General features: G+C 36.9%; 1 protein-coding gene across 1 annotated transcript; it reads left to right on the top strand.

Moving 5' to 3' along the window:
- Nucleotides 1-15,891: 15,891 nt before the first annotated feature.
- On the top strand, nucleotides 15,892-43,004 carry LOC127835619 (carnosine synthase 1-like). Its single transcript, XM_052362059.1, has 13 exons — nucleotides 15,892-17,963; nucleotides 19,599-19,801; nucleotides 19,978-20,164; nucleotides 20,693-20,931; nucleotides 21,794-22,054; nucleotides 22,371-22,646; nucleotides 23,272-23,500; nucleotides 24,016-24,416; nucleotides 26,036-26,255; nucleotides 32,301-32,463; nucleotides 32,668-32,954; nucleotides 38,105-38,191; nucleotides 42,234-43,004. The coding sequence occupies exons 2-13, from the start codon at nucleotides 19,661-19,663 to the stop codon at nucleotides 42,713-42,715; spliced, it is 2,973 nt and encodes a 990-aa protein (XP_052218019.1). The 5' UTR covers nucleotides 15,892-17,963; nucleotides 19,599-19,660; the 3' UTR covers nucleotides 42,716-43,004.
- Nucleotides 43,005-72,089: the final 29,085 nt, after the last annotated feature.

A 72,089-nucleotide genomic window follows, 5' to 3' on the forward strand; every position in this document is an offset into this window, starting at 1 on the left:
TGGTGTATGGATATCTCATTCTGTGAGATGACACTCATTAATGTGTTAGATTTAGTAATAATTAGATAATCGCTTGAAAAAGGTTATTATGGTTTTCATAAGTTGCGCTATATTTCGCACAAAAAAAAACAAACAACGGCTGGTCATACTTGACTGATCGTTACAATTTAATTACATTTGGATGACTCTCTTTTTTTCAAATAAAGTCAGTCAACGACAACTAAGAGCTTTAACGGAAAATTACATGCGTGTGTCACTGATGCAAAGCATAAGATTTTTACCCTATTTACGTAATGTTTGAAGGGATGTCTCCAATTATATTGGTATTAAAAATGTCATTAAATACGTGTATTACTACACGTATTTTTCAAGTATCGAGGAAATGCGTTACACGTGCCCTTTTATTTTGTCCGATTCCAAATGATGATTGAACACTTATTATATGTTTTACTTGTTTTTTCTTAGCCAGGAGTGTTATTTAGATTGTTCGAATAAAATGTATACATTCTGTTTTGAACCTGTGTCAATTATTTTGAAAGTCGTAATAGTTAAAATCTATTCACAAGTCTCTTTAAGAACTACTTATCGAGTTTGCGAATCTATAATTAAGTAATGCCATCATGAAATGAAATTTGTGTTAACGTATATTAAACCTGTTACCGCGTCATAGTGACTTATTTCGTATTCAAAAAACTTGAAGTCAGTGTGAGCATAAAGCTGCGGTGAAGGTCTGGCGAAATTCACATTTATACGCAAACATGGTATACGGTTTATTTGAAGGTTTAACGGTTTAATTATTTGCATAATCATCAACACATGCTTATGTCAAAATGCAATCACATCATAAATACATATACACAGTGAGATGAAGGTCGGCTATACAAAGAATTTCTGTATGTAATTATAATCTTTTTATATAACAAGTGTAGGGAATTTAAATCATAGTATACAAATAAAGTCGATAGATGACTTAAAAAACAAAGAACAACAGCAACAATAACCAGGAAATAATAATAATGAAAATAATGAAGGAATTTTACACAATTAGAAAGCAACAAAACAGCAAATTACATCTTTTCGCTTTGACATTAAAAAATAGATAATATTTTGATCCTTTACATATAACTTTTACAGACTTCGATGCGATGTTTTGTTCGTAATAATTCAAAGTATTAAATGACGGACTTATGTTGTATTGCGACATCAGATCTCTATAAATTGGACAAATACATAGGACATGTAATTCAGATTAAATCATACCGGAAGTAAACACTTCACACAAACGATCGTTGACGTTAATATAATTAAATATTCTTCTTTCTATTTCTAAGTGATGCGCACAAAATCGGAAACTGCTCAATGATACCCTATCCTTTTCATTAAATACAATTGAAGTAGGATTCATAACAAAATTCTCTTTAAATGTAATATAATTTATAATCTTTCTTTAAGCCTGTAATCAAGTTTAAATGTTAACGTCATGACTTCTTTTCTTTATGTATTGAATGTTATTAATTTAGTGATACTGGTGCAACCACAATTATCTGAATTCAAGTGCACCAAGTGTAGTTTTGACAGCATTTGGCCAACACAATTTTCAATCAACATCCATAAAAGCATCAGCAATAGTCAAGGTATTAACTTCTAAATTTGTCAGTACGAAGCGATTCACTTTTTCTCGAGTTATAACTAAAATCAGAGGGGGTAATCACGTGATATTTGGATATACTGTCCCCTTAGTTTCCTAGCACTTTCTACTGTTAACTGATTCGGAGTGTGATGGGTCTCGATGGTTCGCTTTGTTATCTAACGCTTCGCCATAATATATTAATATTATGGCAATTGAACATTGGGCATTGTGCGCGTGCCGCGAAATGGTTTTTAAAACCAGAGAGCAAATTCAAACTTTAGAAATAAGCAAATAACCTTAAACAAAACGGAAAATGCCGAATTTTAAAGTATTTTTGAACGTGGTTCCATCTACGAAAAAATACGATGTGCGCATGTGTACCGGAAGGTGATAGATGAAAATGCGATAGTACGATGACGACAATGCGACAATACGATGGCGACAGTGCGTTGTCGCCATCGAACTATCGCATTGTCGCCATCATACTATCGCAGTGTCGTCCTCTGGATTTTAATTTGTAAACACGATGGCCCTAACGGTATTCCGTAATCAAGGCACTCTTTCAGTGATATGCCTTACTGACTATTCACCTAGTTCATATTGATTCTTCGATCGTTAATAATTTTCAGTTCTGTGCGTTACGGAGTATAGCACAGAACGTATGTCTAAACATAACGCACCGCACAAAACAGGTTTATGTGCGGTTCGTTCATGCGTGTTGTTGTCACGTGAGTGATGGTCACTCAGGTGGACATGGGCGGGAATGTGCACGGGGTGTCCATTGTTTGGTCAGTTCTTCGCTAGACTTCGATCAGTAAACTTGTGTTCGTGTACACATCCTACATCGTGTTGTAGACTTTAGAAGAACACAGGGTGTCCATGCTGCAAGCTTTGGAAGGCATCATAGAACAGATAAGTGCTGAATGAAACGTAAATCTGTTAAATCCGCTAAAATGATTATCGAGCATAGTATCGAGTGTTACGAAGTAGTAACAAAGTGTAAACGATGTATATTTCAAGTAACAATTATTTCAGCACTAGAAAAAGCCGATCGATTTACAAATAGAAATATTGATGGCACGTGACCGAAAGTTCACAGGTCATTAATGATATTTAAAAAAACTTTCGAACTTACTGGAGAATAAATTGCTATTCTGTGTGGTGTTGTTTACATACCATATGTATATTTGTAAATGTTTTACGAGTCTGATGACGTAAAGTTATTTGCAGCAAAAATACATGGTAGAGGTGATGGCAAATACAAAGGCGGGAACATAACGCCACGCGGCGCTCTTGACGGGCCATATCAAAAGCCGGCTGCTTCATCTAACATTGCAACACAATGGGCTGAAACTCAATTACCATTGAGACGCACAGGACCATGTTTCGCATGTGACGAACCGGGTCATCGGAAAGGAGCAGCTGGATGTTCAGCAAACAGCTCGAACAATAGATAAGTTGTTTATGTATAGAACCCCGTTATCAGAAAATGGGTAGTTTCGTGTTCGTCGGAAAACGTAACGTACAGAAAGTTCAAAAAGTCGAACTTGATCAAAAGAATCCAAGTATAGTTCGCCGGTAAGTTGAAGGAAGGCCCACGCGGTTAAGTAGCAGGAGACTACGATAGTAAGTACATTTTCGATGTAGTAAATGGCGGTTTTAAGTTTATTTTTTCCGTCGGAAAACGGTAAAGTACAAAAAGATCTGTCTCAATGTATCAAAAGGATCTTATTATAATACTGGATCAAAAGGATCATGTAGTATAGAAATTGATGACGGAAGTTCGCCGGTAAAAAGAACGAAAGCCCATGTAGCCAAGCTGTAGTAGGCTACTGATAGTTGTATATTTTAGATGTAGTAAATTGCGGTTATAAGTTTTCTTGTCCGTCGGAAAACGGTAACGTACAGAAAGAGCTAAAAGGAGCATCGATCAAAAGGATCCTAGTTTAAAAATTTATCAAATAGATAAAATTCATAGTATAAAAATTGTTACCGGAAGTTTGTCGGTAAGTAGACTGAAAACCCACGTGACATTTATAATGTTGTTAATTCGCCCGTTAATACGTTTAAAGTCGTATTTAATAAGAATGGGAAGCCTCGATATATTTAAGATTATTATTTATTTATTTGTTCTACTTTCGATATTAAAGGAGCGTATCATGATATTGATACATTCACACAAAAAATGGTTTTGGCTATCAAGAGAATGGCAGGCAGTGTTAGGTTGTTATTAGCTTATATTCGGCACTATAACGGCCGATCATATATTTACTAAAACTCGTTTAAACTAAGAAGAGGTGTACTAGCATTCTTACGTCAAATTGACTTTAAATAGTTATATGCTTGTGTGATGATGGCATACATCACAGTGAAGATTATGAAAAAGCATTATATGCTAGCGACTCGACGAGTTTGGATGTTAACTGGCCGAAGAAAAATATTTTGATTCCTCCTCAGAGAGTAGAATGGCTCGGGCATGTGAACGATATGCATAAAATGCAGGTTTTCATAATTAAAAATTGAGTAGCTAGGCTAGAAAAAAGTATTGATTCGATGATCTATCTTATTCATCAAACGAAAGAAAATGTAGTACCAACAGATAAATTAATAGCTAGTCTTGTAGGGCAGATAATTTCCTTTCCGAGTGTGATTGTAAATAAAGTTTGGCAATAGCAGTGCATATATACAATTGCATAAATACCAGAGCTAGTTGGAAAGCTCCCGTTATTGTAACGTTGTAAGCTATTTCCAAACTTACATTATGGAAAAAAAGCACTAGGCAGTTAATCAACAGTGGAAAAGATTTCAAACACAATCAGTTGTTTTTGTTTAATATATGTGCTGATGCAAGTACCACAAGTTTAATATGGAGGTTTTATAGAATTTTGTAGCTTTAATGTAGATATAGGCGAAAAGACTGTCAAGCTAACGATTTTTATAAAAATAAAAAAGCACATTTATTTTCAATTTGTTTTATTCTATTGACGAAGAGAGTAAAGGTATGTACTCGTGGTCTTTGAGACCCAAAAATGAGAAAATTGGAATGCACATGATCTTAATGAAAAGAGCAATCTGTTCCCGGAAGTTAACATATTATTGACAAAAAGATATAAGTTATTCCCGGAAGTGATTACTATATTACACTGTTAATAAACGAAACAGGTAATGCATATTGTGATTTAACATTAAGTCAAACATTAAGCCACCGGAAGTTGGTTTTCAAGAGAAACCGGATAAGTATTCCGTCGTTCAACATGACGTAAGTAAGATTTCTTATGATCAAGAAAATTCCTTGCATACGGCTAGAAAAGGTATGTTATTGCTCCCGGAAGTGAGCAGAAAGAGTTTGCTATGGTCACAGGAAGTGGACATAGAACCATGTAGATTGCCCCCGGAAGTGAGCAGAAATTGTATCCTATGGTAACCGGAAGTGGACATAGAGCCCAGTAGATTGCACCCGGAAGTATGCAAAAAGTGTATGCTATGGTACCCGGAAGTGGACATAGCGCCCAGTAGATTGCTCCCGGAAGTGAGCAGAGATGCGCCATGAAGAGAGCAGAGAGTATGCTACATGTTTAGTCCCCGGATGTTATATGCTATATGAAATGTTTTAAATGCTTCACAAAATTCGTTCATAAAAGTGTATTCAGACAATATATTGTAAAATCTATATTACTGAATGGTAGTCAAAAGAAATAGCTTTAGATTAAAATATGTTGTGATAAAAAAATAATATAGCATTATATCCGGAATAGATTCCACAACGATTGGCGGATAAAATAATGCTATGGTATAGCATTAGATACCCATATGCAAATCATTCAGTTGATAGATTCGCATCGCATGTAAACAATAAATGCAGACATTTCAATTCGTGATACTGGGTTCAATGAACAGAGGCAGTGGGTGCCTTAGTTCAATATGGGGAAACAATCTAAACTGGTTAGTTCAGAACCTAGGTTGGTATCGATCTGCATCAATAAGATGATATCGGAGAAAGCAAAATGCATCCTTGTTGTCCCAAAAAGGGACAGTTCGCCTTATTGGCTAATGTTGATTTGTCATACGGACATTTTAGAGCTACTGTGAAATATTGCAAAAAGTGTGGTAGAGACTGTATGATTCCATGTTGTTTTGGTAACACTAGATTATAATTAAATAAGATAGCGTTAAGATGCATATCACAATACAGTTATGAATGCATAGTGCATATGTTTGACAGGAAATGTTTTGAGAGGTACTCTGAAGGAGCGATTAAAGGGCGCGGGCTTGCATGGGCTTCGTAGAGATTAGACGGCGGACAGAATGGCTAAGTAAATACTTAGAACAATCAAGAGCAGACAATACGGGAAAAAAAAGAATTCTTCATGTGCACATTTCAATACTGCGAAGAAAATGTAGTCGCCATGCCAGCCTTACATATATCACTAGTAATGTACATGGCTCAATTGATGGACCGAGGAAAATCTAATAATGTTTTTACATCTGTGTTTTACAGTATTAAATGGATCCATTCTATTAATAGTGTACATGATCCAAAGGAAGATTTAGCAAACTATTATAAGAAGCTTCAAAGCGTGTGTGTTTCAAACCATCTCACTAGAAAGGTGTATCATGTACATGTACTTTCATTAGAGATGATACAAGGAGATTCCACTGTTTTCATTGATTGATCATTTTTGGGATATGCAAGTACTTGTATCATGCATATTAATAAATTAAGTGAGTTTCGTTGTTATGACCTACAGTAAAAATCTGATCACTTTGTTACTAATGTACGCCATTACACTACTGGCATGTATACCAATGGTTCGGATAGTATTATTGCAAAATGAACAGCTACAGCTTCCCATATGGCGTTTTATAACCAATATGTAATTAGCAAATTGGTCAATTAATCAAATGATTTTTTGTTCAAACCAGTTATTGGTTATATATATGTAATTATTTAGACCAGCTAACGCAGAAGATGTGTTTGAGAAATGTTTGAAGCGACATGATCGATGAAATTCTGATAGGGCTAAAGCTGGGTACATTGATGGTTCTCTAGAAAATGGCTTATTATCACTAGACAATTGAAATTATAATTGATTTGCGGTTCGAATTTAAAACCTAACTATGCTTTGTGTTTGTTCCATCGCAAGTCTTGCCCAATGCAAAACGAGTTGTGTTTTGAGCTTAGTTGTGTGAAGACTTTTCAGTTCTGTGCGTTACGGAGTATAGCACAGAACGTATATCTAAACATTACGCACCGCACAAAACAGGTATATGTGCGGTTCGTTCATGCGTGTTGTTGTAACGTGAGTGATGGTCACTCAGGTGGACATAGGGGGGAATGTGCACGGGGTGTCCATTGTTTGGTCAGTTCTACGCTAGACTTCGATCAGTAAACTTTTACATTTTTAAATATTGAACCGCATTAATGAGTTTGCTAAAATGACACGGTATGTTTGTGTTACATAATGTCCAGAGTTATTTTACATTGGGCTTCTGATGAATTTTTATCTCTGGTTTTTACCCTGGCCTTGAAAACACCAATAAAGGATATAAGAATAGAATTGATGTTTACAAATCATAGTTATACTGTATTATAAAATTTATAGATCAAAATGTGTACTGTCATGTTATATTACGATAGTACTTGACTGTTATATAGTACTAATATGTAAAATTCGTTGATGTATGTTGTCAATAAACTGATCGCAAGTCTTGCCCAATGCAAAACGAGTTGTGTTTTGAGCTTAGTTGTGTGAAGACGTAGATGCGTGTAGCTCAACACTTTCTTCGTATAGGCGAGAAACAATATCACTTTAAGGTTAATTTATGTATAGACCTTAAGCTGCATTATGACCCAGATCCCCCAGAGGAAACTTTTAAGGTTATGTTTTTTTAACCCTCTTGGTAGTTGGCATTCCCTGGCAAAAGTTTGCGAAATTATGTGGGGGCTTTACAGAGTTATGGGACTTTGAAACGCATACCCCTTATTTTGCCTTTTTACTCTTTTTTTCAATTTGAATTAATGCTGCTATTTATTCTTTTCAAGCAATATTGTTGCTAAATAAATTGTGCCCCTGCCTATTCTATCGAATAAAGACATTGTGAAATTAACAAATCTACACACATAGTGTATCTGTGATACACACACACAAAACGCATTGTAACAAGGGACAAAATTGTCACAAAACGAGGTTTTCAGTTGAAAAAAGTCTGATAAAGGGAGACAATTCAAAATGTGTATTGTTAACCCCCTTGTGTAAAATTGGCATTGATTTCAATTAGAAAACAAGGGCTGTTAGAAAAACATGCATGCCCCCCATTTGGGCTTTCAGTTGTAGTGGAATCCATTGTGTGAATACGTTTTTGTCACTGTGACCTTGACCTTTGACCTCGTTACCTGAAAATCAATAGGGGTCATCTGCCAGTCATGATTAATGTACCTATGATGTTTCATGATCCTAGGCCTAATTATTCTATAGGTATCATCCGAAAACTATTTTACTGTTTCGAGTCACTGTGACCTAGACCTATGACCTAGTGACCTGAAAATTGATACCGGTCATCTGCCAGTCCTGATCAATGCACCTATGAAGTTTCATGATCCTAGACGTAAGCATTCTTTAGTTATCATCCGGAAACCATTTTACTGTATCGAGTCACTGTGACCTTGACCTTTGACCTAGTGACCTGAAAATCGATAGGGGTTATCTGCCAGTCATGATCAAAGTTTCTATGAAGTTTCATGATCATAGATGTAAGCATTCTTGAGGTATCAACCGGAAACCATTTGACTGTTTCGAGTCACTGTGACCTTGACCTTTGACCTAGTAACCTGAAAATCAATAGGAGTCATCTGCCAGTCATGATCAATGTTCCTATGAAGTTTCATGATCCTAGGTGTAAGCATTCTTGAGTTATCATCCGGAATCCATTTAACTGTTTCGTGTCACTGTGACCTTGACCTTTGACCTAGTGACTTGAAAATCAAAAGGGTTCATATGCCAGTCATGATCAATGTACCTATGAAGTTTTATGATCCTAGGCGTAAGCATTCTTGAGTTATCATCCGGAAACCATTTTTCTATTTCAAGTCACTGTGACATTGACCTTTGATCTAGTGACCGGAAAATCAATAGGGGTCATCTGCCAGTCATGATCAAAGTTCTCATGAAGTTTCATGATCCTAGATGTAAGCATTCTTGAGTTATCATCCGGAAACCATTTTACTGTTTCGAGTCACTGTGACCTTGACCTTTTACCTTGTGACCTGAAAATCAATAGGGTTCATCTGCCAGTCATGATCAATGTTCCTATGAAGTTTCGTGATCCTAGGTGTAAGCATTCTTGAGTTATCATCCGGAATCTATTTAACTGTTTCGAGTCACTGTTACCTTGACCTTTGACCTAGTGACCTGAAAATCAATAGGGGTCATCTGCCAGTCATGATCAATGTACTATGAAGTTTTATGATCCTAGGCGTAAGCATTCTCGAGTTATCATCCGAAAACCATTTTTTTATTTCAAGTCACTGTGACATTGACCTTTGACCTAGTGACCTGAAAATCAATAGGGGTCATCTGCCAGTCATGATCAATGTACCTATGAAGTTTCATGATCCTAGACCTAAGCGTTCTTGAGTTATCTTCCGGAAACCATTTTACTATTTCAAGTCACTGTGACCTTGACCTTTGACCTAGTGACCTGAAAATCAATAGGGGTCATCTGCCAGTCATGATCAAAGTTCCTATGAAGTTTCATGATCCTATATGTAAGCATTCTTGAGTTATCATCCGGAAACCATTTTACTGTTTCGAGTCACTGTGACCTTGACCTTTTACCTTGTGACCTGAAAATCAATAGGGTTCAACTGCCAGTCATGATCAATGTTCCTATGAAGTTTCGTGATCCTAGGTGTAAGCATTATTGAGTTATCATCCGAAATCCATTTTACTGTTTCGAGTCACTGTGACCTTGACTTTTGACCTAGTGACCTGAAAATCAATAGGGTTCATCTGCCAGTCAGGATCAATGTACAATGAAGTTTTATGATCCTAGGCGTAAGCATTCTTTAGTTATCATCAGGAAACCATTTTTCTATTTCAAGTCACTGTGACATTGACCTTCGACCTAGTGACCTGAAAATCAATAGGGGTCATCTGCCAGTCATGATCAATGTACCTATGAAGTTTCATGATCCCAGACCTAAGCGTTCTTGAGTTATCATCCTTTCATAGTTACATAGTTGTTTCAAAATAAATCTATTTATAGTTGTGGCGACCTTAACATTGGAGATATTGACATAATTCTTTTGTGCGACACACCGTCCAATAATGGTGAACAACTGTGCCAAATGATTTTTAAATGTCACAATGAATGACATAGTAATGGCCCAGACAAGTTAATTTATGGCCATTTTTGACCTTCAAACTCAAATTGTGACCTTGACCTTGGAGATATCGACGTAATTCTTTCGCGCGACACATCGTCTAATGATGGTGAACAAATGTGCCAAATGATTTTAAAATCTGACAATAAACAACAAAGTTATGTCCCAGACAACCTCATTTATGGCCATTTTTGACCTTCAAAGTCAAATTGTGACCTTGACCTTAGAGATATCGTCGTAATTCTTTCGCGCGACACACCGTCTAATGATGGTGAACAAATGTGCCAAATGATTTTAAAATCTGACAATAAACGACAGAGTAATGGCCCGGACAAGCTTGTTCCGACCGCCCGCCAGCCCGCCCGCCGACATTCGCCAATTTAATAACCAGTTTTTTCTTCGAAAAACCTGGTAAAATATCAACTCTTTTTACAAAAAAGTACGTCCCTTTGTTTGGATCCGTTCATTTTATTTATTTTCTACAGACGAAACCAAAGTTTTGACTTTCAAAATGTCATGAAAAGGTAATTGGAATTGATTTCGTTATTATTTGATCCATTTTGGTAGATCAGAAATACATCTTTATGTATTTTTCAAAAATGAGTCATAATTAAGCCAACATATGATATTATATCAACTGTAAGGTTTTCATACTGCAGGGTTTGTACTGCTGGAAATGCCAGTAAAATTATCACACCTTAGTCTGTGTTGATAAATGTGCTCAATTGGCTCTATAAATATATGTTTTCTAGTGTTATTATTATGTTCACATTTATATAGCTCTCTCTGTTTATCCAAGAAAATGGCATTGATGTTTCTCCTTGTAATAAAGCAGACAACATATTCCATAGCAGTTTTCATTTGAACATAGACTGTGAATAAGAGAGGAACAAAATATTATGAGCAAAAGTTTACACCGTTTTATTTTGACAATACTGTGAATCGTTTGCGAAATTATTAAAATATACAATTATATTATTAAAAGTTGTTTTCTATGTGTTATTAATCTTGCGAGTACATTATATACAGTCTAAAGAGGAATTCTACTAGAACAAATGAAATCCTAGCTATGTGTACTATTTTATTCTTTATATGGCTTTCAATTAAGAAAATTTTCAATAAAAGAAATCTAGGTATTTAGGTATATTGTGTCTTTTAAAAGTGAAGTTTAGTAGTATTAATATAGTGCTTGTGCATGTAAGGTGGCAGAAATTCTCAAAATTGCCTCTTTTAAGAAATTATTATGGAAAAGCCTATTAACCTAAAACAATCATAAAACTTGAAATCTAGCCAAACGATTCATAAGGATGAAATATGTACTGTTCATTTTGAAAGAACAGTAAAGGAAGAGGTTCATTTACTAACAGATTATTGTTTCCAAAAACTTAAAGATGTAGCAAAAACAACATACAAATCCTCAAAACATAGACCAGAACACTTTACTAGTAATCTGCTCGCAAAATTGGATTTTGAAAAACATGGAATACACAGGTGATGTTTGATGATGATGATGATGATGATTATGATGCTGATGATGATGCTGATGCTGATGCTGATGATGATGATGATGATGATGATGATGATGATGATGATGTTGATGATGATGATGATGATGACAATCAGCCCTCTACATCAAAGTACAGGCGTATATCCTTAGATGCTACCAGTAGCTCTGTTGTGTTTCAAGTCGATTGTTTTTGTGACGAAAGTACATGTATAATCAAAGTTAAGATGATAAACCTGATCTATAATCAACACTAATCTATTATTCTCTTTATCCCTCTTTTTATTTTGTAAACCTGTTTGTTTAAACAAAATTAGTTTGACTGGATAATTTCGCTGGATTTATGACGTCATTTCGTCGAAATATTGACGTCATTTCCTGCCGTTGATTATAGATGATATTTAACTGGTCCCCCGTTGAATATAACCGTTGACTTCGTTGACTATAATATATAGAGAGTAACGCTGGATAAGGGGTCGTAACCAATCTAAGATGATATTTAATCAACGGGGCTTTAATCAACCGAATTCGCAGTAACAGTGGGATAAAATATTATTTGTTATATTAACTTAATTTTTCAACGTGCATACGAAGGTTCAAATCTTTACAGAAACTTAACACATTCTATAATATGTAAAAATAAAATTTAAATATAAAAGTTTTCAACTCGATTGAGAAGTCACCAACCTGAAAAAAACATATTGTACCATATATACCAAAAATTCGTAATACTCAATAAAACCAATAACTAAATTCTCAACATTATCAAAATAGTTCATCGACAGCAATTTTTGTATAAAGTGTGATAATTCACGAAATAAATATAAGATTATAATCTTTTTGAATCGATTGCTTGTGTTCCTTAAATTTACTAAAAGGCCAAGGTCAACGAATCTTAATTAGGCTCATATACCTTTTTGTCCCAACTATCAACTTTAAAAAATGAAGATAGCTCGGTCTTTTCCCTTTAACTTTTTTGTATTATACTTGTTAATCGGTCTTACTATACAAAGACGAACGTTTAAATCCATCAAGGCATTATGAGAAAACAACTTTTTATAATAAAAAAAGCAGGCGACTCAAATGTGTTGAAGTAGTCAGCTTACAAAATAAATAAAGCAGGCGACTCAAATGTGTTGAAGTAGTCAACTTACAAAATAAATATAAGTACTGTAAACATAATAGAAACCATTACATAAAATGTAACTTTAAAATCGCTATTAATGTTCTTTGGAGCCAACTCCTTGGCATTGGTTCCATCTCTTTTTTAAAATACAAATTTATCTATTATATCGGCTAGAAACCGATGTGATAGTGATTGCATTAACTTGCACACGTGCAAAGCAATCGTTTTATGTAATGAGCGATTTTATTTGTTGGGAATGTGCTCGTCACACAGTTAAAAGACATCTTATTGCTTTAAAGAATTCTGCAATGCCACAACTTATAAAGGTCCTCACGTTTCCGTATGGATTGTGATTGTATGCATCTATGTTATCTACGTCTCTTTTGCATGTTTCTGTTCATTTTTGGATGAATTTATTTTCGCTGAATCGCACTACATTGGCCGATTTTTTAATATAATGCGAACTATGTTGAAAAACAAATAATCCAGTTAAAGTGTCCGTTAACTTTCAAAACATGCGGGCCTGAGCGCCAACTCGGAAGTAGCATTTGCTCATTTATTACTCAATCTCAATAAAAAAGACGGCGCCCTTGATAAACGGCCCTGAGTACGTCTAGCGCGATTTCAGCCTTCCGCCACGTATCACCGTGATTAAGCCCAGCGTGACAAATACTTTCGTCACGCCATGGTGAATCGCGGTGACAGGCTCGAAAAATTATGTTGATAAGAACTCGCGCGCGGTCGTTATCGGAAAATAGTTTTCACGGTGGATGGGATTTGCCTAAACTTCGCTTTAACAATAAACATTTAAAAGTGTATGACTCATCGAAACCCTGTACTTGTATACTTTCTCGTATAAATCTAGTGATGTTTCATATGCTGTTGTAATAACCACATTCCGTGAAAACAACATATGTATCCAAAATTACATTATGTTAACATATTGTAAAATATATTTATCCCATTTTTACAGCGAATTCGGTTGATTAAAGCCCCGTTGATTAAATATCATCTATAATCAACGGCAGAAAATGACGTCAATATTTCGACGAAATGGCGTCATAAATCCAGCAACATTATCCAGTCAAACTAATTTTGTTTAAACAAAAAGGTTTACAAAATAAAAAGTGGGATAAATAGAATAATAGATTAGTGTCTATAATCAACACTAACCTATTATTCTCTATATAGTACACCGTCCTTACTCTGAATAAACAGGTGCAGTACAAGTACATTTTAACACCTAATAATGATTGTAAATATTGCAGGTGTACCCGTTCGATAAAATTTGATTTACAAAATCTCCAATCCGAACACGACTAATTTAATGTCGTGGATACAGATACAAAGGCGTCGATCAGCTGCAAAGCAATACGAGGAGTGACGTCATATTTATTTATATTTAGTAACAACCGGTTTGTGCATTTACTGCCTTTCCTATCACAAGCTTACTATTTAGCTTAAAACCCCCTTTGTAATTTAATACTACTCCGAGATAGTTGAAAACACCAAGATTTCTTAATTCTACATTACCGGTATTGTAAGACCATTTCTCGGTAATTCTATTAGGCCTCGTCTTTTAAGGACACTAGTTTTTGCCTTCTCGGTATTTACTTCTCAGCCCCATTGTTCACAATAAGTATATAGTTTTTAAGAACATGTTTACACAAATTATTCCAAGAACTGTTTGGTTTAATGTATTTTAAGATCGCATAACTCGCGCGGCCCTATTTATCTTTAAATGCATTTTCTCTTTCCGTAAAAGTATCTTTAAACTCGTTTTATTTCACTTAGCTTTTTTCTGTTTTCTATTCAAAAGGTATTCAAAGCAACCAAATAATGATGGTTTTGCGTTCGTGCATTCAGAATGAAACCATTTTTTTTATAAACACACGTTTAAGAAAATAACGTGTCAGCATAACTGCGAATAATTTTAGTAAGTCTGTTTAATGCTTTGTTAACTGAAGTTCTACTTGAGTAGTCAATATGTTGTACACTTATATCAAATACTTGAGGTATGCAAATAATCCACAGAGCTAACAACAGGCCGAAAACCAAACTGTACATCAGTTAAATACGTCGATATGATAACATGTTTTGATAAAATACTGCAATGAATCATGCTTGAACATGTTTAAATCTGGTATACAACAATAACACCAACAGCATTTATAAGCTCTAAAACATTACAATTGCTGTTTAGCCACTTGCAAAATAACACATTCGATGACATGGATGATAATGATAATAAAAATTATGTAATGGTAGAAGTTAACAAAGATTTAACTGATTCATAACATATGATATGTTCCTTAAACATCGATGACGACAGTTGTTAATAACAGGTAAATTGCTAGGAATAGTGACAGGAGAGATATATATGCGAATGTTAACCCATTTATGCCTAGTGGACTCTCCCATCCTTCTAAATTGGATAAATTTATTTCCAGGATGTCTAGTATATTTATTTCTATATTTAGAATATATTTTTACAGAAATTCCTTTAAACAAACAGCGCAGACCCTGATGAGACGCCGCATCATGCGGCGTCTCATCTGGGTCTACGCTGTTTGCCAAGGCATTTTTTTCTAGACGCTGGGCATAAATTGGTCAATTTAGGCGGTTCAATTGAGGCAAGGGGAGGTAATGTCGCCGATTTTTTTTATCTGTTGAAGACCTTCAATTTTACCTACGATTTAACATTAACTCTGGTTTGAGTATAGATGGCATTGTGTTGATTTCATCACTATTTGCGGATGAAATGGTTATTTCAGGCAAGTCACTGTTGAAGTCAAATCACATTTAGATAAATTATGTATATATTACATTAGACTAAGGCTTCATTTTACACTCGTTAACACTGACGAGAAGCAAATAGCATAAAACCAGAACAGACTGCGAGTGACTCGGTTGTATGATGTTTGCACATTCCTATTTCAACTTTGCTTGTAAGTTGGAAAGGGTCAAATAACGCTACATAAGTATGAGGTTTCGCAATGCACGCTGATGGTGAACGCATACATTAACAATTTTACAAACGATTGCTTCCGGTTAAAATAAATACATATAATTTTGCTGTTTATGGAATATTAGGTAGATACATATTGTATAAAACAGGTATGTTAGAATGATGCAGTATTGATTTTAAATTATAAACATTAATTTAACATTTTTGCTATCGTGTACAAATAAGCTTTAAGCGATTGTAAAAAAGGTTATACAAATCGATCACGAATGTCAAGCTCGTGTTAAATAATCATGGATTTATGTAAAAAAATGAAAATCCAATCGTTGTGTAAGTGGGACGTTTTGTTAGAGAGTTCAAGTGTAGATTGACAAGCTTAAACAAGATTGACATGGTTAAATGAATTACAAGTCTGTATTAGATATAAGGGATATGAAGAATATTTAGACTTACTTCCTAGACGTCTGCGTTTATTTATTTTTGTAAGATTAAAACCGGTAGTCTCTTCATATATATTGAGAATCTAAACTGGCAGATATACTCAGAGCAATCTAAACTGGCAGATATACTCAGAGCAATCTAAACTGGCAGATATACTCAGAGCAATCTAAACTGGCAGATATACTCAGAGCAATCTAAACTGGCAGATATACTCAGAGCAATCTAAACTGGCAGATATACTCAGAGCAATCTAAACTTGCAGATATACTCAGAGCAATCTAAACTGGCAGATATACTCAGAGCAATCTAAACTGGCAGATATACTCAGAGCAATCTAAACTGGCAGATATACTCAGAGCAATCTAAACTGGCAGATGTACTCAGAGCAATCTAAACTGGCAGATGTACTCAGAGCAATCTAAACTGGCAGATGTACTCAGAGCAATCTAAACTGGCAGATGTACTCAGAGCAATCTAAACTGGCAGATATACTCAGAGCAATCTAAACTGGCAGATACACTCAGAGCAATCTAGAGTGGGTGATATACTCAGAGCAATCTAAACTTGCGGATATACTCAGAGCAATCTAAACTGGCGGATATACTCAGAGCATTCTAAACTGGCAGATATACTCAGAGCAATCTTAACTGGCAGATATACTCAGAGCAATCTAAACTGGCAGATATACTCAGAGCAATCTAAACTGGCAGATATACTCAGAGCAATCTCAACTGGCAGATATACTCAGAGCAATCTAAACTGGCAGATATACTCAGAGCAATATTCTATGAAATGAACGTTATTGTTTAAGTTGTAATTCCTTTGATTTAAATTACGAATGCCACTGTATATGTAAATACCGCTCGTACAACAAATTACGAATAAATGTATTAACCGTATATTTGATATTTTTCCATCTGTGAATAATTCCCCAAGTTATTAGTTTTCTGTGAAAGATGAGTAATTTCAGATGTATGCAAATATATCAAAGAAGCTTTAGTTATAAGACGTATACTGAAACACGATACTCTCGTGGTATTTCAGGCATATTGATTTGCTTTTCGAAACCATCTTCATATACCTATATCAGATACATGATTTGAAAGGCAAACATATTTTACAAATTATCAATGGGATAATTTCCTTTTATGAAGAGGATCTTTCCATTTTAACCGCGGTAGCAACAAATACAACAACACTGTCTGCCATTTTGTCTATTTTTTCGTCGGGTAATTCCGCGGCAAAAAGGTTAAAGAGCCATAACTTTATATAAATCATGCATAAACAAAGATCTGACATATCATTCAAAGAAACAATCAATAACGCCTGTAATAAATTAAATATATGGAACGTTAGACATCACATACAATAAGTATTACAGTTATTTTCAAGCACTGAGCCTTTTTTATCTAAAACAATAAATCAAACTAAACAAGTTCAAAAACTGTGAAGAGTCTGATACATTTAAGTACCAAGCAATCCATTCATACCGGCAGCGAGAGATGTTTTCTGACAGATTTGACAAGAAGTTCACGCAGTTGTTATTATAAACACAATCCAGAGATAGCTAATGAAATGCTGTGAGATAACCCGACCCGTGAGTTAGCCGAGTTTTAAGTATTTTATCATAAATGTATTTATTATCGGTGTATGATTGAATAAAGTTGTTATACAGGTTTTGAAGGTGCGCATGTTCAATGATGCGGAAATCAAGATTTCCTCGTGCATAGATTTGTAGGTTTGTTCATTCGACAGGCAAGCAGGGTAGAGCGTTGACGTGCTTTAAATCGTTTTATTTGTTAATGCTATGTTTTGTTTAAAGGCTAATATTATGCTTTATGTGTTTCAGTGAGTGTTAAGAGAGTAGAAGGATGACTTGAGATAGAAAGAGGCATTGGTTCCGGACATTAACGAGTATACTTGTTATACTCCATTTTTCACAGTTCTATGTATAATGACACTTATTTGCCATTCATACTTTATGGCAATGTTTTTTTTTGGAACCAGTGTTTGTGCGTGTGTTTTCAAGAAATAAATTACACTGCTTGTCATGACACCTAAACAAATGTGTTTGTTTTTATTATAAAAGGTTAGATGATAAATAATTTATGTTTGACATAAAATGAAATGGAATATAAAACATAAATAATACTTTTAATGACGTTTCGTCACCCGTCGATAAAAAATTCTTCTCCTTGTGATTTTTTTGTATTTACTTGTACTTTTAATTATTTTTTTAAATAAAAATTAAGGTGACATAATCTGTTATCTTTGTTCGTTTCACGTGTCCGTCCGTAAGCCCGTCCGTCCGTCCGTCCGTCTGCCTGCCAATCGCATGTTGTCATCTTTCTATTATCTTATGTATGAAATCGAGCATGTTCAAATTTTAATAAAATAAGGCTCTTCTCCTTTCTGTACGAAAATAAGCAATCGATTTATAACTTAGTGAGCAAATCTTTTCTAAGAGAGAGTACTATCTAAATAAAGTTGTTTTTTTATACAAAAGTTGCGTTCCTTCATTCATCATTCATTTCTTTTAAAGCTTTTTAAGTTATATTTGCATAATAGGTAGCATAATTATTGTTTGCTCTTTGTGTAGGCATTTTAATCAACATGTAAGCAATTGTGATGATAAGCTTTGGGGAAAAAATCATCGTTTACAACATTGATACGCCTACAATATTTTCAGAATACCTGTTTTCACAAATGACTGTAAAGTCTAAACAAAATCCCATCATGTTATGAAGAGTGAAGCTTAATTTCGTGATATTTCTAAATTATTTATGCCCTGCTTTGTTGGCTAAGAACATGTAATATATGTACATTTCCAATGATGTAAATGCATTATGTATGTTGAGTAAATGCATTCTATATCTAAGTACTACATTTCAATAAGTACGTGATTGCCATCTAACTTTTTCAATTGATTTCATTGATAGGCAGTATTTATAATTGTTATTCCTTGTATGTTAAGTTAAAGAAAAATATATGAATGAACAATAAAAAGAAATCAATTTGGTTGAACATTTTTATATACTTATGCTTCGAGTGAATTTTGATTGCTTTACTTGTTATTTGTTTCGCCACGGTTACTAAATGTTGTACATTATTTTCAAGTAATGATAGTTGATTTTTTAATAAAAACCATTTTTAAATCCTAAAAATTAGTCATTTGCCATACACTTAGATTGACCAGTCGAGTGCATGTTGGCTTGAAAAATCGCAGACCATGTATACATTTCGTTTATCTTTGTCCAGATTCAAATTCATATGACGCTAGTTCTAGGAAAACTGGGCTTAGTACATAAGCTTAAATTGTTGTCCCAGTGAAGTCTGTGCAATCCGCACAGGCTTATCAAGGATGTCACTTTTCGCCTAAACTGGATTTTCATTATGAAGAGAAATCCTTTTAACGAAAAAATACATAAAAGCGTCCATGACCAATCTGTGACGAGTCTTTCCGCACATGCAGTCTAGAACAGTTTTCTCAGACCTCGGCTCATTTTGTGTACGCGCGACGAAACGCTATCTCGCTCTCGTAAATTTCAGAGGAAAAAGCCTTTTACTCAAACTTCGGAAACACGATTCGTATCTCTCGAGTGAATAGAGCCATGGATATCGTAGCAGGTGAGAAGACTGTAAATGACGCCGACGGCGACCGCTTAAAGAAAAATATTACCACAAAGACAAACACAAAAGTCGGATGGATGCAAGATGCAAATCTGGGGCCTCCATCCTCGTGGACTAAGGAGGTATGTCGCACCAAGTGCGTTTGTTGTTTTGTTGTTGTTTTTTGGGTTGGGTGGGATGGGGGTTAGGGCAAAACGTAGGTATTTTGTTATTACAACAGCATAACTGTTAAAATTTCTAGACGCAATAGGCAAACATCACCATAGTTTTCCTTCCATAAAATTACTATGTTTTACAGATCCCCACTGAGGACGCGGACATCGCGAGCCAATACGACGCGTTGCAATACCATCTGTTCGAGCTCGGTTACCCCGAGACCGTGGATCGCACCCGCGCCCCTCGGGCCGCACAGGACGCGCCCATAGAGAAGGCGGCGGTGGCAGTGCTACACCAAGCCGGAAAAACCACGTCTATTTGCCTAGAAGGTAACGAATTGTGTCTTACTCCGATGGATCAGTACCGAGTATTGAGTAAGTAGATTTAATTTAATAAACGTGTCTGAAAACACCAGGGCCTTTAAATATGCTAATCAGAGAGAGCACTTTCCGCCTAAAATTGATTTTCGTTTACACACCCTAAAAAAGAACAATCCCTTTAAGGCGGAAATTGACGTCCTGGATAAACATGTTCGGACAGCTTTTGCTACACTTTACGCACATGACGAAAGTTACCAGAGCGCTATTAACATGATTTATGGTTTATGTTCGGTTATTTAATTCACGCAATACATTTTTAGCGGAAATGCATATACTTTTTTTTTTCCGCGGGTTACATGTATCATCCCCATTATTACTCATGATTTGATTTCATCTCTGACTAAAAAGATCGGGCACACAAGTGCAGACGTAACTTCAGTCTTCTAACAGGTCAACTTGAGTACAAATAATTTGTATTGACTGTTAAAATTAGAATGAGTTACCATTACCCATACATGATTTTTATCGCCACTCAAGGCGGTCGTCAGGCGCCGGGAACAATGTACATGATCCTGTCTTCGTCGTGGCTCTCCAAGGTCCCGTCTAGCATCAAACCGGGACTGTATACGCTATTCATTCACAAGGCCGTCACGTTTCACGCCGGCGGCGCGACCTTCCTTGACGAGTTCGAGCCGCCTAGGCGCGTGACGTACCTCGTGAATTATTTTACTCATTCGGCCACCGGGGGACAGAGAAACGACGGGCAGACTATTGAGGTAAACTAGGCTTCAACCGTATTTGTTTGTTTAAGATTAAAAACTCTGAAACATCTGTCAAACATATGAGCCCCGTTTTGGAAAACAAAAACAGAGCCTATTTCATATACAGGAAAGTGTCCTCCCACATTAGCCTGTGCAGTCCGCACAAGATTATTAAGGACAATACTATGCGCTTAGACTAAATGTTCATGTAGAAGAGAGTTTTTTAAGAGAAGAATTCCACTTAAATGGAACGTGTGATCCCTTATTAGCCTGTGTGGACTGCACAGTCTTATCTAGGACGACACTTTACGCATATAGATTAAGTCATGTTTCTCATATTGTCTTATTTACCCATGTATGCCTAGTTGATTCAACCATCCTTTTAAATTGGATCAATTTATTTCCAAAATTAGGGATGCCTAGTATACTAATTTCTCTATTTAGAATATTTCTTATAGAAATTCCATTAAGCAAACAGCGCAGACCCTGATGAGACGCCGCATCATGCGGCGTCTCATCTGGGTCTACGTTGTTTGCCAATGCTTTTTCTAGACGCTAGCCATAAATGGGTTAATAAGAAATCTTGTCCAAAACCGTGTCTTCGAACGCTCGCAAGTTTGTCAGTCGTTGTCATTGTTATTCGATTTCTATAATCGTCTGACAAAAGATATGTATATGGTTTAATACCACATATTTGTACAACTGTCAATGGTATCTCTTTAACTAGTGGTGAGTTATTGAACAATGGAAAAAAATATGAAAAAAGTTTTTGTGAAGATTGATGCTTAAACTTAAGTTTGAAGAAAAATTAAAGTCAACCAAAATAAAAGAACAGTGTGTATGTTAGGTTGGGATTATGAACATACCATATTTTCAGGCAAATTTGGATTGCCCAATGAACAGTTCTTATGACCTCCGCGACGTCATCAATGACCGCCTCTGGTCGCGAAGTGTCCTGAATTCCGTTGGAATTGCAACGCCCGAGACCCTCGCATTCTGTTTCAAACTGAAACACACTCTAGTTGCTTTGCCTCCCAATGTTGTCATCCACGAATACGAAAGGAACACCAGCCCGGATTTTGTGGCGAAAGAAGTCTCAACATTCCTACAAGAGTTATCCATTAAAAACCGCAAACATGTAAATAGTCATTTTTATTGTACGAGTTTTGCAGTGAATGTATTGGTTTTATAGGTTGAATGAACATGCAATATACATATTTGCATCTATTGTAAAGAATCTATATTTCCTCATCAGCCATGATTATGGAATAAAAGCAAATCCAGCAGATAGCAGTTTTTAAATGCGAATATTATATGATATGCTAATTTTGTTTGCACGAAGAAGTGTTTGCCGCCATGAAAAATAAGTTGAAAAGAGGTAATTGAATAGATTTTTTCAGATTTGTTTTAAGATAAAAAAAGTCGCTTCCTTTTAACTAGTTTACTTTCTATAGATTATCATTAGACGGTCAAAACGAACACAGACGGGAAGCTCGGACGCCTCGAGGTTCAGCATTGCAGACCGGTCCTGTATTGTGGACGCGGTGCTAAAACTACTGAGCGAGCTTCAGGACTCAAACTCCGTACTCGTGGAGGATTATGTCGACCATCTGAGCGCCGGAAAGATCGAAGACGCGAAGTATCTGTGGGCAGCACCCAGCGCGGATTTTGGCGTAAGATGTCGAGCGATCGTCTGCAGAGATTTTGACAACGAACCCGTCTGTACACCGGTATGTCGTCTGCTTTTGTAAAAGTCATAACATTTTTAATATAACAGTTAACGGATCTTAAATTAGTTATTAAAAAAGGAATTTTAAAACTAGATCGTTTGGGACCGGGGAGACGACGTACGTTATTTGTACAATTACACCAGTGTTCGCGAAATAAATAAACCCATTTCTGTTCTGTGAACTGTGTGTTGTTCTTGGCCTTACTCAATTAAATTGTGAATGGCTTCTAAATTGGGAGAAATAAACAATTTTCCAGGAAACTGGGCTTATGCATTAGCGTAAAGTGTCATACATGTTAGGCCCGTACCGTGCTTTCCTCCTGAACTGGAATTTCGTTTAGAAGAGGCTCCCTTTGAATAAAAATCCATTAAGCGGAAAGTGTGGTTCCTGATAAGCGCCTACATACGGAAATTGCTTCGGGAATACACTGTACGCACGTGCATGGAGCACGGTATTTTCAGACCGCGTCTGAAATGGTCACAGGCCTGGAATGATATATTAGTGATTTATATTTCGCACAAATTTTAATGTGCTGTTCGATGTGTGACATAATATAGGAAATGTACTTAAAATGTGCTACATTCCTAGCTATGCGTGTTTGTTATTATTTATGGTTCTCTGTCAGCTTATCTGCAGCGTGTTCAACAAAAACATCGACATCAGAGCTCACACGGTACCAATGTCCCTCGAAACCGCCATGAAAACGTTGAACATTGTCGACGAAACGTTTATTCGGGCGTTCCAGACTAGTCTGCGCGCGCACGCAGAGGCTGCGCTTCAGTCAATCATGAACCGCGAGAGCAAGCTGTCAGACAAGGGAAGGGCGGAGCCAGGTGCGCAGACGGACCTCATTGGTAAGCTTGGTTCCTGTAGAATTGAGATCATCTCGGATATTATTTGCCATGTGGGACTCCTTTAAAGATCAGGATCGAGATCACTCTTTAATAAGGCTCATTAAAATATTACATGCTTATAAGACACGATACTGTCCTCCAAGACTGGATATTTGTTAAGAAAATAGTTCATTCATCCGTAACATTCCATAAAAGGGGAAAGTGCCTCCCAAAATGAGCTTGTGCGGACAGCATCGGCTACTATAGGATGACACTTATTGATATTGATTAAACCCCTATTTCACTGAGCAATGCTCGTATATAACGCGTTTTCAACAAATTTCAACAAGTATTCTCACATTGTGAATGAACTGTGTTTGCGCTAGGCATGTTAGTTTTTATTTTTTCTTGGAACTCTTCAAGTTTGTATTGTGTTACCGGTATGTTTTACAGTTTTTAGTCGTAGATATTCGATGTGGGCATACTGGCGTAACTGTGGTTCAATATTACAAATACATATGTCTGTCTCCATCTAGGCATCGACTACGTTCTCACGGAGTGTAACGGCATAGTGACGGCAGTAGCGTTGAACATGGACACGCACAAGTACATCAGTGACGCTGCAGTGCGCGACAATTTCACCTCATTCGGGAACGGAAGGGTTGTTGAAAATAACAGAACAGTGAATCCCGTGGTAAAATTGATGGAGGCAAGCGGAAACGCTATCAACAATAAAGATATGGCCGTCCGGAAAGTTTCTCATGAGAACAAATTCACGTGTGGTGGTTTGGACGGAATGTCCGTTCGCCCGTTCGTGCGGACTGCTCTGACCAAATCTCAGTATTTCCTAATGTCGGGGAAGAAAATACTTGCGTTAGATGCAGGAGGTTTTCACAAGGCGAGAATATGGAGGTTCGCGAAAAAATGTGGTATAAATGTATGCGTGTTTCTTATACTAATATAGCGATTTTATTTGTGCAAAAATGCAATTGCCAACAATTGGTCCTTGTATGGCTTTATTTCAAGCTTTTAAATACTATAGAAGTCTCACCATTGGTGCAATCTTCATGGTACTTGATCAGAGTATTTGTTTCAATTATTTCTTGATCGAGTTCTTAAATTGTTCTTGTAAATTAAAGCAGTTTTCCTTAGATGATTATAGTAAAAACTTACGATATATCGGCCAAATTAGTGCCGGTGCATTGATAACTTTGGCCGCCAGCTGGAATGGCTATTTTTCTTATATTGCAATAGTGAAATCTTATCTTAGCAATAGATGTTTGACCTTAAACGTGATTGGTAATTTATTATTGGAATTAAACTTAACACATGAACAGTTTTTGCATGGATGATATAAACATGTAATCAATCAACAATGTATTTATTCTTTTCAAATATTTCAAGTTAACTTCGGATTGAAACGTCAGCCTATAACAAAAGAGGCAGTCTTTGCATGCTTGAGGTCTGCAATATGTTTGTAAGAGCTTTTTTAAAACTACTTTCTATCCCATTCGTGAGATGTATGCCCGTGTGACGGAATACGCTTTTAATCAGAGCCTGTAAGCACAATGGCTACTCGGTGCCCTAATATTCAATAATCGGCACCCATGTGCTAAATTTCCAAATAGTGCGCGAACGGCCATACATTTTCGATTCAGACCCACCCTTTATTTAAATTTACTTTAAGTTTAAGTGTTGTTTATGTTTGAGCGCTTTAGTAATGTAGACATGAACCCATGTATTCCTAGTGGACTCTCCCATTCTTCTAAATTGGATCAATTTATTTCCAAAATTAGGGATGTCTAGTATATTTATTTCTATATTTAGAATATTTCTTACAGAAATTCATTTTAGCAAACAGTGTAGACCCGTAGACGCATTATGCGGCGTCTCATCTGGGTCTACGCTGTTTGCCAAGGCCTTTATCTAGACGCTAGGCATACATGGTTTAAATTTACACATCAAATTGTGAAAGTAATCGATCCCATTGCCACTTATGGGTCTATGCCAGTATGCATTATTACATAATCATTGGGAAAGGACTGCAAACATGTGTGAATAATAGTTATCACATTTTGTGTCCAATAGTCAAAACACACTTAATCAAAATACATGTAGTTTTTTTTCAAATGAGATCAGTGTCATGTTTGAAAATGGTATTCATCAATTGAAACAAATTGCCAAAAGAAGTAATGGCAGTTTTCCTTAGATGTCTTCGGGAAGCCTGGTACACTCTCTAAATCCACACTGTTCTGCCATTTAGCATGACACTAGATCATAACAAGTAGTCTAATGACATCCAGTTCAACAATGATTTTGTTTAGAAAGCAAGGTCAGAAGCAACATGTATTACATAAGCAGCACAGAGCTTCGTAAACTGTTTAGTTCCATCGGTTCTCAGGTGAGCAACCTAGGACCGTTGGTACTCTTCTAACATTCTATTTAGTCTGAATTTAACCCCTGGATACTTGTTTGTACATGATAATTACTCCGTACGGAATGCTAGTTTGAGCGGGTGTTCTTCCATTTTCATCAATCAATATTTACCGCACACAGCTGATTATGGTAGATCCGGACCCAAACCACAAAGTCAAGGATCTGGCGCACGCCTTCATTCACTACGACGACAACTGCGACCACAAGAACGACAGGCACCACGCTGCCGAGATCGTCAAGCTTCTTAAGCAGCGTGACCTCCAGGTGGACGGCTGCGTCACGTTTTGGGAGGACGCGGTGCCGTTGGCCGCCATGGTGGGAGAGATCCTTGGGACGCGAGGTATGGTACCAGTGATTATAAATACCGTTTTGGGGGCTGACTTTTGACAGTATTTCCATCGCCCGATGAAAACGTATATATTTACACCCATTTGCATCTAAAAAAAACATACGCCTTCGAATATAAAAAATTGGCTATGAAAAGACACGCACCGTTTTTATACTTGTAACTTTGGAGTGTCCTTATTATTTTGGCCTTTCATTTTCAGTGATTACTTATGGTACTGCTAATCATTCCACATTCTGCAGATACCAAGTGCCGGCTTGGGCCTGCACCGATCTATTATTCATGGAACCCTTGTCCCTATAATACATTGGGCTACTTTCCCGAACAACAGAATACTACGATGTAATAAATTTTGATCCATGGTGTTAATGTTTGATTTAACTTGCTACTAACAAAAGGTAGACGTCTTTTATTTATGAATGTACGTAGTTTAAGTTGTCATTTCTAGCACTAAATGGTTATGTAGAACACTGTCTAGTATTGTAAACTCTTCAATGGACCTTTCGGGTTGATAGGCCAGTGGTCCTCTCCAAAACATGTTCATTGTTATTTATAGAAAACTCTGTCCGTTCGTCGGGACTTCGACACGAACGGCCACGAACGGCCATTTCCGCTTATGAAATGTTTTTTTTAAATAAAGTATCTTCTCAGCGAAAATCAAGTGAAGGCCAACAGTGTCGTCCCTAATGAGCTTGTATATGCCGGTTCTAAAGTTCGGAGCCGGAATCTGTAGCCTAGTTATCCTAGAACGAGTCTTCAATATTAGCCGACCTGACATGGGAACGGATCGTCTTTTAAGAAAAGTCTTATGGACAGTTTGACATGTAATAGTGGGTTCTCTGTCGATAAATGAAAGCTTATCGTTACGTTTAACTCGCATCAAAGGGACAACTTGTTCAAAGTTTGACAAAGTGACACATTTTAAAAGTGTCATTTATTCAAGACCTAATGAACGCGCTATATTAATCCCATACAGATAACACCCCTGATTAATAAATGTTACATAGAGGATATGTGTTGGATTCGGTGGATTATCGATTTTAATTCACGATTGATCATAGAAAATAATATTTTCACGAGTGGCGCAGCATATTTTCTATGATCAAGAGTGAATTAAAATCGATATTCCACCGAATCCTACCAAATTTCTTTTTATTTTATGCTTTTTTCACCGTTAATATATATTGTTTAAGGGTTTAACTAAAGAATTTCGCTCGGATAATGACGTCATCTCGTCAAAAATGACGTCATTTCACAGTTAACAGTGAAAATTATTGATAATTTTCACTGATAATTTTCACTGTTTGAAACAGTGAAATTATCAGTTTTAATTCACTGATATATCTCTATTAACCACCGGAAAACATAACATAATTGATTATAATTACGTTTATTGATAATCATCTATCGAAATCGGGAAAATAAACAAGCGTTTGCACGAAACCATGCGCGTAGCCTTGTGTTATACCGCCAATACACCGACTCCGTTCGAAGTACGTTCTGAAAAATGTGACTAAACGGGCTCGAACTGTGTGAGAACGGAGAGATCGTAGTAGCAACGTGTTACGAACTGTCTTCGAACTTTGTGGACGGCCTGGAACGGGGTTGAACGGGAGAGGTGTTTCAGAACTTTGAACCTACTCAAAATTTCCTTCCGATCATCCCGTTCTACAATTAAACGTAGTAACAACGTACTGGAAACGGAATGGACGTACTAAGAACGGATAGGTCGTACTAAGGTCGGGTTAGGAACGTGCCAGAACGTTGTATGATCGGAGCGAAATTTCCTGTACGATGCTACACCGATCGAGTCCGTTTCCAGTTCTTTCAATCCGTTCTTAGACAGACCGACCCCGTTCGCACTACGTCTCAAGTACGATCTTGTTTCGTGTAAATAAATAGAAACTAAAAGATAAGTATTTACAACGTCAGTAAGTTCTGAGTACGTTGTACTCGTTTTAAGGGGTTCGCAGTAGGTTCCAAGTACGTTGTACTCGTTCAATGCAGGTGTGACAACGTTCAAACCGTAAATACAATACGTTCAGACAATGTGCATATAAATAGAGGTCGTAGTCTCAAAATTCATCATTTGTGATATTAAGATTCAGGATTTTTTCAATACCTTCTGCATTTTCTTGACGTTTTTCAGTTGAGATATTGATTTGTGCTTTTTTAATTGCGACAGTCTTTAGCCGCAATGTCATTTTGCGGAATTATTTCTTGGAGGCATTACAAATGTACGTCTGGTCGGCTCAAAGCGTGAAACATAAATGGGAACTGACAGGAACGTAGTCGGTTTTATAATCGCCGTGCAGAACGTGGCTGCAACTACGTCCTTAACGTACTAAGAACGTAGCAGGACGGAGTGAGAACTGCCTTTGAACGAGTTACCACTGCACAACGAATAAAAAAAGTGTGTACGAACGTGATCGAACTGACTGAGGACGGACTCGGTCTGACTGAAAACGGTATAGCAACGGGGACAATGTGAAAATTGACCCGATTTGAACTGGATAAAGACGAACTGGCAACGGGATAGGACGGATAGGAACGAGCTGCACGTAGCGCGAACTGAGTTTGAACGTCATTCAATCATATTGTAGATTTTTTTCTGACCAAAACTACACGTTCAAGCAAGTTCACATCCCGTTCTGCAGTTTGTTCAGAACGTGGTCGAACTGTTTAACAACGTGATTGGTGTATGGGCTCCTTTATGAATTGTTCCGGAATTTCGAAGTTAAGCGAAAGATTTATACAACTTCTGATAAACAATTTCTTCTTCGTAAAATCTCATTAGTTGAGCAGTTGCTACATTTAAGTGCAACAATCTTTACGTTAAATAAAGTGTGCCTTATTTTGTTATCCTTTTCATTATGACCTCACAATGAATAACAATACCTATGACATCACTCGGATAATTCACTCGATGTTTATAAATGTGCCGACTTAGACCAAACACTATCCATACGCAATAAATAAATTCGTCGTAGTACCCAATTTATTTACGGCTTTTTATTAGTTATACGGTAATTACAAACATTCTTGTTTTTTTAAACCACTCGACTATTGCCTTAATTGCTGAAGACATGCTAACCAATACTCGAAACTGTTGATTATTATCACAATAACTTAGCCAAAAATTATTTCTTAAATATGTGCTCTTTGGTCTCATTCAGACGAAAGAAAGTGGATACAATTCTTTACCAAACCCTCAGTCAAAATCTTTGTTAAACGATCTTAAAAGGGCAGAAATTGCAAACAGTTTTGTTTCGACTTTGTGCTATTTTTCTACCATGACAATATCAGCAATTGTAGGTTTCTAGATTTAACGATGTATTTAAGTCATCCATGTTATGTCACTTATTTATAAACGATGTCATTGTCTTTTCGGAATCTGCGACATCCCTGTCGTCTACTTTGACCATATTCATTTTCGTTCAATGGTGTATTAATTGTAATCAATACTGGCTAGTAAGTTTATACTTGAAAAAAGTATGGATATAAACAATGACAAGTGTCATGTACTTTACTTTGGTTCGCACTTTGCTATACGGAAGTGAAGGGTATAACTCGATAAATCAAACAGTTGTATGATGGCTTACAATGGCCATACGAAACAAATTAAGATCGCAAGAATTGCTCTTTAACTAGATAAGACAATCTATTTCATGCTTTCCGGTGGTTTATAGAGAAATATCAGTGAATTAAAACTGATAATTTCACTGTTTCAAACACTGTGAAATGACGTTATTGTTTGTGACGAAATAACGTCATTAACCCAGCGAAATTCTTTGGTTAAACTCTTTCACAATGTATAATATAAACTGTGCAAAAGCATAAATAAAAATAAAATTTGTTGGATTCGGTGGAATATCGATTTTAATTCACACGTGATCATAGAAAAAAATATGTTTTCACTCGTGGCTGCGCCACTCGTAAATTTTTTATTTTTTATGATCACTGGAGGATTAAAATCGATAATCTACCGAATCAAACATTATATATATATATAATCCTCTATATAGTATTAATACAATCACGCACAAGAAATATATCTTTGTGACAGTGTTCTCTTTGGCTCTTCGTACGGCTTTGTTTATTTGTCTATGACATAACGAGAATGCCATTTGAGGTATGAACATTGAACTTCAACTCGAGGTACCATAATTGCATTGTTATTGTCTTTTGGTTATTTTTATATTGATGTATATTTTACCAAAGGATTGACAATCTTTATGGTTAAAAATGTTTAAGTCTGTTATTAAGTGAAATTGCTTGGAATAGTTTAGGATGTGTATGCAAATATGAGTCGCGTTCTGAGAAAACTGGTCATAATATCTGTGCGAAAAGTGTCGTCCCAGATTAGCCTGTGCAGTTCGCACAGGCTTATCAGGGACGACACTTGCCGATTTTATGACATATTTCGTTTAAATGAAGTCTTTTCTCATCAAAAATCCAATTTAGGCGGAAAGTGTCGTCCCCGATTAGCCTGTGCGGAAATCATGTTTCTCATATTCAGCTTATTGTGGGTATGCGGTTGGACTCAGGCAAGGGGATGAAAAAAGGAAAAAAAGAAAATGGGCATACACTTGTACTGATATTGAAGTGTTGATAACTTAAACTATTTAGGCACAGTGTTGAATTATGCAAGGAGTTTTACATCCAACCAATGACACTCGGTCGGTAAGGCCATTACAGCCATGCATACATTATTGTTTTAATGCAATTACATTGAACGTAAATCAAAACTACTTTGACAGTTGTTTGAGTTCGTTGTGAGTTCTATATTAAATTATGTTTCAGAAGTTTGGGGTTTCACATAGTCAGATGATATTAAACGCAAACATTTAAAATTTCGCAAACGATTTCTTTAGGTTGTAATAAATACACGAACTGTTTTTTGTGTATTAGGCAGATACCCATTGTATGACAACAGTTTGTAAAATATTGGTTCACGTTTCTAAAGAATAGTAATATTATAACGCAAATTGCCTACAAACATTTTTTAACGATTGTAATAAAGGTTATACAAATTGGGCCCCAAATGTCAATACAATGTTTAATAATTTTAAATTTGGTGACGTATTAGAAATCCAACCGTTGTGCAAGATACAAATATTATTAGCGAATTCAAATATAGACTTCATGATAACATGAAACAAAGGTGGTATCATAGTAAAATGAGTAACATTTCTGTATGAGATATATATAAAGTTTTTAAAACATCATTTGAATATCAAGAATATTTAATCTTGCTTCCTAGACGTCTGCGTCTATTTGTTGTAAGATTAAGAGTCTCTGCACACCCTTTGATAATCCAAACTGGAAGATGCGCTCAGAATGACATAACACAACAGAAACTGTTTTGTTTATGTTGCAATTACTTCGATGAAGATGACGAACGCCATTTTATATTTATATGCCGCTGTTACACTGATTAAAAATAATATATATTAGCCGTAAATTTTATATAAAACCATTTGTATATAATTTCCTAAGTTATGAATTGCAAATGACAAATCAGTTATTTGAAATGTATTTAAATATATTAAGAAGCTTTTGTTATAAGAAATATGATTATTATTAATAATCTTTAAAAATATCATTACCGCTCCGATCGAATTGACGTATTCTTGCAATCGATTGTGTTTACTAACAGTTGTATTCCTAAATGACCTTTTTATGTTACGCAGTGGTATGATATTAATCAATCTATGCCTAGTGGACTCTCCCTTCCTTCTAAATTGGATCAATTTATTTCCAAAATTAGGGATGTCTAGTATATATATTTCTATATTTAGAATATTTCTTACAGAAATTCCTTAAGCAAACAGCGCAGACGCTGGAGAGACGCCGCATCATGCGGCGTCTCATCTGGGTCTACACGGTTTGCCAGTGCTTTTTTCTATACGCTAGGCATAAATGGGTTAAACCTATTTACGTGACATAAAATGATGTGTATATAAGAATATAAAGATTATGAAATTGCGAATAAGTCCGAATAAACTGTCTCCCTTTATGTCTGTGTGTTATCTTAAGGTTCCATCGTTGAGGGAGCACTGAATGCTAAGAAGAAAAGTCGCACGCAGTCGACAGTGTATACGAAGGATGAGCCAGTCGCTCACTGGGTGAAAACATGCCAGTATTCCTCACCAAGCTACCTCATCCGGGATCCCGCCGACATCGACGCCATCTGCAACAAGTAAGTCCCGAGCTCGTAGAAAACGCGGTAATTATGCCAAAGCAGTAGCGGTCCCAACAGTTGTTGAAAGGAAATTAAACGATTCTTGAAATGACAATGTATATATATATATATATATATATATATATATATATATATATATATATATATATATATATATATATGATCATTAAAATGGCGAGTGTTTTTTCGTTGCGTTTTTAGCAGGGTGAGATACCCACTCATGCTGAAATTGGAACACGGAAACAGCGCCATTGGAGCGACGCTCGTCGTGAGCGCCGAGGAACTCCGGACGAAGCACAGCGCCACCACCGACTGCTTCCGTAAGGAGGAGGACCAACAATTTGTAGGCCTGGGGCATGGGACTGAAACACTCGTCATGGAGTACCATGGGGGCTCAGAGCATGACGTAGACGTCGTAATGTATGAACGTAAGCTCGTTGGAGCGTTCATTTCCGACAACGGACCAACTAACTTCCCCTTATTTACGGGTTGGTCCCTTTTGATTAAGTTTAGTGTTGTATCTATTGGTTATTTATTTTGTATTGAGTATTGAATTACTTTTCAAATTTCATTTTACCATAGATTTGTGTCTTGTTCTGAGAAAACTGGGCTTTATTCGTGTGCGTAAAGTGTCGCCCCAGATTAGCCTGTGCAGTCCGCACAGGCTAATCAGGGACGACACTTTCCGCCTAAACTTGATTTTCGGTTAGGAGGGACTTCCTTGAAACTAAAAATACCATTAAAGTGGAAAGTGTCGTCCCTGATTAGCCTGTGCGGACTGCACAGGCTAATCTGGGACGACACTCTACGCACAAGCATTAAGCCCAGATTTATCAGAACAAGACACATTTATTCCACTTTTGTATTCGATACAAACATCATGTTATACTAAGTTAGATGAACAGAATGATGCATACAATAAATATGTTTTTACAATATTTGCTAATTACCGGTTAGTACCGGTAAGTTAGGAAATTCGGGGTTTGGGTTTGAGTACGTCAGAAGGACTTTTTGGTTTTAAGGGTGATGTTTGTTTTAATATTGTATACCCACTATGCTTTAACTTCAATTCGGATTTACGGATTAATGAAGATATAATGAAATTAATAAATCTGAGAGGTTTTGCGCCATTTTTCTCGACAAACTGAATGTCGAGTTTAATATTATTTTTCAACGAGTTTCGTTTATTTTCGTCAGCATAAAAACCTAAATGGATAAACGGTGTCAATGAAGTTTATTTAGATTGGAAGTCGGTATCCAGAATGCAATGTTTGAGGCGTTAATTGATACATCTCCAACGCCGTAAAGTGATCGGGACAAGTGCAAGTGTCAGCTTCTATGTGTAGAAATATGGCTGATATTGCATTATAAGAGTACCAGGTAAAACTTCATATGAGCATTTTTTATCTGGAAAAAATAGGGTTTGAAGCACGTGCGTAGAGTGTTGTGTCAGATAAGCATATGCCAACCGTAAACATTTATTAGAAACTACACTTTCCACATAAACTGGATTTTTGCTAAGATTTAACAGAACAAGAGGCCACTGAGCCTAAATCGCTCTACTGCTATAAACACTGTGCAAGTTTGGAAAAAATAAGATGGAAACTGTGTACTTAATTTCGCAAACAAGGAGAATTTTCTCAAATTCAAGGGGAGATTACTGTGTACTTATTTCTCCGATACTGCTCATATTCAATAGGGTTCAAGTCCTCATTGATATAAATATACTATGCAAATTTGGAAATAAATGGATGCAAACTGTGGAATTTATTGCGTAAACAAGCCGGATTTCAAAATTTTCTCATATTCAAGGTGAAGTCATTCTGGACTTATTGTTTCGATATTGCTTTTTTTAAAGAGTTTGAGTCCTCATTGATACAAAGACACTGTGCAAGTTGTTTGCCAAGAATTGGATGAAAATTATGGACTTTATCACATAAAATAACTGAATTTTCATTTTTTTCTCAAATTCAAGGGGAGATAATTCTGGACTTATAACTCCGTTATTGCTCATTTTCAATAGGGTTTGACTCATCGTTCAGATAAAGACACTGCAAGTTTTGAAATGATTGGATGAAAACTGTGGACTTCATTGCGTAAACAAGCCTTATTTCACAATTTTCTCAAATTCAAGTGGATATAATTCTAGACATTTTACTCTAATGAAACCCATTTTCAATAGGGTTCGAGTCCTCATTAATATAAAGACACTGAACAAGTTTGAAAAGAATCGGATGAAAACTGTGGACTTTATCGCCTAAACAATAAAAAGTCTAACGCACGCACGCACACACGGACGGACGACGGAAACCACGACATGACATTAGCTCTTCAGGCCTTCGGCCAGTAGAGCTTAAAATGAAATAAAAGCGGAAAGCGTCGTTCCAGATTAGTCTGTGTGGATAGACGCTTATCAGGTACGACACTTGACGCACATGCGCGTATGTTATTACTTATTATACCAGATTTATATACAGTAAAACTGCCATAACTCGAGGTAGCTGACCTCGATGCTCGAGTAATCGCAGGTTTCGAGTAATCCATGGTATTATTTGTTTTCACTGTTTCTGTTGGTGATGCTGAACTTCTGACCGCAAACGCTTCAGATGACACACTACAGTTTTTTTAGTCTCGGCAATCTCGTACATAAGCAGGAGCGAAACAATGTCTGGAAACCGGTCACCTCGCAAACCTGAAAATAAAACAAGCACATTTCCAGAGTGGTTGAGGGTGTGCCTTCTGAAAAATCAGTAAAATTCAAATCAAATGAGTTGGGGCAAAATGTTTAGTATTGATTATTTTAAATCAAAACATCAGAATTCTGTGTGTTTCCGAGCCTTTTTAAGCCAGTTTCAACAACAAACTGCCACTTTCCTGCAGAAGCAAGGTGCCTGGAAACCATGTTTTTACATTGATAACTTACCAAGTACTAAACAGCAATGGAAAAAATTGGGGGTCAAAGGATTAGATTTTTTGTAATAGTTTAATGTCCGTACGCCCTTTCAAATTTCCAACAGAAATACTGACCGGAGCCAGCAGTACACCTGTTTTCGAATTGCATTAATTCTACTTCCTGTATGCAGCTATAGTTACAATACCAATGTTTTGGTAACTAATAAACATCCAAGAAAAATCACCACACCTCAAACCTGACATTCATTATTATTTAGACACTCAAAATGGTGCTTACTCGAGCAATGTTCTCTTTATTTCGCATTGGTGGCTAAAAAGTGTGGTGTGCAGCCTTATTTACATGCAAGATGGTGTCAATCTCTTGCACGACGGTTACATTACATTCACCTCTGTGTTGGGCTCAGAACGGACTATTGTTATGAAAGCGTCTCATTCATGTCATGATCATACCAAGCGTTCATCATTGAGGTTACAGTATACTAAACAATCTCTTGCTCGACGGTTACATTGCATTCACTGCATTAAAGAAAACCATCTCATACCATGATATCTTGTATCAGTCTTAATTCATTATTATAAAATTGATATGTTTTTTTGTTGTTAAGAAACCAACATACATACACACGTCGAAGCAATTCCTAACGTCACTCAATAAACATTATGTTCAATTATTTACATGTGTAAAGTGCGTGGAATGATTCCATCTGCGTAAATGGGCAATAAAATAGTTCCAAAGAGTTGCATTAAAACTCGCAAGTATTTGCACGATTTATCGTACATTTAAAAGTCATATTTCTTAATTTAATGCATGCGATCTTAAATATCCAATCAAATATACATTGAATGCATTTGTTCGGTTTTAGCTATTTTATAGACAAAATGGCGTGCTGAGCCTTTCGCAGAGTTGTATGTGAGAGCAAGGAACGACAACTCTGCGTGGAGATTGAGATGGTGTTTGGAAAAGAAAAGGTTTTCTGAAATTGTAAAAATCGATTACGGTTACAGTATACTAAACTTTACAATAAGAATTATCGTCCATTCAGCGTAGCGCCCTTTTCATGCAAGATTGCACGTTCAAAGGCGCTTTACATAAGAGCATTTGACGTATCGCAGATACGAATACATTTTGCAATACTGTTTCAATAGAAATCGATCAAAAACTACTCAATTATAATATAGAACTACTCTATTATACTTATACTGTAAGTACTACGTAAAAACATGCACAGTAACCATAGATTAGAACGATCAACAAGACACTATAAAAACTACTCTACGTGTATAGCTATAAGACAATTAATGAAACAATAAAATCTAAAACTTAAAATATAAGTACTACGTCTAAAAACAAAAAACATGCACAGTAACCTTAGATTAGAAAGATCAGCAAGACAAAACAGAACAGAGACACTGGTAACGTCAGGATACCATTACCACGAGTCCACCCCCCCCCCCCCCAAAGGAATAATTATGCTTCCTTTAAAAGGGTTAATTCCAGGTCATGCTGATTAAGACAAGGATAACGTCAGGACACCATTTCCACGAGTCCAAAAAACCCCAAAGGAATAATTATGCTTAAAAGGGTTATTTCCAGTTCATGCTGATTGAGATTTTATATAATGAATTGAATAAACCACTGCTTATGTTGCATAAGATTGGAGGAAGAGATGAGTTTTTAGTGCCTTTTTGAAGGAATTCAGTGTTGAATAACCTCAAATGTTTGATGGAAGTGAGTTCCAGAGTTTGGGAGAAGCGTACATGAAACTTCGCTCTCCGTATGATACGTATTGAATCTTCGTTGGATTCACTAATGAAGTCGCTTCGTTATTTGATCTTAAGTTTCGCCTTGGGTCGCAGACTTCAAGAAGGTTTTCAGATATACAGGCGATTGTCTATTTAAGGCTTTGAACGAATTGGTAATTATTTTGAAGTGACTTTTTTTTCTACTCTGAGCCAGTGTAATTCTTTTAGGATCGATGTTATATGACTATAGCGAGATGTTCTTGTGATAACACGCGCAGCAGTGTTTTGAACATTTTGTAGATTCTTGATTGCTAAATTTTGTGTCCCATGCAGCAGTGCATTGCAATTGTCTAGCTGATATGTGACAAGTGAATTTACCAAGAAGTTTGTGGCATTTGGTGTAAGATATTGCCTGATGTGACCTATTTGCCTATTCTGACGGAAACATGATTTACTTATAGCATTAATATTGTGTTCCATGTTCATTCTTGAATCAAACCAAGCACCGAGATTTCGAACGTATTGCGATGGTTTAATTGTCGAGTCACCTACTTTAACAGTTAACCCATCTACGTACTTGGCGTTGTTTTGACTTGAAAATACTATGACCTCGGTTTTGTCGGTGTTAAGTTTGAGCATATTTGTATTCATCCACGAGATGATATCTTGGATGCACTTTTCAACTCGATTAAGTGTTTATAATTTAAATAGAATAGAGCACGTATCTTTGTTCGAACATTTGGGTATAGTTTGTCGGTTTTTATTTTAGGAAAATATAGATAAAGGCGTGAAACAATTTACATGTGATACCATATAAATATCATAAACCATGGGGGTTTGGATTCTCATGTCTTCTATGAGCCGACCTCAAATCATCGGCCGGTATTTGAATGGTAAAACGTTGTCTGAACAAAAGTAAAGGTTGAGTTCCAAATGAGATCTTTTCTGCGCTTCGTTCAATCCAGTTCCCTCTTTGTTTTAGAAACTGCTGCCACTATGCCGTCCGTGCTGCCGCCGGATCGCCAGGCACAGCTTATTGTGGCCGCCTATAAGTGCTGCGTTGACATCGGTAAGTTTCGGCAAAAGCAGGCTTACTCACATTAATTTGGCCACGTTTGGCTAATCCGGCTTATGCTTGCTTCTTATATCTCCCAATTGGTGCAAAAAGGTACCATATGTCATTGAATTAAAATGACACTAGGTATATTTTTGCACCCTAGGGCGAATTATATTGTAAGTTTTGTATATATAGCTATGAACTGGGATAGTTCAAGTTATATGAATAAACGTTATGTTCTGTTATAAATGCGAATTAGACACATCAGGGTCGATACCGTCCGAATACACCCATTTTTGACGATGCTGCGAAGCAGCTCGTCTAAGTTATCATACCATGAACAAATTCTTCACAATGACAACCTATGTAAAAGACCGAGCAAGTCCGATTGAGATAGCTCGATTTTTCTAATCGGCATACCTCGCTGATAATCATTGATAAAGGTAAATATTAAAAGAACAGCATATTATTGGGAAACAGATTGTATAAGTGTATCAAAACGTTAATTTTAGATTGGTTATTTTAAATCCATTTTATCTTTATGGACCAATGAAACAACTATATATTTTCTCAATTGTGTTCTCGATTTTGTAAATAAATTGCGAATGAAAACATGTAAAATTATTTATTTTTTTTACGCGATCACAAATCTAAAGAATACGAACAATTTCGAATCTGCCTATTGTTAACGCTGCACTGCTATGATCTATATAGATAAAACAACATTTTTTTGCGTAGTTGTCCATCCTGCTAGCGCAGTGGTCAGCACGTACGCTTTTTCACCTCTACGACACCGGTTCGATTTCCGCTCCCGGCGCAGTGTTTTTTTGTTTTGTTTTGTGGTCACCATACCGGACAGGTGGGGTTTTCTCCGGATAATCCTATCACCCGCAGCACAAGACCATATTAAGAATTAAAAAGTATTTCAGTAAAAAAATAAATGGCTGGAAATTGCAGCTATCATTTAAAATCCGTCCCAACTGTTGTCAGTCTAAGCTTATTAGGTAGGAGTGCTGAACACACTCCGGATCCCAACATTATGCAGCCTCAGGCGTGGAGGTAACTCAAAACCTTGGACATACACAAATACACACAGTGGGTGCAGCCAGGGCGCAGGTAGACTTAATAAATGAAACAAACTCACGTGCGGACACAATCATTTTAAATTTACATACTTATTACGATATTCTAACAGAAATGACACAACCATCTAAGTGTACATACCATGTTTGATAATTCGTTCGTTTGTTAGATTTCAGCATATACATGTATAAGTTCATATCGTTTTGGTAAGTTAACTTATCCATATGTTCCTGGGCGATCTCGGGTAGTCAAGTGCTCTTACGATTGAGCTCACCTGGTCCGGCTATGTGCTCATATCTACTTTCGAGAATACTCATGAAAGTATTGCCATACTTAATGAACAAACATGCCTATGCGTCTTGAACTTAAATTAACAAACACTATTCAACAGGAAAGAAAGCATATATCCATGCCCATGGGCATGTGAAATCACGTCAGTACATATAACATTATTAAATTAAGAACGTAAACAACGAAATAAAGGTAGGGTATGATGTACATGTGTTATTAACGATCATGTCATGTTTTGTATATATCTGCTGAAACGTAATTTTAATAACCCACAAACAATTTACTGTAATAGAAAGTTTTTACGAAAAGTGGTACAGACAAATACACGCCGATTATCTTTTTAAAGATATTTCTTGTTAGATTTGATCGAGAATGTAACCCGCCTCCCAGTTTCGCTGAATGGGTCAAGTTTCCCCACGTGTATTACTTCCCCGTACGGCCGTACCCCAAAAATTTTTTTCGTCCCAAAATGTTTCGTACCCAAATTATTTTGTAACCAATTTTTTACGTACCCACATTTTTTTCGTACCCACATACACAATTGTGGTGATATAGATACACTTAAATTGATGCTTTTATATCCATCCTCTTCAAAAGAATCGTCACTACAGTACTGTCAGTACTTTGATTTATAATGAAGATACTTCCTTTTAACAATAAATACCGTAAAAGCGAAAGTGTTGTCCCTAACTACGGACTACTACGGTTAATATTGGATGAAACATAACGCACGTCCATTGAGTCCTGTTGTCCTGAAGCAACGCTCAATTAATGCGTCTTTCACAATAGCTGTAAACCGGATTTCTAGCGTTCCAACATATCATACAAAGCATCTCGTCAATATAGGTCAGAGTTATGATTAAGCACGAGTCCCACCCCTAGCCATTATCCCCTGAAATGCGTCTTGCTGGGCTCTTAAAATTTATGTAAATAACTCTATATGTCTTCTATTTAAAAATTGCAACATGAACAAGTCAGGACTACTCTGGTCGACAAGTGATTGTGTACCCCAGTATGTTTTCAAACAACGCTGCCTTATTTATTCACTTACAAAAGTTTCATTCAGATGTTTATTTGAGCCATGATCTGTGAAAAGGGGGTTTAATGCATATCCGTAAAGTGTCGTCCCAGATTAGCCTGTGTAGTACGCACAGGCTTATCAGGGATGACACTTTACGCCTACTGTAAACCGGATTTTTGCTGAGAAGAGACTTTCTTTAAACCGAAAATATCATATATAAGCGGAAAGTGTTGTCCGTGATTAGCCTGTGCGGACTGCAAAGGCTAACTGGAACGACATTCTAAGCTTATGCATTAAACCCCTATTCACAGAGCAAGGCCAATTAAAAAATCAAAGGGTTATTAAGATTGGGGCATCCTGATTAATGGGATTTAATAAAATCTAGCAAATTTCTGATAACGTTACATATGGGTCGTAAGATATGGCCTTGTACAAATATTTAATTTACGTACAATTTTCGTTGAACCCGCCTGTTGTCGGTCCGATATATAAAGGGCCGGTCACAATTCGCGACCGTAAGTCCGATCTTGTCCCAGGTAATTTTAAACTATCTTGCCTCAAATGATTCCCATGAAGAGAAGGCATGTTACTCTCTTTTGCTTGCCTGCACTCATTTTGTATCCATAATTTATCACATGCCATACCATGTTTCCCATGTTATATACCCATTACATATTTTTTTTCTTCTTTTATACTTAATTATAAAATATGGCATTTCTGCAGCGAAAGAACAGCAGTGAAAAGAACAAATTGTTATTTTCACCGATTAAAACAACACATTTTCGGAACTCCTTTTTCTATTTTTAGATTATCATATATAATATTATATATTTTTTTTCTATGATCACGAGTGAATTTAAATCGATATTCTACCGAATCCAACAAATTTTATTTTTTTTTACGTATTTTTCACCGTTTATTTAGACATTGTAAAAGAGTTTAACTGGATAATTTCGCTGGTATAATGACGTCATTTCGTCACACTAATGACGTCATTTTTTGTTTTGAAATGTATTGAGGCACGCCACAGGAGAAACTCCGAGAAAGGGTAACTTTTCAGAGAAAGGGAAACAGCTGTTAATTATTTTATGAAAAGGGGGCATAAAAGAAACAGAAAATGTGTTCATGTCAGTGTAAGATCGTTTGTTATTTCACTCGTGATCAAAGAAAAATAATATTTTCCACTCGTGAAAATTTATTTTGTATGATCATTCGTGAAATAACAAACGATCTTACACTGACATGAACAAATATCCTCTATATCTTTTACATGTGTACGTTACTTTTAAGCGTTTTTATTGGCTTAGTTTTCGTTTATTGACCAATCGCATTTTGTTATTTTGCTGAAATGACGTTGCAACGTCAAATGACGTCACGAAATGTAAACAACATTTGGGATTTTTGCGTTTACAAATATTTATTTAATTTTCTCATTTAAAAGCATGTGATAAAAAAAGATCTGACACTCGCTGTCATATCATACCATATTTTATTAAACTCGTCCAGGAATTTCGTTAGAAAGCTCGCCAATGGCTCGCAAATTCCTTAACTCGTTTAATAAAATATGGTATGATATGACAAGTCATGCCAGATGTGCGTCGTTTACGCCTTTTTAACATTATGCGAACATATTTTTATGCAGTTTTCCTTTTATCGCAGGCCTCTCTGACGGCGTCTTCAACGTTGAAATGAAGATGACGGCCCGTGGACCAAAACTCATCGAGATAAACGGCCGAATGGCTGGTTTCTATCTCCGCAAGTGGATCCGGCGCCTGTACGGTGTCGACCTCGCGATGTGCGCATTCATGATTTCCTGCGACATGAAACCTTTCGTGCCAAAGTTCCAGCCCGTCGAACGCCTCATGGGCGTAATGGTACTTCCGTCACTTCACAGCCATCTTGTGAAAGACAACCACTTCCGGGAACGCATTCAGTGCCTTAAAGATAACGGCGATGTAATTTTCCAAAATTTCAATGACCAGATCAAGCTGGAGCAATACGAGACGCCATACGGGAGCTTTGGCGTCTCTGGTACCGACGTCGACGTCTGTCGCGAAAAGCTGTTGGCTCTATGCGAGGAGTTGGGGATCGAGAGCGAAAAATACAAGGTCTCAAACTTTGCTCGCTATTTCCGGTATTAACCGAAATTGAGCTTGAATTAAATAGGTTTTATCGTGGGATTATGTTTTGATGTTTATACAATACCTCGATGAAAGCAGCGGTGTTCTGTGGAATTGTATTGCAGGCATCGTTGACATTTAATTTCAGCAGGGTACATATCTCCTTTGCTCATACACCATAGTAATTATGTATCTTAGTTGTATAACATACGAAGTGTTAAAAGCACAATTTTATGAAATATCTGTATTGGGTTCGTAATCAATCAGTAAATGTAAGGGGACTAAGAAATATATTTTTGGATGTTATAAATGCGAGTTTGTTCATTCATTACATGTTCATTTAGTTCGGATTCTGGTAGTACTCTAAGTAATAAAAGTCGTTAATGTCATACTCATTCATCCTTAAAACCTGACTTCATGCATTTTAGTAAAGTGTCTTCTCCGATTAGCCTGTGCAGGAAGCAGGCTAATCAGGAACGACACTTCGCCTAAACTAGAGTTTCAGTTTGAAGAGACTTCGAATCACTGAAAAAGTCCATAAAGCGGACTCCATTGGCAAGTGTCAGGTCGCCGTGGTGTAATGGATATGGTGTCCGCCTAGCGACCGGGAGGTTACGGGTTCGATCCCCACCGTGGGAGCGTTCTTTAGATCTCCCCCAAAGACACCAAGTACTGGTTCTAGGCCCAGGAAACGGACTCGAGAGCATTTAAATAAGCCTTAGGCTTTTCGATGCAATCGATCTTATGTAAATAAGTTTAAACTAATTAAGTGTCAGACGACACTTAGCGCAGATGCATGATGCCCCATAGACAAGCCTCAGAAGACAATTAAAGCAGATGCATGAAGCGGATCCCATAGGCAAGTCTCATACGACACTAAGCGCAGATCGATAAAGACAACACTTACCGCAGATGCATAAAGCGGACCCCAAAGGCAAGTCTCAGGCGACACTTAGCGCAGATGTATAAAGCGGACCCCAAAGGCAAATTGCAGACGACACTTAGCGCAGATGTATAAAGACGACCCCAAAGGCAAGTCTCAGACAACACTTACCGCAGATGTATAAAGCGGACCCCAATGGGCAAGTCTCAGACAACACTTACCGCAGATGTATAAAGCGGACCCCAAAGGCAAGTCTCAGGCGACACTTAGCGCAGATGCATAAAGCGGACCACAAAGGCAAGTCTCAGGCGACACTTAGCGCAGATGCATAAAGCGAAACCCAAAGGCAAGTCTCATACGAAACTTATCGCATATGTATAAAGCGGACCCCAAAGGCAAATCGCAGACGACACTTGGCGCAGATGCATAAAGCGGACCCCATAGGCAAGTCTCAGATGAAACTTAGCGCAGATTCATAAAGTAGGCCCCAAAGGCAAGTCTCAGACGACACTAAGCGCAGATGCATAAAGCGGACCCCATAGACAAGTATCAGACGACACTGAGCGCAGATGTATGAAGAGGACCCCAAAGGCAAGTCTCAGACAACACTTACCGCAGATGTATAAAGCGGACCCCAAAGGCAAGTCTCAGACAACACTTACCGCAGATGTATAAAGCGGACCCCAAAGGCAAGTCTCAGACGACACTTAGCACAGATGCATAAAGCGGACCCCAAAGGCAAGTCTCAGACAACACTTACCGCAGATGTATAAAGCGGACCCCAAAGGCAAGTCTCAGACGACACTTACCGCAGATGCATTAAGCGGACCCCATAGGCATGTCTCAGACAACACTTACCGCAGATGCATAAAGCGGACCCCAGAGGCAAGTCTCAGACGACACTTAGCACAGGTGCATAAAGCGGACCCCAGAGGAAAGTCTCAAACGACACTTAGCACAGATGCATATAGCGGACCCCATAGGCAAGTCTCAGACGACACTTAGCGCAGATACATAAAGCGGACCCCAAAGCCAAGTCTCAGCCGACACTTAGCGCAGATACATAAAGCGGACCCCAGAGGAAAGTCTCAGACGACACTTAGCACAGATGCATAAAGCGGACCCCATAGGCAAGCATCAGACGACACTTAGCGCAGATGCATAAAGCGGACCCCAAAGCCAAGTCTCAGACGACACTTAGCGCAGATGCATAAAGCGGACCCCATAGGCAAGTCTCAGAGGACACATAGCGCAAGTGCATATAGCGGACCCCAGAGGCAAGTCTCAGACGACACTTAGCGCAGATGCATAAAGCGGACCCCATAGGCAAGTCTCAGAGGACACATAGCGCAGGTGCATATAGCGGACCCCAGAGGCAAGTCTCAGACGACACTTAGCACAGGTGCATAAAGCAGACCCCATAGGCAAGCATCAGACGACACTTAGCGCAGATGCATATAGCGGACCCCAGAGGAAAGTCTCAGACGACATTTAGCGCAGATGCATAAAGCGGACCCCATAGGCAAGTCTCAGAGGACACATAGCGCAGATACATGAAGCCCAGTTTCACCAGAACGAGCGGTGACATTTTCTCTGACAAAAAATGTAAATGTCTCATTGTCAAATGTATCTTTCCATTTCCTTCCATAACCGATGTGTGTGCATTACTTATTCATTTTCCTAGTTTGCTGTCTCTACTACTGTTAATTTCCTACTTTAAAGGGACTTTGCAGGTTTTCATACTTTTGCAAAATTCAATTAAATATGTTTACTAACAAATCTATAATGTATTTAATAATCTAATTTATACAAGCAAGAAATGAAAGTTGAATAACAACTATTGCAATCACCGGGATTTGTACTCGGGTATTCTTGGAAGCAACGCCAACGCATTAATGAACTAGTACTTTAGTAATCAAAGTCGATGCATCATTTCGCTTGGCTTAAACATAACCTTTTATTAAATATATAACAATTTTTTCAAAGTGTCATTTTATCAAACTGTGAAAAGGTCCCGTTATGATACAGCTTTTTAATATCCCATATCTACAATTCATGTCATATATAACTATTATGAATATATATTTATATACTACGCTACGCAATACAAGGTTAAGGATTGGTATTCTTATATTCATCGTGTATCCATATGTGCCCCTTACAACTCCTTTATGTACTTAATAGTATAGCTTACTTGTTAAAATACATGTTCATTTATACGTTTGTAGCAAACTATATTTCCTATGTGTGATTATTTATGTATCGACGTTTGTATATTGTTCGCAAATGTCCAATACATGACCTGATAAAGACATCATTTGACAAACCATTTAAATAGGTGCATTCATTGTAATTATCTCAGGATTGAAACTGGTGCATTTATTTGAATAAGCTACAGAAAAGGGCAGAAAGGCTCAGGTTGTATAAAACATGTGTACATAAGCACATAGTTGTTTGTTGTTACTTTTTTTCGTTCATCAGAAAACGCTCAATGCGTAAAAAACTACAAAGATGAATATCGCTTTCAGTCAGTACACGTACTTTTTATGATAATCAAGACTGTACAACACGAGATTAATAATGTTAATGTCTTAATCAACGCAAACGCTATTTTCCTAAGGGATCGCCGAAACCCGAACCCCAATTTTATAACCCATCCTACCCAGTCTACTCTAACACATAGACTCGTCCACTAAGTATAAAACCACTGCCCGTGCAAATTGTCGTTCTTTTACTAGCTCCTCGCCAATCTCCACGCAGAGTTGTCGTTCCTTGCTCTCACATACGACTCTGCGAAAGGCTCAGCACGCCATTTTGTCTATAAAATAGCTAAAACCGAACAAACGCATTCAATGTATATTTGATGGGATATTTAAGATCGCATGCATTAAATTAAGAAATATGACTTTTAAATGTATGATAAATCGTGCAAATACTTGCGAGTTTTAATGCAACTCTTTGGAACTATTGTATTGCCCATTTACGCAGATGGAATCATTCCACGCACTTTACATATGTAAATAATTGAACATAATGTTTTATTGAGTAACGTTAGGAATTGCATCGACGTGTGTATGTATGTTGGTTTCTTAACAACAAAAAACCATATCAATTTAATAATAATGAATTAAGACTGATATAAGATATCATGGTATGAGATGGTTTTCTTTAATGCAGTGAATGCAATGTAACCGTCGTGCAAGAGATTGTTTAGTATACTGTAACCTCAATGATGAACGCTTGGTATGATCATGACATGAATGAGACGCTTTCATAACAATAGTCCGTTCTGAGCCCAACACAGAGGTGAATGTAATGTAACCGTCGTGCAAGAGATTGGCTCCTCGCACCACAGGGTAGGTCGCGCTATGGTTTACAAGTTTACATTTTAAACCACGTGGTTTCATAAATTTGTCTTTAACTCTTTCTTTTCAAAGAAGAACTTATTTAATTATAGACAATTGTATCTTGTTAGGTGTATTTACATTTAGAATATCACATGCAGTATATATTTGGAAAGATACTAAATATTTTGCATTTTAGAATTGGGTTACACCGACCACGTGGTTTCATAAATTTAAATGGAGAACTTGTATAATTATGAGCAGTTGTATTACTTTAGAGATTTAGTGAAATGTATATGTATAACATAAAAAGCATTATAAATTCTGGGAAAAGATATTGTATAAGTGTTTTTGTGTTGTTGTTGTATTTTTTTTAGTATTAAGAAAGACCGACCACGTGATGGTATACTTCTCAAAATTGTGTTTTGTAAATTTTAATATTGAGTTATCGTGAATTTTTAGACAAAGCTTTATTCTTAGATATTTTATGTTTGCATTAATTTGAAGTATTGTCTAATCATTGTTCTTTATCCGATTTAACACAACTATTTTATTGTTTTATATTGCCACCACGGGTCGAAAAATGTCTTTTGAAGGAAGCGTTGTCGTTTCAAGCCATGTGAACGGAGAATAGACTTGAAACCGAACCGGAGGTAACGGCGTCTGTTGTATAAAACGAAACGTGGAATCGCCTGAGCGGTTTTTAAAGCGGGTATATACGATTTTGTCAAATATTTATGAATTTATATAAACTGTGTAAAAAACTTATTATATATATATATTTCAATATAAATTAAAATAAAAGTTAAGAAGAACATGTGTCGAAAAATGCGAAATAAGCCAGATATTTAATTCTGAAATTGAAAACGGCTGTACAGCCGAATTCGCCTGCATGTATACCATACATGTACGATGTGCATCTAAACTTACGATGGGTGTTCCAGAAGTTCGTGGATTTTCGCTATAACTTTCATTTGGTAACATAAATGGACAAACAAATAGCATGTTAAGAATATTTCGTCCTTTCCAAATCTACTCTCCAAATATCATGGAAATACATAAAACAATAAATATATATATCAGAGATTTAAACATGTGCACAATGCGCACACCGACGCACGTGTAACGTTTCTGTTCAACGTCAATGACGTTATGAAGTTAACAACTGTCAAATCTTTTCCACATAATCACCTCCAACGCGAATGCACTTTATGTCCTTAAAACCTGACTTCATGCATTTTAGTAAAGTGTCTTCTCCGATTAGCCTGTGCAGGAAGCAGGCTAATCAGGAACGACACTTCGCCTAAACTAGAGTTTCAGTTTGAAGAGACTTCGAATCACTGAAAAAGTCCATAAAGCGGACTCCATTGGCAAGTGTCAGGTCGCCGTGGTGTAATGGATATGGTGTCCGCCTAGCGACCGGGAGGTTACGGGTTCGATCCCCACCGTGGGAGCGTTCTTTAGATCTCCCCCAAAGACACCAAGTACTGGTTCTAGGCCCAGGAATCGGACTCGAGAGCATTTAAATAAGCCTTAGGCTTTTCGATGCAATCGATCTTATGTAAATAAGTTTAAACTAATTAAGTGTCAGACGACACTTAGCGCAGATGCATGATGCCCCATAGGCAAGCCTCAGAAGACAATTAAAGCAGATGCATGAAGCGGATCCCATAGGCAAGTCTCATACGACACTAAGCGCAGATCCATAAAGACAACACTTACCGCAGATGCATAAAGCGGACCCCAAAGGCAAGTCTCAGGCGACACTTAGCGCAGATGTATAAATACGACCCCAAAGGCAAGTCTCAGACAACACTTACCGCAGATGTATAAAGCGGACCCCAATGGGCAAGTCTCAGACAACACTTACCGCAGATGTATAAAGCGGACCCCAAAGGCAAGTCTCAGGCGACACTTAGCGCAGATGCATAAAGCGGACCACAAAGGCAAGTCTCAGGCGACACTTAGCGCAGATGCATAAAGCGAAACCCAAAGGCAAGTCTCATACGAAACTTATCGCATATGTATAAAGCGGACCCCAAAGGCAAATCGCAGACGACACTTGGCGCAGATGCATAAAGCGGACCCCATAGGCAAGTCTCAGATGAAACTTAGCGCAGATTCATAAAGTAGGCCCCAAAGGCAAGTCTCAGACGACACTAAGCGCAGATGCATAAAGCGGACCCCATAGACAAGTATCAGACGACACTGAGCGCAGATGTATGAAGAGGACCCCAAAGGCAAGTCTCAGACAACACTTACCGCAGATGTATAAAGCGGACCCCAAAGGCAAGTCTCAGACAACACTTACCGCAGATGTATAAAGCGGACCCCAAAGGCAAGTCTCAGACGACACTTAGCACAGATGCATAAAGAGGACCCCAAAGGCAAGTCTCAGACGACACTTAGCACAGATGCATAAAGAGGACCCCAAAGGCAAGTCTCAGACAACACTTACCGCAGATGTATAAAGCGGACCCCAAAGGCAAGTCTCAGACGACACTTACCGCAGATGCATTAAGCGGACCCCATAGGCATGTCTCAGACAACACTTACCGCAGATGCATAAAGCGGACCCCAGAGGCAAGTCTCAGACGACACTTAGCACAGGTGCATAAAGCGGACCCCAGAGGAAAGTCTCAGACGACACTTAGCACAGATGCATATAGCGGACCCCATAGGCAAGTCTCAGACGACACTTAGCGCAGATACATAAAGCGGACCCCAAAGCCAAGTCTCAGCCGACACTTAGCGCAGATACATAAAGCGGACCCCAGAGGAAAGTCTCAGACGACACTTAGCACAGATGCATAAAGCGGACCCCATAGGCAAGCATCAGACGACACTTAGCGCAGATGCATAACGCGGACCCCAAAGCCAAGTCTCAGACGACACTTAGCGCAGATGCATAAAGCGGACTCCATAGGCAAGTCTCAGAGGACACATAGCGCAAGTGCATATAGCGGACCCCAGAGGCAAGTCTCAGACGACACTTAGCGCAGATGCATAAAGCGGACCCCATAGGCAAGTCTCAGAGGACACATAGCGCAGGTGCATATAGCGGACCCCAGAGGCAAGTCTGAGACGACACTTAGCACAGGTGCATAAAGCAGACCCCATAGGCAAGCATCAGACGACACTTAGCGCAGATGCATATAGCGGACCCCAGAGGAAAGTCTCAGACGACATTTAGCGCAGATGCATAAAGCGGACCCCATAGGCAAGTCTCAGAGGACACATAGCGCAGATACATGAAGCCCAGTTTCACCAGAACGAGCGGTGACATTTTCTCTGACAAAAAATGTAAATGTCTCATTGTCAAATGTATCTTTCCATTTCCTTCCATAACCGATGTGTGTGCATTACTTATTCATTTTCCTAGTTTGCTGTCTCTACTACTGTTAATTTCCTACTTTAAAGGGACTTTGCAGGTTTTCATACTTTTGCAAAATTCAATTAAATATGTTTACTAACAAATCTATAATGTATTTAATAATCTAATTTATACAAGCAAGAAATGAAAGTTGAATAACAACTATTGCAATCACCGGGATTTGTACTCGGGTATTCTTGGAAGCAACGCCAACGCATTAATGAACTAGTACTTTAGTAATCAAAGTCGATGCATCATTTCGCTTGGCTTAAACATAACCTTTTATTAAATATATAACAATTTTTTCAAAGTGTCATTTTATCAAACTGTGAAAAGGTCCCGTTATGATACAGCTTTTTAATATCCCATATCTACAATTCATGTCATATATAACTATTATGAATATATATTTATATACTATGCTACGCAATACAAGGTTAAGGATTGGTATTCTTATATTCATCGTGTATCCATATGTGCCCCTTACAACTCCTTTATGTACTTAATAGTATAGCTTACTTGTTAAAATACATGTTCATTTATACGTTTGTAGCAAACTATATTTCCTATGTGTGATTATTTATGTATCGACGTTTGTATATTGTTCGCAAATGTCCAATACATGACCTGATAAAGACATCATTTGACAAACCATTTAAATAGGTGCATTCATTGTTATTATCTCAGGATTGAAACTGGTTCATTTATTTAAATAAGCTACAGAAAAGGGCAGAAAGGCTCAGGTTGTATAAAACATGTGTACATAAGCACATAGTTGTTTGTTGTTACTTTTTTTCGTTCATCAGAAAACGCTCAATGCGTAAAAAACTACAAAGATGAATATCGCTTTCAGTCAGTACACGTACTTTTTATGATAATCAAGACTGTACAACACGAGATTAATAATGTTAATGTCTTAATCAACGCAAACGCTATTTTCCTAAGGGATCGCCGAAACCCGAACCCCAATTTTATAACCCATCCTACCCAGTCTACTCTAACACATAGACTCGTCCACTAAGTATAAAACCACTGCCCGTGCAAATTGTCGTTCTTTTACTAGCTCCTCGCCAATCTCCACGCAGAGTTGTCTTTCCTTGCTCTCACTTAAAGGTTACACATGCCCAATTAATTTCCTTCTTTGTTATATATAGAGTTCGCAATCTTTGATCTCAAATTTCACCATGACCGAGCGATAAGCCAATATATAACTATACATGACTGGAAAGGTGGTTTCATAAGCTTACAAAAAAACTGCATTTGAAAAAATTCTATACGGTGTAACTCAAAATAATTACCTTAGAACATATGAACCGGTTTTAACAGCTACCGGCACTGCCATTTGAAGGCAAAAACCATGCCCTACTATTGAGGCTGGCAACCACTAACATACAAAGAAATGCACAAATCAGGCCTTTTGCCCTGTGACTTACACATGTACCTTTAAACTGACACCTAAACTCTTCATTTCAGATACATTTTTAAAATCTTATGCACCAGGACCTGCATCATATGTACTTAGTAGCAAACCGACTGCATGTAACCCCCCAAATTCCACTTCCGTTTAGGATAATGTAACCCATACGACTCTGCGAAAGGCCCAGCACGCCATTTTGTCTATAAAAAAGCTAAAACCGAACAAATTAAATGTATGATAAATCGTGCAAATACTTGCGAGTTTTAATGCAACTCTTTGGAACTATTTTATTGCCCATTTACGCAGATGGAATCATTCCACGCACTTTACATATGTAAATAATTGAACATAATGTTTTATTGAGTGACGTTAGGAATTGCTTCGACGTGTGTATGTATGTTGGTTTCTTAACAACAAAAAACCATATCAATTTAATAATAATGAATTAAGACTGATATAAGATATCATGGTATGAGATGGTTTTCTTTATTGCAGTGAATGCAATGTAACCGTCGTGCAAGAGATTGTTTAGTATACTGTAACCTCAATGATGAACGCTTGGTATGATCATGACATGAATGAGACGCTTTCATAACAATAGTCCGTTCTGAGCCCAACACAGAGGTGAATGTAATGTAACCGTCGTGCAAGAGATTGGCTCCTCGCATCACAGGGTAGGTCGCGCTATGGTTTACAAGTTTACATTTTAAACCACGTGGTTTCATAAATTATGCTTTAACTCTTTCCTTTCAAAGAAGAACTTATTTAATTATAGACAATTGTATCTTGTTAGGTGTATTTACATTTAGAATATGACATGCAGTATATATTTGGAAAGATACTAAATATTTTGCATTTTAGAATTGGGTTACACCGACCACGTGGTTTCATAAATTTAAATGGAGAACTTGTATAATTATGAGCAGTTGTATTACTTTAGAGATTTAGTGAAATGTATATGTATAACATAAAAAGCATTATAAATTCTGGGAAAAGATATTGTATATGTGTTTTTGTGTTGTTGTTGTATTTTTTTTAGTATTAAGAAAGACCGACCACGTGATGGTATACTTCTCAAAATTGTGTTTTGTAAATTTTAATATTGAGTTATCGTGAATTTTTAGACAAAGCTTTATTCTTAGATATTTTATGTTTGCATTAATTTGAAGTATTGTCTAATCATTGTTCTATATCCGATTTAACACAACTATTTTATTGTTTTATATTGCCACCACGGGTCGAAAAATGTCTTTTGAAGGAAGCGTTGTCGTTTCAAGCCTTGTGAACGGAGAATAGACTTGAAACCGAACCGGAGGTAACGGCGTCTGTTATATAAAACGAAACGTGGAATCGCCTGAGCGGTTTTTAAAGCGGGTATATACGATTTTGTCAAATATTTATGAATTTATATAAACTGTGTAAAAAACTTATATATATATATATATATTTCAATATAAATTAAAATAAAAGTTAAGAAGAACATGTGTCGAAAAATGCGAAATAAGCCAGATATTTAATTCTGAAATTGAAAACGGCTGTACAGCCGAATTCGCCAGTATGTATACCATACATGTACGATGTGCATCTAAACTTACGATGGGTGTTCCAAAAGTTCGTGGATTTTCGCTATAACTTTCATTTGGTAACATAAATGGACAAACAAATAGCATGTTAAGAATATTTCGTCCTTTCCAAATCTACTCTCCAAATATCATGGAAATACATAAAACAATAAATATATATATCAGAGATTTAAACATGTGCACAATGCGCACACCGACGCACGTGTAACGTTTCTGTTCAACGTCAATGACGTTATGAAGTTAACAACTGTCAAATCTTTTCCACATAATCACCTCCAACGCGAATGCACTTTATGTGTCGGGAAATCCACTTGCCAAAAATGTCTCTATACCAGTCAGCGTCAAAAGACGACACGATTCGCTTTGCTGCAAGTTCCTGTTTACATGCAAAGCGAATACCGCGCAACTGTGATTTAACTTCCGGGAAGACGCGGAAGTCCATAGGGGCCAAATCCGGGCTATAAGGAGGACTTAGGCACTGTAACGTGAAATTTGCCGAAAATTCTGTTTATCAACCACATTTAAACCAAATTTAAATTCGCGTAACGCTCATACTTATAATAAAATACACGCGTGCGCCGCATGTCGTTACTGAGGTCTCTATGGCAACGCGTTTCAAACGCGCTTTATGGAATTCATGCATTTTTAGCTTATATATAAAGTCCGTGATAATTGGTTTGTATAATATGTTAATTTCATTGACTTTTACCAGCAAACTAATAAGTTATAGCGAAAATCCACGAACTTCTGGAACACCCCTCGTAGTTTAACGGTTTATAATACAAAGACGAATGCTTCGGTTATTGTAGGAAAATATGTACGTCACTATCGGCTCGGGGCGCTAATTTGTCTTTGCTACATTTTATGAAATTCGGCTTTATTGTATAAATTTAATTGCCTATTTTGTGTTATTGTAACATATTTTATCAATATATTACAATTAAACACATATAAAAAAAATCGTATATACCCGCTTTAAGGTCGGTTAAACATGTTGTTTTATTTATCATTACAGACGAGACAAACATTTCAAACGGAGAATTTGTTTCCTAGGTGTCTCTTTAACAAATATGCCTAGAAATAACGCACCAAATAGTTTGCAATAAAGAAATTATTGGGTGCGCTTCCGGCGTCATTTAAAACATTGAACGTGTAGACGTTTGCTTTAACGTGTAAATGATTTATATGGCGACACAACGTACAACTTATGGAAGTAGAAACAATAATCCATTTAACAAAAACCAAAACACGTTCGAACTAGTATCTCACCTTTAATTTTCCTTTAAAATCCATCTAATAATCCATTTAACTCAATAATTGACGATTTTGCATCTAGGGTCTTTCTATAAATATTATTTTAGCGTAGATTATAGTTTAATAAAGACCCTTATGCCATCCTATCACTATCTTCAAATGAGTTTATGAACTCGATAAACTTTCTTCTTCGTCACACGCTTCGTCATGTACTCTATGTACATTACTGCTGTTAAAATGAAACGGAGCAGTTTATCAAATAATAGCCGTTGGTAAACTCGGTTGCAAATGCAGACTTCTGCATACAAACATAATTATGTTTAAACTTGAACAATGTTTTATTTGTCTATGGTAAATGCCCTTATTGTATAAGAAAATAATTTAATATATAAATACACAAAGAATGGAAAACATTCCATTACACAACAGATAAATGAGTGGATAATACCCGTGTACAAAATGGGACGTTCCGAATTCCAGTTTGGTGCTATTTTACCATCTTATGCAACACAGCTCTATGCCTAACGTTACGTGAATTAAATCGGAAAGCAAATATTGCAGTTTATTTATGAATTGTGCGTTATTTGTATGGCTTGTTGTACATTCTTAAATGTCAAAAGTATAATTATGCATGGATTCTAAACAATGAACGTTACACGAAATAAGGAAATGTGATAAATTGACAATTCAAATATGTCGATATACAGTACATGTACATGTGAAATAAATCGCGTTTATAATAAATCGTCGGGGGGGAAATGACGCAATATGTATGCCATTTTATGACGCCATCAATCGGCTGATTCATTGTGCGGATGGCGTAAAGTTGTGTCATATGACTAGATTTAAAGGTTGAGGGTCGTGTAGTTTTGAAGCTAAAGTTTTCTCGACTTTATTTCTTATGAAAAATCATTCAATTGTTGAATAAAAGGTGGCCCGTGCACGCGACAGGTGTATCCCGCGGGTTGGGATATAGGTTAGTATATTCCATAGGGTGTTATGCCGTCAATGTCGCGTTGAAAATGGGATAAAAATGTATCTATTATCGGTATTAAGGTGATACATGTTCAATGGAGCGGAAATCAAGATTTCCACGTGCACCAATTTGTATGGTAGAGCGTAGACGTAATTCAAATCGTTTTATTTATTTATTCTCTGTTTAAAGGTTAATATTATGTTTTGCGTGTTTCAGTATAATGGGAAATACTTGCGTACTAGTATGCATCAGTATGCGTAAAAAACTGATAAATGCCGTTATGGTTTATTCGTTTGCATTCAGTTTGACCAACTGATCTTCGTCGTAATAATGCTATTTTAGTCTGGTTGTTTAGGTCCACAAAGTTTGGGTGGAAATCTGACGCATGAAAGTTGTACATTAGTTAGAGGATATTATCATGCGCCAACAATCGGTGGATGCTAATTTTTGTTCTCGCTACGTACTCAATCGTCAAAACTATTAGATAGTTTGACGTTAATTAAATAAAAACGAACGGAACATTACGTATTTTCTTCAGTATGGTTCCATGGGTGTATTTATATATATCGTTAAAAAACAAAGTTCATTTATAGCCATATTAATGCATGTCGGCATTACACTTGGAGTCTGATTTATTAAAGTTAATATACTCAATACGATATGTAAAGCAAAATTGCTTATTATACCTTGGAAAAAAACGCATTTCCCGGGTCCCTATTGCAACGAAGACTAAATCAACAAACAGCAAATATAATCGCAGCCTTAATTCAAAAATCCCAGCAATCAATTGTATCTGCATACTATATTAATTGATGTGCGTTGGTGCGTATCTTGCAGCACTTGTAATATAATCCATGTAACAAAATTAATAATAATAATAAATACATACAATAATGATAATAATAACAAATTACAACACATCAATAACATAATAATGTATATATACAATAAACTGCAGTAATACAAATTCATATATATTCGTTTGTGGTGCCCTAAATGTACGTCTTCGTGAATTTTTGAACCTGCTTAAATGATAACCGATGGGCTTATGTTTAAAAGACACACACACAACTTTGATTCTAAGTAAATAATAGAATGGGGCTGTGAGATCAAACAATCTGTTTATATTGGAATAGGTTCGGTATATGTTTGGTTGACGATACGCAAAAAGCGCCTCTGTTATTTCAAAATTATTGCGATTAAACGATTGCCAATAGGCTTATGATGATCAACGTTGGCTATAAATAAAAACAAATTTCAGGTTGTTGGTAAATAAGCAGTTCCAGTGCCTCTACTTAAACCGAGCCTTAATCCCAAAAAGAAAAATTGGTTTATATATACAATGGTATATGGTTGGTTGGTGGTGCACTAAAATGTGCTTATGTATTTTCAAAATTATGGTGTTGAAACGATCGCCCAAATTGGCTTATGGTGAAAAGCTCGGTGATCATTTTTGGCTATACGTAAATATTAAATAAATATCAAGTTCTTGGTAGATAACGCCGTTCCCGGGTCTCTACTGGAACCGGGACTTAATCCCGGAAGAACATTATGGTGGTTATATATAATGGTACATGGTTGGTTGGTGGTGCACTAAAATGTGCTAATGTATTTTCAAAATTATGGTGTTGAAACGATCGCCCAAATTGGCCTATGGTGAAAAGTCCGGTGATCATTTTTGGCTATAAGTTAATATTAAATAAATATCAACTTCTTGGTAGATAACGCTGTTCCTGGGTAAGTACCGAAACCGGGACTTAATCCCGGAAGAACTTTGTGGTGGTTATATATAATGGTACATGGTTGGTTGATGGTGCACAAAATGTGCTTATTCATTTTCAAAATTATGGTGTTGAAACGATCGCCAAAATTGGCTTATGGTGCAAAGTCCGGTGATCACTTTTGGCTAAGTAAATATTAAATAAAATATCAATATAAAGAAGTTCTTGGTAGATAACGCCGTTTCTCGGGTCTCCATTTTAACCGGGACTTAATCCCGGAAGAACTTTGTGGTGGTTATATATAATGGTACATGTTTGGTAAATGAAGCGATAAATGGGCTTCTATATTTCCGAAATTACAGAGAATACAGTTTTGCCAATTGGCTTATGGTTAAATGCCCGTTGATCATCTTTGTCTGTAAATAAATAAATATCTTGTTCTTGGTAGATACGCAGTTCCAGTTTTCAAGTTGTGGTTAAACGATCGCCATTTGGCTTATGGTGAAAAGCCTTGTGATGAATTTAATGTATTAAACAAATCAATAGATTGTTCATAGATCTGTACTGAAACGGGACTTGCTCCCGGAAGAATAAAGGTCGTTATTTAATGCTATATAGTTGGCTAGCAGTGCCGTATTGTTTACATATACTTGTTTATCAAATATTAAATAAAAGTGGTGTATAGTAACCAAGTGGTCTACGTTGGAAAGCCCGACTTAAAATGTTTGTTTGTATCGATTGTTGTACAAGTTACTTACACGTATATACAACCGTAACATATATATGACTAACTGTTCTGCTATGTTTCATAACTTAAGTTCGCCGTGGTATTTACTTGTAACATTTAAAAACTGTATTACGTGTCATGTTGTTGTAAGGTTTAAAACTCAACGGCCGAGTTCCTGGTGGTCTGAACCTGTATATTAATCGGGTTTTTAAATGTCACGTAAAGAACGTATGAATAATCGGATAACGGATGATATGGAAGGCCTATCAAATGGCAGAAGACGTGGCAGACGGTTCTGATCTAGGCTTGCAATATTTAGGGATCAACATCACGTGGGTTTATTAAAGACGGAATGCGCAAGGAACACAAAGAATAATCCTATAATTCGCATATATATATATATATATATATATATATATATATATATATATATATATATATATATATATATATATATATATATATATATATATATATATATATATATATATATATATATATATATATGACACTTAAAGTCGAATAACATTTTGCAACATTTTACACTAATAGTTACTCGTCTGTGAAGAACACCAAAAAATGATTAAATTTGGGCTCGAACAAAATGTGTAATGTTGTGACCAGCCAGTTTTATTGGACTCAGACCTCGCAATTGTTCCATATGTTTCAGTGACGAGTTATCGGAAACATAAGTTACATGTGTCACAGAGATGATCACTTAACGAACTTTCTGTCTAAATGTGGCATCCGACTTTTGATATATTTTAATTTCCTTAAATACGTAACTTAATACATATTTAATATGTAGTTGCATTATAACAACAGGTGATATTTTAATTCGAAAAAATAAACATGTTCTTGATTTATTTGAGAGTATTTTTGTTTGGTTAAATATAGAATATTATATTAGATTTGGATAAAGTTCAAGTTTATCATGCGAGGCTTAGAACCGATGTTGCGCGAGGCTTGCCGAGCGCTTAGGTTGTTCGAGCCGATCATGATAAACTTGATCTTTATCCAAAACTCACATAATATTCTATTTATACAGTGGCATAGAGCTGACATTCACTCCTCTTTTTTTAAAATTGCTATCCTCTTTTTTCTATCCTGTGGCCACGACTTACTAACTCGTGGCCACGAGTAAGCTATGTCGTGGCCACGAGATAGAAAACAAGAGGGCCTGAAAGGCCCACAGTCGCTCACCTGAGATAACAAGATATTATTGGGACAAATCTTCTGACCAAGTTTCATGAAGATCGGAAAATAAATGTGGCATCAAGAATGTTAACAAGGTTTTTCTATGACCATATAAGGAAAAATGCTCCGCCCCCTGGCAGCCATGATTTTTCAACCAACCGGTACCATTTTTAAACTCGTCCAAGATATTATCGGGATGAATCTTTTGACCAAGTTTCATGAAGATCGGACAGAAAATGTGGCCTCTAGAGTGTTAACAAGATTTTACTATAGTCATATAAGGAAAAATGTCCCGCCCATTGGAAGCAATGTTTTTCAAGCAAACATAATTATTTTCGAACTCATCCAAATATCATTGAGATTATTCATCTGACCTAAATTCATGAAGATTTGACAATAAATATGGCCTCTAGAGTGTTAGCAAGGTTTTACTATAGCCATATATAGCCATATGAGGAAAAATGTCCCGCCCCAGGTGGCCATGCTTTTAAAACAACCAAAACCATTTTCAAACTCAGCCAAGATATTATTGGGACAAATCTTCTGAGCAAGTTATATGATGATCGGAAAATAAATGTGACCTCTAAAGTGTTAACAAGGTTTTACTATAGCCATATGAGGAAAAATGCCCTGCCCCCGTGGTGGCCATGTTTTTCAACCAACCGGCTTCATTTTTGAACTCGTCCAAGATATTATTGGGATTAATCTTCTGACCGAGTTTCATGAAGATCGAACAATATGTGGCCTCTATAGAGTTAACAAGCTTTTACTATCGCTATATACAGCCATATAAGGAAAATCAATGCTTTTCAAGAAAACGTAACCATTTTCGAACTCATCCAAGAAATCAATAAGACAAATCTTCTGACCATGTTTCATGAAGATTGGACAATCAATGTGTCCTCTTAGAGTGTAAACAAGGTTTTACTAAAGCCATAAATAGCCATATAAGGAAAAATGCCCCGCCCCTGGTGGCCATGTTTTTCAAGCAAGCGAATCAATTTTATTACTCTTCCATGATATTATTGGGATGAATCTTCTTACCAAGTTTCATGAAGATTGGACAAAAAATGTGGCCTCTAGAGTGTTAACAATATTTTACTATAGCCATATATAGCAATATAAGGAAAAATGCCCCGCCCCTTGGCAGCCATGATTTTCAAGCAAACTTAACCATTTTCGAATTCATCCAAGATATTGTTGAGTCCAATCTTCTGATTAAATTTCATGAAGATTGGACAATAAATGTGGCCTCTAGAGTGTTAACAAGGCAAATGTTGACGCCGCACAAAGCATGACGTACGACGGACAAAAGGCGATCACAAAAGCTTACCATGAGCACATTGTGCTTAGGTGAGCTAAACAAGAGGGCTTAAAAAATCCCAAAGTCGCTCACCTGAGATAACAATATATTATTCGGACAAATCTTCTGACCAAGTTTCATGAAGATCGGAAAATAAATGTGGCCTCTAGAGTGTTAACAAGGTTTTACTATAGCCATATAAGGAAAAATGCCCCGCCTCCTTGCAGCCACGTTTTTCAACACACCGGCATCATTTTTGAACTCTTCCAAGATATAATCAGGATGAATCTCCTGACCAAGTTTCATGAAGATCGGACAGAAAATGTTGCCTCTAGAGTGTTAACAAGATTTTACTATAGCCATAAAAGGAAAAATGCCCCGCCCCATGGAAGCCATGTTTTTCAAGCAAACATAATTATTTTCGAACTCCTCCAAATATCATTGAGACTATTTTTTCTGACCAAATTTCATGAGGATTGAACAATATATATGGCCTCTAGAGTGTTAACAATGTTTTACTAATGCCATATATAGCCATATAAGGAAAAATGCCCGCCCATGGTGGCCATGCTTTTAAAACAACCAAAACCATTTTCGAACTTATCCAAGATATCATTGGGACAAATCTTCTGAGCAAGTTTCATGATGATCGGAAAATAAATGTGACCTCTAGAGTGTTAACAAAGTTTTATCTAGCCATATAAGGAAAAATGCCCCGCCCCCTGGTGGCCATGTTTTTCAACCAACCGGAATTGGACCGAACTCGTCCAAGATATTATTAGGATGAATCTTCTGACGGAGTTTCATGATGATCGGACTATAAATGTGGCCTCTAGAGTGTTAACAATATTTTACTATAGCCATATAAGGAAAAATGCCCCGCCCCTTGGCAGCCATGTTTTTCAAGCAAACGTAACCATTTTCGAACTCATCCACGATATCAATAAGACAAATCTTCTGACCATATTTCATGAAGATGTTAACAAGGTTTTACTATATCCACATGAGGAAAAATGCTCCGCCCCCTGGCGGCCATGTTTTTCAACCAATGCGCATCATTTCTGAACTCGTCCAAGATATTATTTGGATGAATCTTCTGACGGAGTTTCATGAAGATTGGACAATAAATGTGGTCTCTAGAATTGTTAAAAAGATTTTACTATAGCCATATACGGAAAAATGCCCCGCCCCTTGGCAGCCATGTTTTTCAAGCAAAGCTTACCATTTTCAAACTTATCCAAGATATCATTGGGACAAATCTTCTGACCAAGTTTCATGAAGATCGAAAACAAAAAATGTGGCCTCTAGAGTGTTAACAAGGTTTTACTATAGCCATATAAGGAAAAATGCCCCGTCCCCTGGTGGCCATGTTTTTCAACCAACCGGCATCATTTTCAAACTCGTCCAAGATATTATTGTGATGAATCTTCTGACTAAGTTTCATGAAGATTGGACAATAAATGTGGCCTCTAGAGTGTTAACAAGATTTTACTAAAGCTATATATAGCCATATCAGGAAAAAGGCCCCGCCCCTTGGCAGCCATGTTTTTAAAGCAAAGGTTACCATGTCTTAACTCATCCAAGATATCATTGGGACAAATCTTCTGAGCAAGTTTCATGAAGATCGGAAAATAAATGTGGCCTCTAGAGTGTTAACAAGGTTTTACTATAGCCATATAAGGAAAAATGCACCGCCCCCTTGCGGCCATGTTTTTCAACCAACCGGCATCATTTTCGAAATCGTCCAAGATATTATTGGGATGAATCTTCTGACCAAGTTTCATAAAGATAAGACAATAAATGTGGCCTCTAGAGTGTTAACAAGATTTTACGATAGCAATATATAGCCATATAAGAAAAAGTTCCCCGCTCCTTGGCAGTTATGTTTATCAAGCGAACATAACCATTTTCGAACTCATCCAAGATATCATTGAGACCAATCTTCTGACCAAATTTCATGAAGATTGGACAAAAAATGTGGCCTCTAGAGAGTTAACAAGGCAAATGTTGACGCCGCATTACGGACAACGGACAAAAAGCGATCACAAAAGCTCACCATGAACACGTTGTGCTCAGGTGAGTTAAAAAGGAGTGCAAAACTTAATAAAAGAGGATTGGAAATAATAAAAGAGCGGCGCAGTAAATAAAGGAAGGGTGCATTTAACAAAAGAGGAGAGAATTTTCGCTTTCTAGAGATCCAATCAAATTGTTCGTGATGGTCGTTCATGGTGATCTTTATACAAAGGGATGTAATCATCAACAAAAGAGGAGATAATTTTAGATATCTCGAGATCCCGACTTAGCTAACTCGTGGCCGCGAGTTAGTCAGTCACTCAAATTGGTCCTATGGTCGTTCAAGTTGATCATTATAAAAAAGGAAATAATCAATACAGTAAACCCGCTTACGTACACAATATTTGCACATGATACGCAAAATTTGATTGGCTGACTAACTCGTGGCCAGAAGATAGCTAAAATTCTCTTACTGCACCGCTAATTGCACTCCTCTTTTATTTAGCTTTGCAAATCTCTTTTTGTATCTCGTTGCCCCGACTTAGTAACGCGAGGCCACGACATAGCTAACTCGTGGCCACAAGATAGAAAATCAAAGTACTGACAGTACTGGTGTGACGATGCTTTTGAGAGGATGGATATAAAAGCATCAAGTTAAGTTTATCTACATCACCACAATCACCACAATTGTGAATGTTGGTACAAAAAAAATTTGGTACACAAATTTTGCGAAAAAAAAAATTGGGTATGAAAACAAATTTGGGTACGAAAAAATATTTGGGAACAAAAAAATTGGGACCGAAAAAAAATTGGGTACGAACAAAAAATTGGGGATGAAAAAAATTGGGTACGAAAAAAAAATTGGGTACGAAAAATTTTAGGTACGGAAAAAAAATTGGGGGAACGGGAAAGTAGTACCTGTGGGGAACTTGACCCACACTCGCACATTTTCGGCCCTTTCCGTCAAACATCAGATAAGTTCCTCGAAGGCAATAGTATGAATACACATTTCGGAAGCGGTAATGCGGTCCTACCTACGCGCGTCAAAATGTTAGCGAAATATGTACACAAGTTTGTCAGGAATGTTTGAATCAACGAAAAAAATCGTGTATTGATGTAAGTTTTTTTAAGAAATGTGCAGAAAATATATTAAACAAGAGCTGTGTTTGTGAAACACAATGCCCCCTGCTGCGCAGCTTTGAAGCCATATATTTTACCTTTGACCTTGAAGGATGACCTTGACCTTTCACCACTCAAAATGTGCAGCTCCATGACATACACATGCATGCCGAATATGGAGTTGCTATCTTCAATATTGCAAAATTTGACCTTTGACATTGACCTTGAAGGATGACCTTGACCTTTCACCAATCAATATGTGCAGCTCTATGAGATACGCATGCACGCCAATATTGAAAAAGTTATGGCCAATGTTAAAGTTTTTGGACAGACAGACATACGCTTTATATTTGAAATTTGACCTTGAAGGATGACCTTCACCTTCACCTTTCACAACTGAAAATGTGCAGGTCCATGAGATGCACATGTATGCCAAATACCAAGTTGCTATGTTCAATATTAAAAAAGTTATGGCCATTAAAGTTTTCGGACAGACGGACAGACTGACACACTGACTGACTGACTGACAGTTCAACTGATATAGGCCACCCTACCGGGGGCATAAAAAGCAATGGCGATATTTTTCTCAGCCACATTATTGTTAATAGTTTGATATCACAAAATGAAAGTGAAAGTAGAACTGTCAAAAATGACAACCTGTCAACGTGTTGTTTTTGCTGGCACGAGAGGGCGATTACACTCAATGTGTTCACATTTTGACCACAGGCTTTGTCAATGACCTTTATAGTATGGGTAGCTTTGATATTATTTATTGCTATCATGTAACTGCATGATTGTGTATATGTTTACAATACACAAAGCATAAATAATGATATAAATATACTGATTGAGCTTATAATAATCTGAGAACTATAGCCAGGTCAATTAATGACTTAAAATACAATTTTGTGTCCTGATTTCATGAAGAAATGACCATGCATGTCCTAGATTTCAAATTCAAGGCCCTGGTGTGACACATTGGTAGCATTAACGTTAAACTGTTACCAGGCTTATGAAATTAGTTTTTATTGAACTATCTAAGGAAAACTAAATCAGGCACTGATTTTTCTTGTTTTAATACAGTCATAGATCAGTTGTGGCCTCTGGGTAATGACCCATTTTTGCTTACTTGTCACACCCTTAAAACTTTCCACACGTCTATAATAGCAAATCTGGATTTAGGTGATCTTCAATGGTACAATTAAACTTTAGCTCTGTTACAAGAGTGCTGGTAAAGTCCAGTCACATATTTAAATCTAGGCCATGTCAAAATCAAAGTGTCAAAGACAAATGAAAGATGCGTTCATTAATTATTGTCCAGTTGTTTACTACTGCTGTAAGTTTTTATATAATATGACTGATGAACATCATGTGAGAGAAAATTCACATTATCATTGAATATCAGGTTTAGCAGCCTTTTAGATAACAAAGTATGCTAGTTTTCAATGTCGCTTCTAGGGATCAAACCCGTAGGGCTTTTAGGAAGATTCTGAAATGTTCGATCCCTCGAGAGCAACCAAACCAAAAATTAAGTCAAATATTGCTGACTCGGTTTTTTTAGTAGGTTCATGAGGGATAATGGAGCTCGATTGGACATTGTCGGCTCTGGTACTACTTACATGTACCCCGGGTACTCTTAAGTATACTTACATGTACCCTGGGTACTCTAAGTATACTTACATGTACCCCAGGTATGGTAAATAAACGTAATTGTACTCGGTCCATATTAGACTGTACCCGAGTTGTATTCGCGCCAAAAATCCGATGTCGTAAAACGCGCAACCGATTATCTTAAACACACTTCTCTTAAAAAAAACACTGCATCAACATGCTTTTTGAGTACATGCTTTTTGAGTATGTGTTCCGATAATATAGAGGCCATTCTACAGAAAATTGACATAAATGTGCAGGGCTTAACACTAAGGCACGTCCGAACGACATTCACTGCCCGTACCTTGGTCCGGGCTAGTCAATGTCCCAGGAACATGCCCGACCGGTCGTGTGTATTTTGGGCGGGATTATATGTTCTATATCAATAAACTGCGTTTTAAATAAGCTTTTCAAAGATGCAAAAATCTTAATACAGTACGATCAGATGACAATTAAATCCCAGAGTGAGTTCGGAGACAACAAACGGATCGTATCTCAAAAAAGATTCGGAACCCCCTGATTGCAATCAAAAAGAGGCCGACAATTCAGAAAATCTCCGGCGGTTTTCCTGGTAAAACACGTCAGTACCTATTTTTAAACGGAATGCCGCTAGACACGGTTTTTGATTGGTTTCCTCGAAGTGACGTGTTTTCTCAATGAAAATACGTTTGAAACTAAAAGCCGGGATCGCCCAGGATCGTCCGGAATGATGAAGGTATAAAACTCGACATTAACACAACGTAACTATAAAATAAAGTTATTTATCAATTTTACATGATTTTAATTTGTTGCCATTATGGAAATGTTATTCCACCCTTTAGACGAATAATAAATCCATTTAGAGGAAGATAGAAACTTTATTTAGATTAGAAGTGTTTTGACAATATTTTTTACGCAATTCGATTAGCAAAACTAATATTAATGGCCGATCCCGGCTTTTAGTAGAGAGTTAACCATGTACAATTGTTACAACTACCGTAACACGTTATTTTGCTAAGATTCACTTACCATTTCTTGTAAGACGGTAACCCGGCAATCTATGTAATTAAGGTTTTAACGTTCATGTCGCTGTTTAAGTTTGGCTTTACGGGTGGGGATGGGGGTTCCTCGGATACGAAAAGAAAAGGGAAGGAGGAAAGTAAGAGAAAGTATGAGGAAATAAAAAAAACAAGAAAATTTCTCCAGAAATGGCGTGAAGATTACAAATAGATGAATATTGAATTCAATAGCATTAGTAAGGCAAGCTAATAAGAATGATTTAATCATAATTGCGCATCTCGAAGCACAAGAAAATACAAGTTGAATGATAAATATAAAGGTTTTTATAATACTTGGGTCAGGGCACATGAAAGATTGGTCAGGGCTAGTAGGTTCTGCATTTACTAGTCCGAACGGGCTAGTTGAAAAAAAAGTAAGTGTTAAGCCCTGATGTGTATATATAATTATTACAAAAAAATAGTCGACAACGACGGATTTAGGGTTAAATTTTCCGGGTACATTTTAGTATATTTACCGTACCTGGAATACATGTAAGTTACTTAAGAGTACCCGGGGTACATGTACGTAGTACCCGAGCTGACAATGAACAATCGAGCGATACTGGAAGGTGCAACATCTCTCACGCCCCCTAGCATCGCCTTTAGCAGTATTCAATTCTCAACAGGAAAGTGCTGGAGTGATTGATCCCGAGGGACAAGAAAAACAATTGATTAATGTTTGAAATAAATAATTTGATTAATGACAATTCTATTATTTGAGCCAGGTCACAGGAAAAGCGCAGTCAAATCAGTATCCAATTAAATTATTTGCTATTGTCAGAAAAACGCTTTTAAGCAAACAGCTTTCAAGCGACTGCAGGCTGATCTAGATCCAAACTGGCCACAATCGCCTTAATGTCTCTTTTACTGTGACACAGTTCATTTAACTTTAAAATGATAAAAAGTACTAACACTAAGAAAGAGTATACAAACCAGTAAAGAGTTTGAAATCAATGTTGAATTTCAGGACAGCTTGGTGATCTGCAAATCTCCGATGAAATGTTGATATCGGGTATCATAGTCATTCAATAAGTCGCAAAATGCTCGAATACAATTTATAAGGCACAAAGTGAGTTATATTGATAACTAAAAATACCAGTAATACAGTATGCCAGTTTTGCCGTGTCAAGCTGTTACGATCTAGAAAGTCCTTCATTCACATCGAGTATATGTCCTTCGATTTCCAACTATTGTTGTCATAAGCGGAGAATTTAGTGAATAAATAATTCATATATCCTAAATGACAGCTTCTAAAAAGCGAAACAAGCCAATTTATGCAGTAAGAAAGTTTTGAATCGAGACTCTCATGGTGGCGGCCATTGTTGAATGTTGAAACACGAACGACAACTCTGCTAGGAGAATGTTATCAATGACGAGCAATCTCCTACGCAGTGGCGAATGCAAAAGGGAAGTAACTGACAAAATCGAGTTATCTCAATCGGACTGGCTCGGTCTTTTACATAGGTCGCCATTGTGAAAAAAAATTCTACGGTTATGATACCTTGGACGATGCTGTTCGCATCGTCAAAAAGAGGAGTGCAATTTAAAACAAGAGGGCCTGAAAGGCCCAAGGTATCCCCCGCAACATATGCTTTGTTTGAGGATGGGTGCAAATTGGACGGATGAACATAATGATAGATGGACGGACGGAGGAGAATAACACAAAACTAAGACAAAGGAAGGTTCTTAAGCACAAAAGTGCCGGACGGACAGCCGGACGGACGGACAACGCCAAAACAATATCCCTCCGCCTCTGGCGCGGGAATATATTCATACCAAGTTTCAAAGAAATTCGCCAAAGCGCTTCCAAGATATGGCTCCGGACACAAAAATGCCTATATTAAAAAGCATTTTTTCAAGATACAAAGGCCATAAGTCTGCTTTTAACAGATGGTGTACAATGCCATTTGGCGTGCATCATCCTCTTATGCATATATATACTCATACCAAGTTTAAATGAAATCCGCCAAAGCACTTCCAAGATATGGCTCCGGACACAAAAGTGCCTATAGTAAAAAGCATTTTTTCAAGATACAAAGGGCCATAAGTCTGTTTTTAACAGATGGTGTACAATGCCATTTGGCGTGCATCATCCTCTTATGCATATATATATACTCATACCAAGTTTCAATGAAATCCGCCAAAGAACTTCCAAGATATGGCTCCGGACACTAAAAAGCATTTTTTCAAGATACAAAGGGCCATAAGTCTGTTTTTAACAGATGGTGTACAATGCCATTTGGCGTGCATCATCCTCTTATGCATATATATATACTCATACCAAGTTTCAATGAAATCCGCCAAAGAACTTCCAAGATATGGCTCCGGACACTAAAAAGCATTTTTTCAAGATACAAATGGCCATAAGTCTGTTTTTAACAGATGGTGTACAATGCCATTTGGCGTGCATCATCCTCTTATGCATATATATACTCATACCAAGTTTAAATGAAATCCACCAAAGAACTTCCAAGATATGGCTCCGGACACAAAAGTGCCGGACGGACGGACAGCCGGACGGACAACGCCAAAACAATATCCCTCCGCCTCTGGCGGGGGATAAAAAGAGCAGTGAACGTCACCTCTGTGCAACCGTAGGAAATCGTTAAAATTATAACAAGAGAGGATCGCTCAATGACGGCACCATGTCGACTACAACACATCAAATTCATGATAGTTTATTTATTGTAACCAACAACTGCTACATGTAAATGCTAACACGATCTAAAAATTTAATAACACACAGGGAATCAATCAGTGTCCACTGTGTTAATCAAGATGTAAATTATTTGAACTAGACGTTAAGCAGTTAAAACATGCAGTTCATGTATTAACTTATACAGCTAATACACGCTTCTGTCCGTATATGAGGTACCTCCTTTAATCATATTAAAAACAATGTATGCTATTCACGAACAGCATTTTTCCTAAAATCATGGATTATTTTAAATAAACATAAACACATACAGAAAAGTTGCGTTCAGTTGTAAGGTTGATACTCTGATTAGCGATCCTCTCTTGTTCCAACGATTTCCTACAAACATCCAAACCTTTGGTTATTATTCGCTGGAAGCTTGTGTGTTTTGCTTTATTACCATATATGGTATGTACACGAGGAGAACGCCTACCAAACGTGTGTTCCGCATAAATACGTTTATGTGTTTATGCACATGGACTTCTTAATATTAGAAACCTCTACGTAAAGAAAGTTTCTGCACAACCAGACTTTTCATAATATGGTTTATAAAAATATTTTTGTCGAGGAACAAAGCGAGGTTCTATGAAATTGTAATAAGATTTACCAAAGGTGATTTTGTTTTCTAGCACTAGAAGTAGGTTGTCTAAGTTTGCAAGACAGTTGTTCTGCAACTTGAGTTGAATGTCTAAACTTTGCAAGTCTTTTTTTGCACTAAGTGCCAGTTCTCATGCACTGAGAGTAGTTGTTAAACACTAAGAGCCAGATCGGAGGCACAGCATGATAGTTGTCTTTCACTTAGAGTAGCCAGTGCAGCACCGTGCGACCTTTGCCTGCCATTTAGAGCGAGTGCCAATTGGCAGCAACGGAGAAACAGCTGTACCCCAAAGGCGAGTCCGTGTCCTTTACGGATACGATAAATGTTTGTGGCCATTTTTATTTCATTCGTTGGGTATGTCGATTGGGATAAAATGTTCCGGATATGTCATTGTTGTTAGCATTATTTCAGTCCTAAAATTTCCGCCAATTTGATATATCTTTTTTTCTGAACAAGCAAACCCGATCGGAAGCGTTAACAAATATGAACTATGCTGCAGCTTCTTCATTAAGGAGACCCTATGCATTTAAAGATTGAGAGGTCAAAGATGAAGGTCACATGGGTTTGCAATATTAAAACATCTCTTAACAAGTGGACATATTGGATGTGTGAATGTGTATATATACAAAAGACCAACGCAACATAAAATGAGAATTTATTCATACTAGTAAGAAGTGCTGAACAAATCTTCCATCATGAACTATCGGTAATTTGCTTAAAATTTGTTGAAACTAACGCCTCAGTCGAAGTTAAGGAAATATCTGACAGAACCCTAAAAGAAAACACAACTTGTCTAGCAAAATATCATCCGTTGATCTTACAACAATGCTAATTAATTAAGTACCTGTTACCTTATGAAAATGATTTAAAATACGATTCAATTATATAACCTGCTATGTAAAATTTGATTAAAAGGTTTCAATAAGGGAAGAAACATTTCTGACGCTCATAGCATTAGTTTATGCCAAAAACTTTAATAGGAATTCATGCACGAGCATTTGCACTGATTAAACACAGATTTAATATTGTTCAGACAACACAATCAGAATGAACGATGTTCAATATTTTCAAGCTAAACATGAATACATTTATTAAACAATTCAGTTGATTAAATGGCGCCGTTCACGTTTAGAACATGCTCATCAATAGATACAAACTTCTCCAACCGTTCTCGTTGTCAAACTCGCCTATTTGAGTACAAACTCTGGCACACCACTGTTTGTATACATCAATACACAAACAGTTGAACATCTTAACAAATTAGAATGATACCATGTCAGCACTTATACACTTAACAAGAATGAGCACCGCCTTTTTAACTTATTTAAAAGAAACAAATACTGATCACAGTTCTACGATATGCAACCAGATTATCAACAATCCGCTATTGATTAATGACAAACAAGACACATGCGCATGCGGCAAGGATGCTCAACATTCCGCTTTTGTTTCAATACTCCACTTATGTCAGAATCAATCTATGTTTTGGCCAAATTTCTTCTCTAAGTATGACCTTGATTTTTGAGTTTGAGAGACGGAAAACACATGCGACGCTGTATCCCCACGGTGGTCATTATTGGTAGCGTTTTTTTTATGTCTGGTTAATGACGAAGTTACATAAAGGTATTACATGTCACATATCGTCATATAATGGTTTACATGTGTACAATTTTATAGAAAAATCCATAAGCAATTGACAAATTTCAGGTCGATACGGCAAGTTTAAAGCTTGATATGTTTGGCCTTATACCTCAAAAGGTGATTTGACCTCTGAATAGGGAGAACAAAATGACACGAGACGTGTCGTCCAGTGATGAATTCACTTTGTGCCACGTAATAAAAAAAACACCATAATATATATATATATATATAGCAATTTTGGCCGAAATAGGAATTTTCTTACTGCCATCCAGGCAGTGATACAAGGTCAGCGAGTAAAAGTATGACACATACATATAACATGTCGGTAAATCATTATATATTTGTACACTTTACAAACTACACAAAAGCTCTTGATATTATCTTAAATCTTGCAAATTTGTTTTATTAATCATCTGAAAATGTTTTCACTATATTTATTTGTTTAAATTAGGATATTTAGCGGATTTCAGCTGGTTTCCATAGGTTGAACGTTTTACACATACGTTGTATATGTTATGTAAAGCTAGATTACCAAAATGGAATTACGTGTTTTTTCATCACTGCGTACAATGCACAATGTTGGGTACAAACCTGAGATTAGAAAGTTTAAATGCATAGTTCTTTAGAGTAGTCCTTTTAAAGGACAGTTTCACATTTCAATAAATATATTCTTGATTATGGGAATTCGTACAATCCATCAAAACTGTACACATGAAATACTGCTTTTGGTTGGGAAACATACACATTCTGTATATTGTATTTACATTATATAATATTTGGAATGCTTCATGTTGTAAATTTTACTTGAGTATGTTTTTTACGGAAGTGGCATATTCCAGGAAATCAAACAACACATATATATTT

This window comes from Dreissena polymorpha, chromosome 1 (assembly GCF_020536995.1).
Source record: "Dreissena polymorpha isolate Duluth1 chromosome 1, UMN_Dpol_1.0, whole genome shotgun sequence".
Classification (NCBI taxonomy): Eukaryota; Metazoa; Mollusca; class Bivalvia; order Myida; family Dreissenidae; genus Dreissena; species Dreissena polymorpha.

What these genes read in the sequence shown, in the direction of transcription:
- LOC127835619 (XM_052362059.1), top strand. Translation starts at nt 19,661, where the DNA reads ATGGATATCGTAGCAGGTGAGAAGACTGTAAATGACGCCGACGGCGAC. An exon ending in TAACTTCCCCTTATTTACGG is followed by an intron (nt 32,955 to 38,104) that starts GTTGGTCCCTTT and finishes TCTTTGTTTTAG; the next exon opens with AAACTGCTGCCACTATGCCG. An exon ending in TAAGTGCTGCGTTGACATCG is followed by an intron (nt 38,192 to 42,233) that starts GTAAGTTTCGGC and finishes CTTTTATCGCAG; the next exon opens with GCCTCTCTGACGGCGTCTTC.